Below are 68447 nucleotides of genomic sequence, written 5' to 3'. Positions count from 1 at the left end.
CAAATCTTTTGCTGGGGATGTGGCACGCAAATACTCTTCCCGAGTCTGCAGTTTCCCTCTCGCTGTCTGACACTGTCTTCCTCAAAGTGGGACTTTTGACTCTGATGGGTTGTGCTTTTTTAAATTTTTTTAATTTTTATTTTTTGACACTCATTAGTGCCTTATGTTAGCTTTGGGTGGACAGCCTAGTGCTTGGACAATCGAATAATTCAGGAAGTGGCCCCACAGACATTTCAAATGCGCACGCAGTTGTCATGACACCATTGACTGGACGCGTTCCCTGTGCTGCAAGTCCCATCCCTGCAGCTGCTCTGTGACTACCCGCATGCAGTTCTGCCCCTCCCCTGCCTCACCCAGCCCATCACCCCTGCTCCTCTGGCACCTGTCTGTTTGTTCTTTGTATCTATGAGTCTCTTTCTAAGTTGTTTGTTCATTTATTTTGTTCTATAGATTCTGCATATAAGTAAAATTATACGGTATTTTTCTTTCTCTGTTTGACATATTTCATTAGCACATTATCCTCCAGGTCCATCCATGTTATCACAGATGGTAAGATCTTATTTTTTTATAGCAGTGTAATATTCCATTGCACGTATGGATCACTACTTTTTAAATCCATTCGTCTATCATTGGGCACTTGCATTGCTTTTGTGCCTTGTGCTCTTAACGCCATAAGTCAGCCTCCTCCCAGGTCACAAAGATTGACCCCTATGTTTTCTTCCAAAAAATTTTTAAAGATTTTATTTATTTTTAGAAAGAGGAAGGGAGGGAGAAAGAGGAGAGAAACATCAGTGTGTGGTTGCCTCTCACACACCCCCTACTGGAGACCTGGCCTGCAACCCAGGCATGTGCCCTGATCGGAATCGAACCAGCGACCCATTGGTTTGCAGGCCAGCACTCAATCCACTGAGACACACCAGCCAGAACGCTTCTAAAAATTGTATCTATAATCTATCTAGAATTAATTTTTGCATAAAGTGTAAGATTTAAATTAAGATTTATTTTTCTGGTTATGAATATATCCCATTTTATGTCTCCCGTTTTTTTTTTACTCTATCTCTTTTAATGTTTCTTTCAGTGGTTACTCTAGGAATTACAATAGGTATACTTAACATTCACAATCTACTTAGAATTATTTTACCACCTCAAGTGGAATATAAAAACCTTACTGCTATATAGGCCCCTTCACCCTCCTTCTTTTGAGTTGCACTTGTCTTCTATGTCCTATCTCCATCCATTAAAAATCCCATTGGACAACATTATGTATTTTTTATTTTCAGCTTTCAGACATGTTTTAAAGAGCTCAGCAGGAGAATCAACAGGAGAGAAGTAGTCTATCATATTTACCCAAATATGTACCATTTCTGCTTCTTTTCCTTCACTCCTGATGCTTCAGGTTTCTTTCTGCTCTCATCTCCCTTCTGTCTGAAGAACTTCCTTTAGCAATCTTTTAGTGCAGGTCTCCTGGCAACATATTTTCTTAGCTTTCCTTCATCTGAGAATGTCTTTATTTTACTCTCATTCCTGAAGGATATATCCTCTAAAGACTTCTGAGTCGCAAGTTCTTTTCTTTCAGCATTTGAAACTCTGCTTCCCTTCCTTTTGGCATTCACGGTTCTGATGAGAAAGCCACAGTCACTTGAAGCATTGCTCCCCTGTCAGTGATATGTTATTTTTCTCTGGCTGCTTTTAAGATGTTTTTTCTTTGTCTTTAGTTTTCAGAAGTTTAATTATTCTGTGTCTAGACATAGATTTCTTTGTATTTATCCTTTTTTGGATTCGCTAAGCTTCTTAAGTCTCTATGTTTCTGTTTTTTGCCAAATATGGAAAACTTGCCATTATTATTTTTTATTGGTTGATTGATTTTTAGAGAGAGGGGAAGAGAGAGAGAAAAAAATATCAATTCATGAGTTCATTGTCTGATTCTTGTATGTGCCCTGACTGGGGATGGAACCTGCAACCTTGACGTATCAGGACGATGCTCTAACCAAGTAAGCTACCTGGCCAGAACCTACCATTTTTCTTAAAAAAAAATTTTTTTAGCCTCACCCAAAGACATTTTTTATTGCTTTCAGAGAGAGAGGAAGGGAGAGAGAAAGAGAAAGAGCAAGACAGAAACATCAATTGCCTGCCTTCTCATATGCACCCCCAACTGTACATACCCCAATACCTAGGTATGTGCCCTGACTGGGAATCAGTCCCACCACCCTTCAGTCTATGGGATGATGCTCCAAGCAACTGAGCCACACTGATCAGGGCTACCATTTTTCTTTAAATGTTTTTTCTAGACCCCTTTCATTTCATTTTTCCTTCCAGTGGTGTGAATGTTAGACCTTCTGTTACTGTCCCATGGGTCCCTGAGGCTCCATTCGTTTGCTGATCTTTCTTCTGTCTGTTACTTAGATCAGATAACTTCTCTTTGTCTATCTTCCAATGCACTAGCTGTTTTCTGTATCCTCTCCTTTCTGCTATTGAGCCCATCCAGCAAGTTTATTATTTTAGTTGCTGTATTGTTTGCATCTAAATTTCCATTTGGGTGACTTCCAGCCAAGATGGAGGCATAGGTAGACACACTGGGCCTCCTCACACAACCAAAAGAAGGACTACCAATTTAAAAACAAAAACAACCAGAACTGACAGAAAATCGAACTGTATGGAAGCCTGATAACCAAGGAGTTAAAGAAGAAACACTCACCCAGATGGTAGGAGGGGTGGAGACTGCAGCCAGGTGGAGAGCACTCTCAGCAAGGTGGTGGCCGGAGGACCAGGTGGTCCCATATTCACATGCAGATAAGTCAAGAGGAATAACTGGGGAGCGAGACAGACCCACAACCCAGGGTCCCAGCGGGGAAATAAAGCTTCAAACCTCTGGCTGAAAACACCTGTGGGGGTTGAGGCAGCAGTGGGAGAAGCTCCCAACCTCACAGGAGAGTTCGTTAGAGAGACCCACAGGGTCCTAGAACATACACAAGCCTACCCACCCAGGAATTGGCACAAGAAGGGCCCAATTTACTTGTGGGAAGTGGGGGAAGTGACTGAAAGCTGGCAGAGAGCAGAGCAAGCACCATTGTTCCCTCTTGGACCCCTCCCCAGCAAACAACGTAACAACGCAGTGGGTGGGTTGCCCCACCCTGGTGAACACCTAAGGCTCCCGCCCCTTATGCGTAACAGGCATGCTGAGACAAAAAAAATAAAATGGCCCAAATGAAAGAATAGACCAAAGCTCCAGAAAAAATATAACTAAGTGACAAAGAGATAGCCAACCATCAGATGCACAATTCAAAACACTGGTAATCAGGATGCTCACAGAAATGGTTGAATATGGTCACAAATTAGAGGAAAAAAATGAAGGCTATGCTAAGTAAATGAAGGAAAATGTACAGAGAGCCAACAGTCATGGGGAGAAAACCAGAATGCAAATCAATGGTTTGGACCAGAAGGAAGAAAGAAATATCCAACCAGAACAGAAGAAAGAAGAATTCAAAAAAAATGAAGCCAGGCTTAGGAACCTCCAGGACAACTTTAAACATTCCAACATCTGAATCATAGGGGTATCAGAAGGAGAAGAGGAAGAGCAAGAAATTGAAAACTTATTTGAAAACATAATGAAAGAAAACTTCCCCAATTTGGCAAAGGAGATAGACTTTCAGGAAGTCCAGGAAGCTCAGAAAGCCCCAAAGAAGTTGGGCTCAAGGAAGCACACATAATTACATTAGCGAAGATTAAAGATAAGGAGAGAATCTTAAAAGCAGTAAGAGGAAAAGAGACAGTTACCTACAAAGAAGTTCCCATAAGACTGTCAGCTGATTTCTCAAAAGAAATCTCGCAGGCAAAAAGGGGCTGAAAAGAAGTATTCCAAGTCATGAAAGGCAAGGACCTACATCCAAGATTACTCTATCCAGCAAAGCTATCATTTAGAATGGAAGGGCAGATCAAGTGCTTCCCAGATAAGGTCAAGTTAAATCATCATCACCAAGCCCTTATTATATGAAATGTTAAAGGGTCTTATCTAAGAAAAAGAAGACAAAAACATGAACAGTAAAATAACAACAAACTCACAATTATTAACAACTGGACCTAAAACAAAAACAAACTAAGCAAAGAACTACAACAGGAACAGAATCACAGAAATGGAGATCACATGGAGGGTTATCAGCAGGGGACTGAGAGGGGGAGGGGGGAAGGTACAGGGAATAAAAAGCATAAATGGTAGGTACAAAATAGACAGAGGAAGGTTAAGAATAGTATAGAAAATGTAGAAGCCAAAGAATGACCCATGGACATGAACTGAAGGGGGGAAATGCAGGTGGGAGGGGGTGTGCAGGGCTAAGGGGAATAAGGGGGGGGATGGGACAACTGTAATAGCATAATCAATACAGTATATTTTAAAAAATAAAATAAATTTCCATTCGGTTCTCCTCAGTATCTTTTCTTTCTGTGCTGAGACTTCCCTTTCAAGAGTATTTGCCCTTTTTATTGGACCATTGTTGTAATAGCTGGTGTAAAATCTTTGCTTAATATCTCAGTAAAGTCATCTCAGCATTGGCATCTGTTGAATGTCTCTTCCCAAGTAAATCAAGGCTTTTCCAGTACTTCCTGTGGTATAATTTTGATATTTTCCTTTTAGCAGCCAATTGACGCAGTCGGGTTCCCACCAACCTCCTGTAAGCTGTGGTTCAAATATTGGTTCGTTGGAAAAGTTTTTGAAGTGCTACGGGGGTCTGTCCCAAACGTGCACTACCACCCCGTGGCCAGTCTGGGATCTGGGCAATGGTTGTTGCCACGGCTCCATTCTCGGGTTTCCATGTGCTGTTTGGCGTCAAACCATGTAGTTTGGGGTGAGCTCAGGACTTCATAAACAACTCTAATGGGTGCTTTCCCTCCTTCCTCTCTGTGATCTTTCCTGGACTTTCCAGTTCTCTGAGGTTCCCCTTTCCAGTCCTCAGCCCAGAAAGCTGCAGCCTCACTTACTTCTCCCTGCTGTGCACTTCCGTGAGGACTGATGCGGAACCCAAGCGACAGAAACCGCAAAGCAGCAGGGGCTTGCCTGCTGCTCGGACCGGACCGCGGCCCCTCCCACTGGAGAGGAAGGTTCCCCTCCTTCAAGGAGTTTAGGTTCCTGCCCCTGATGCTCCTGCAGCTGCTGCTGCGGCCAACAGGTGATTGTTTGGGGGCTGAGGTGCAAGAGAATGGAAAAGAGGAAAAAGAAAAAAAGAGAAGACAAACAGGAGACTTCCAGCACTAGGCGACCATTTTCTTGGTCCTCCGGGCAGAATAAGAGGGCCTTTCCTGGGGCTCTCTGCAGAGATGGGAACACCCGTGTCCAAGTCTTAGTCTGCACTCAGTCCAGCCCAGGGGACACTGGAGTGAGCAAAACAATGGACTCACCACAGATTGGGAATTGCTTTTATATCTGGTCTTCCTTTCGGTGAGTTCAAACTACTCCATGCATCTCATCCGCGGCGTAGGCGGCATACAGTGGGAGAGATGACGCAGCATGCAGTCACCTCATCTTGCCCGGAACGGGGACCTCTCAGTAAATTTTAATGGACCTGATGTGTGCATACCCACCCAGTGTAAAGCCACCACTTAGTGAGCACCTCTTATGTCAAGCACACGGACAGAGCTGCACGGTCCCACCTGTGTTCAAGGAGCTCAGGGTTTGAACCCAGCTGTCCCTCTGTCTAGCTGTGGGATGCTTGGCAAGGACCAAAAATGGATGGAACCCTCAGCTTCCTCACCTGTAAAGCATAATCATAGGAGTGTGGTGCGGTGGAGACACAATGATGTGTATAAAGCCCTTTATCTCAGAACCCAGCACATAATATGTGCTCAAGAAATGGGGGGGCTACTCTTGACGTCGTTATCACCACTGACTTTACTGCAGGAGAGTCCAGGGTTTCACACTGCACAGGTGGACTCCACCTGCATCGGGCACACAGGGAAGGCGTGTCTGGAGCTCCCAGAATCCAGGGGCTGGGGCACCAGGCCTGGGAACACCGGGGGCTGCAGGCTGGGTTGAGGTTCATAGAGGAGTTCATTCCTGGCCCTGCAGCAGGGAACACGCTGACCTGGGCCCCCACCATGGCTCCGCTGAAGACCACGCCCCCCGGGACCTTTCCAGAGGGGAATGGGAACTAACACACAAGGGGCTGTGGGTTCTGGAAAGTGTCTCCCCTCAAAAAAACCCCTCTTCCCTCTTACTAGTTAGTTATAAGGCAAGCGGTTAACATAACCTCTCTGTACTTCAGTGTTCTCACCCGTGAAATAAGGGTGATAACAGTACAAACTAAGGTATCACCCAACAGCACCAGAAAAAGCCAGTAACTCGGGATCAGGCCCTGAGCTAGTGCTTCCTCGTAAAATGCCGTGGCTGTTCCTGCACGAAGCTGCCCCTTCCATCTCCGCAGCCACCTTTGGGAGTTGCTGGCCTCACTCTCCCAGTGGAGAAGCTTAAAGGGTGTGGGTTTTGGCCAAAGACACAGGCGGGACTGCTTTTAAAGCTGGTTTGGTTCCCAAGAGACCTTACCTGTCATCAAGGTGGGGGTGGTCAGAATGTCCCCAATGGGGGCTGGGGGATGGGCAGGCCCCTTGTGTGTGTAGCTGGAATGAACAGCAGCCACAATAGGGGCCGTCTTCGGGGCAGGGGGTCTGGGAACAAGGGGGTGTGGGGGCCCCTGTCTGTCTCCGGTCCTGTGCACATCGGAAGAAGGTGCCGCCCACAGCGCGGGTACACCTGTGTGTGCAAAGTGTGTCTACCCCTAGCACATGCGCATCCCGCTCTGTGCTTTTCTTATGAAAAACATCAACTGTTTGAGCAAGGCTGTCAGGATGAGAAATCTATAGGAAGCCCCGCTCGTGGGCTGGGGACAAGTCAGGGTCGCCGCAGGGTCTGCGGGTCGTGGCCTTGGCAGAAGTTGACCGAGCACCTGGCGCCGTATGCAGGGCTAGGCTGGGGCAGGGTGGCTGGAGGCCCACAGGGCACCGAGGCTGAGGCAGGGGACACAGAGGTGTGCGTGGGACCCGTGGTGGGGCGGGAGGTGATGGTGCTCACGCCTTTCAATCTATTTCCTTCCTGCCTGCCTTCTCCCCCCCTACCTTTTTTTTTCTCCTTAAGAAAAAGCTGTAATGAGACAGACTAGGGAACAGCAAGATTGATTGTGTCATTCTGGCCTTTGAGGGAAGAAGGGGGAAAAATATCAAATTATTGGACAGGGTCCTTTTAAAGAACTCCTGCCTTAATTTATTTTCTTATATTTTGTCAATAGCTGTTTCTTTCTTCTTAAACAAACGTCGTGCTTTATAAATGACTTTGCTTGGGCAAAACAAATACAGTCACTTCATCCTTTCCCTTCCTTTTAAAACTTATTTAAAACATAGCGAGTGACTGCAACGGACACAGGGCCAGACAGACACTCAGAAAGGTGGCAAGTGGCTTCGGAGAGGTGTCCCGCCCCAGGGGGAGTGGGGGCAGGAAGGGGCTGGACACAGCAGCAGATCCAAGGCCCGGTCCGGGTCCCAGACCCACCTGCGCCCCACCCTGCCCTGAACAGTCTGACTCCGTGGGTCTGGAGTGGGCCCCAGACTCTCGGATTTTTAAGCTCAGGTGATTGGATAATAAATCCAAGCTCGTCAGCTTGGCCTTTGGGCCAAACTGGGTGACCTCCCGGTACTCACCCCCACCCCACCCCATGCACCCTGGGCCCCTCGAGCGCCCAGCCTCTCTCCCTCTGTCTCCCTTGCCCGAAGCTCAGACTCATCTCTCAAACGACATTCAGCCTCATAACCCTGCCAGGCGGCACCATTCCTTTCCTCATTCACTCAGCTGCTTGGCACAAATTGGGTTTATGCTGCACCTGCACACGCTGGGCTGGGCATTACAAGGAGTAACAGACTGAGATGCAAAGAGAGAGGAAGAGAGTCCTCCCCCTGCAGAAACCCACAGAACAGCCAAGGGGGAAAGACAGGGCTCTGACTTTCTGGACTCAGCTGTGTCACACGTCGGCAGGGGTCCCAAACCCAGACGTCCCCAAGGGTCAGACAGACCCCTTGGTGAGTGAAGAGGCGGCAGGGTTCTGGCTAATGCTGCCCAGGCATGCCTCGCGGAAGGCAGCTCATGGTGGACTAGTTTTCTAGAAACTAGAAATCCGGGTATTTATGTGAAATCTCCTGGATTTTCAGTGCAACTTGGATTTTCTTTGAGTCCACCCATCCTCCGGACCACACAAAACCGGCCTGCCTCGCAGCCACTGCTGACAGCTCAAGCCCTCTTGGAAGATGAGGCAGAAGGGCCTGGGGGTGGTGCTAAAACGTCCCCACCCTTCAAGGGGCCACCCTGCGTAGATGAAACCTGTGCTGGAGCAGCCCCCCACCCCGGGCCTTGGGCTCAGCTCCGATGCCTCCCTGGGGCACCCTCACTCCAGTCCTGCTGCCCCAGGAGACCCTGCCAAGGCTGGCCTCTTTTCTACATCACAGCCGTCCCCCAGGAAGCCCAATTCACCCCGTTTGCTCTGCGGGCTTAAGTAATAAATTGCAGCTGAGAGGGAAATTAAGCAATGCTGGATGGGGAGGTGGGGGTGGAGGCTGGAGGCTGAGATGGAAAATCTGATGAGGAGCCAGCGAAGTGCAAAAGGGCGGGCGGCTGCCAGGGGGCGGGGGCTCGGGGGCGGGTCTTCCCGCTGCCACATCCCCTGAGCCTGGCCTGGAGCAGAGCTGCACTGCGGCCTCCATCTGTCGAGAGCAGGGATCCAGCTCAGTCCTGCTCATCCTCACAGGGAGACGCATCCCACCACCCGGCGCTCACCCCCTCAGCACACCCCCTCAGTGCCAGCTTTGCTCACATGCCCTCGGGGCCCAGCACCCCTCAGATTGCTCCCCTTCTGGTTCATTCTGACGAGTGGAAGTGGGGGTGCCAGCAGTTTTCTTCCTTTCACCCCTTGCTCTCCCTCTTGCTTGGGAACCCCCATTCTCTGAGGACCCCCGGGACCCCAGCGTGGCTGTGGGTTAGCAAAGGCGGCAGATCAGAGCAGTTTCCACTCAGAGCACACTAGGACAGCTCCTGGAGTGAGGACAGGTGGGGGGCTAGCCTGGCCGTGGGTGGAACTTGGGGGCTCCAGGGAAGCAGGGCTGTGCCTCACTGCAGAGGTGAGGCCTGGGGAGCAGTGGGGCCCATAGGGACCCCCGCCCACTAGGTCCCCAGCCAGCAAGATGTAAGAAAAGTCCTTCAGAGGGGTCCAGGCAGGCAGGCGTGGGCAGCTTGGAGGGTACCCATGTGTGCCACCGAGACAGAACGTTTGTCTTGCAGTGAGACAGTCACCAGAGTGGCCCTGGAACCTCCCAAGGGACCCACCCCATGGACGGGAAGGGGTCTGTGGCAGGGGCGGAGCCTGGACCAGGCAGGACAGGGAACCTCAGCAGGAGCAAGTGTGGCGGCCTGGGAGCACGCGCAGCCCTGACACGGACACAGAGCTGGCCCCCACCGGGGCCTGGGCCCTCCATGGGCCCCTCTCCAGCTCAAGGGCAACCCTAGTGACAAGGGGCAGGCTTGAAGCGACTGTGGAGACCCAGAACTGACCAAGAACACTCCAAACTGACCACATTTATACCAAGTTTAATATAATGGGGCTCAGACAAAATCGAGTTTTCGAAAACTTGAGAACCACGTTTGTACACCTGGGTTTGTAGCCAGGGAGACCCTGCCTAGTGCATGGCACTGAGTTTTCAAGAGGCATTTGGTGTCCCATCGGGGACCCTACTGAGGGTCTGCTCCGTGCTGGGCTCTGTCCCGGGACAGGGATGCAGCATTGAGCCAGGCAGCCGATGTACCCGCCCATGGGCGCAGAAGGTTATCCATGAGCTCATTTCAGACGGTAGTGAGCACTGACAAGAACGTGGTGCAGGACCTGGGGACCACACCGCAGGACTGCTCTGGAGGGGACCCAGGAGGGCCTCACTGAGGCCGGACGCTGGACTAGGGAGAAAGCGCTGAAGGTGAAGGTCGGTGGAGGGGACAGCAGCAGGTGCATGGGGCTGCAGCCTGGACGAGGCTTACAGGAGAACAGTAAGACAGGGCCGGGCAGGGGCGGTGGGGTGGGGCCAGCCTGGCGCACAGAGCCAGTCGGCTGGAAAGGCACAGGCAGGCTGCTCTTCACTTTCAGCGTGATGGGACAGCAGGGGCGGGAGGATGGGGAGCAGCGTAGAGACCTGATCTGATTTACTTCTTTTAAAGGATGGCTCCTGTGAGAGGGGACCACCACTGGTGACGCACAGAGCAAGCTGACAGCGTGTGAGCCGGACTTGTGGCTGCGCTGGCCTAGGTGCCACCGGTGCCCACGCCAGGCTTCACTCCGCGCTCTTCCTCCTCCACACCGCGCAGCAGACAGACAGAGGCTCGGTGCACCAGGGATCCACAGTCCCCACAAGTCATGGCCTCGTCCCTCTCTCCTCACCCTCTCCCTCCAGACCACCTCCTCCGCATTGCACTTCCTGTTGTCTCCTTCCGTTAGAGCCCTTCCTTCCCCCTCCTGACCTGCCTGTCTTTGTCTTCAACCGTTCTCTCCGGCGCCATGCTCCCCGCCACCCGAATCACACACCTGTGCTTTCTCTAGAAGAATGGACACTTCCCCACACGCTGTGTCCTAAGCATGTAATATCCATTTATATACATACATGCACGCGTAAGGTCTATGGCAGTTGTCACAGGACTCTGTCATTGCAGAAACACAAGCCACATCGGCCTGGAGTGATACATGAGGTTGACAAGTCAGTGGGTAGATCTGGGGTTCAGGCAGAGCTGGACCCAGGGTGCAGGTAATGAAGGTCAGCAAGGTGGGTCCTGACCTGATAAGGTTGGTGGGGACACACTCTCTCTCTCCCTCCCCCTCCCCCACCATGTGAGGACACACTGAGGAGGCGGCCATCTACAAGGCAAGAAAACAGGCCTCAGAATGAACCCGACCTCACCAGCAGCTAGATCTTGACCTTCCCAGCCCCCAGAACTGTGAGACAGAAGTGCCTTCAGTTTCTCTCTGGGTCCCGACCCCATCTGCGGCGACATGGGTAAACACAACGAGAAGGTCAGAACTGTCGGGAACCACGGGACCTGGTCCAGCGCCCCCCTCAGGAAAATGGTGAAGAACATTGACACCAACCAGTGGACCGAGTGCACTTGCCCCTTCCGTGGCAAAACTGAGGTGAAGAGCCCAGCCGGGGGGACGTGGCCCTGAGGTTGCTGCGCAGAAGCTGTGGCCAGCCGTGCCAGGCCGGCAGCCCCACCTCGGCCACCACAGGGAGGCCTGCCACCAGGACACTGGGACTGAAAGCCCGTAGAAGCTCCATGATCTGAAACATTGACAGCCTATAACAAATGGGTTAATTTATGTAACCCAAAAGTTAATTAAATAAATGTCTGTGGTTTAAGCCACCCAGTCTATGGTATTTGGGTGTTACTTATTTATTTTTAGAGGGGAAGAAAGGGAGAGAGACATCAGTGTGGACGAGACCCATCAAATGGCTGCCTCTTGCTTGTGCCCTGACTAGGGACTGAACCCATAACCCAGGCAAGTGCCCTGACTGAGAACTGAACCTACGACCTTTCACTCTGTGGGCCGATGCCCAACCCACTGAGCCATCCCAGCCAGGGAGTCTGCAGCATTTTGTTACAGCAGCCGGAGCTGAGGGAAACAGACTGCACTTCTTTTACCCCTCAGTGCTTCCTTCCTCCGAGGTGGAGTCATTCTCAGACAAACCCACTTCTTCTCAGAGGCCCAGTGGCTCCATACTGCATGCTCACCACTCAGCCCCTGAGGAGAGCCGGCTCCCCCTGGCCAACCGTTCCAACAAAGGTGCCAGAATAGTCTTGTGAGCCAGGCCTGGACCACCTACCCAGGCCTGAAGCCAGAGGCAGGGCAGCACAGAGGGGTGGGGCGGAAGCAGCAGGGCCCTCCGTGTGCAGGCGAGGCCCAAAGCTCAGGAGCTGAGCATCCCGGGGCTGCCCGGTCTGCACGGCTGTGCCCTGTGTCTGTAGGAGGACGCCTCCCTCAGTCCCTGCAGCCTCTTCCGGGCCCCTCCTGTGACTGTCATGTCACCCAGCTACCCGCTGCCTCCTGCCTCCCTCCTCGTGGTTGGCCGCTGACCAAACAGGGACTCCCAGGGACCAGGGAGATGACGGCTCGGCTCACCTCACTCGGCCGCTTTGCTCCCCCAGCAGAACCCGAGCAAATGGATGGGTCCTGAGGAGGGAGGGTGGGGACACCTGTCCGGGTCCAGCCAGCGTCCCTACCATGCTGCCTGCAAGACCCCACGGGAGCCCCCAGTCACTGTCCTGAATTAAGCCGTGGGCTGTGGGCATGCATATTCAGACACCGCCCGAGGGCGCCCAGGCCGCCACGCCAGGAGTCTCCCTGCCATCAGTGCCCTCTCTGCTTCCAGTCCCGCCTTCGGCCGCAGCAGGAAAGCAGACTGGGGTAGTCCAGCAGCCAGGATTAAACTCCGTTGATTCAGGGTCCCGTTTCCCCCTCCTCTTTGTCCCCCATCCCAGCGAACATCGGTGGTGCCAGAAAACAGTGGGGGGTAGTGGCAGATGGGTCATAGGTCCGTGTCGATGCTGCTGGCACCCCCAAGACCTACATGAGGACAGCTGGCTCTTGGCTGCCGTTGCCCCTCAGCATCGGCAGTCAACGAGGTGTCTGTGTCCCCATCTGGTCCCTGCTTGGAAGGGCCAAGACAGCTTTGATGGTGGTCTCCCCTCCGGCCACCACCCTGCCCCAGGAATCTTGGCGGCTCCCCCAGTGCTCTGGCAATTGGGAGCTCACCGGCTGTCCTTGCCTCGAACCACCCCTCACCTCCTGTCTACAGCCACCACACCTGGTCAGGGCACAGGGTACCTGGGACCTCGTCCAGCCAGGAAACAAGGCTCAGGCACCCCTCATTCAGAGCCCCACTCCCTCAGGGGATAACCCTCCCCAGCCCCCCCCACCCCCCAGCACACAGGAGAGCCCAGCAGGGCCCAACGTGCTCCTTTCCCTTCCATGTTCCTCTCTTTCCCAGCCAGCCAGGACCTGTGGCCTCATCTCCCTGTGGTGAGGGCAACACACCATACGAGGCAGGCTGTGCTCCAGGTTTACTGCTTCCCAATGGGCCCCTGGAAGCTCGAAAGCAAAGGGTTAACACCTTTCCCCTCTGTGCTTCTCCTCCAGGCCGGCACCCCTCTGGCCAGGTCTGGGGGCGGTGGGCGGTGGGAATGGGATAGGGTAGCCAGGGCCTTGCGGGCAGTACCAGCCCACACGGGGGCAGACTGCAGTGTCACTTTCCCCAGGCTGGCTGGGGTGAAGCCACAGTGCTGTGGAGACAAAACCATTTCTGGGGACCTTGTGCTGAGAGCCGCACATGGGAGTGGTGACTGCAAAGGCCTGGTGGGGAGCCCCTCACAGCGGGCAGGTGAGCGGCTCGGACTGTCACACAGAGGCCGGGAGGACTTGGAAATGGAGAGCATGGGCCAGCCCTTGGGGAGCAAGGCCCAGGAGCTGACACAGGTGGGAGGGCGGACGACAGTGGGGGGAGCCAGCCTGCCAGGCCTGTGCCGCCCCAGGTCCTCTCTGTTTATACCTCTGTGAAGTCCCAGCAATAACAAAGCTGTGCCCAGGGGACCCAAGGAAAGGCCGTTCACACGGGAGCCAGGACAGCATGGGTAGCAGGAACAAGAGGGAAAGGCCACCAGGGAGAGAGTGGAACTTGGGGTGCAGCGGTCCAGAGTTCATTCATGGAAGCAGGAGCTCCTTGCCGGGGCTCCGGGCTCAGAGGAAAGACTGCAGATGACAGGCAGGGCTCCTCTGCCTGCCCACACCAGGGTGTGCCGCGTGGCCTCCGGTGGGATCCTGGACCCTGAGCCCCTCCACAGCACTGATGGCACCAGTCAAGTATTTTTTAGTTCTAAGTAACCAAAGTGCCACTGTGAGCACCTTAACCACAAGAGGAAGTACCGAGACTCTCTCACAACCGAGAGTCCAGTGGTGGCGGAGCTGGCCACTGTGGGGGAGCTTTGTCCAGCAGAGCCCCCACCCCCACCCGCCCTAGCCATCATGGGTGAGAATAAGCCTACCAAGACGTGATCTGCATGGGGAGGAAAGGTGGCTGATCTCTCAATGGAGAGAGGCCTTGAGCCTTTTCCTCAATGGGCTTTTATTGGGTTCAATTTGTATAGGAACACAGGGCGTCTATGTAAAGCTCATCAATCATTGTCAGGCAGTAATGATCAAACAATAGATAACATTCAAAGAACTCTGAGGGCTTATTCTGAGTTAGGGTCAGATAGCCAAAAGACCAGTGAAACTTTGGGAAACAAACTCATTTCATGCTGGGACCCTTATCATTTAAATTGAGGGCATTCTTAGCAAAGCAGGTTTCACAACATATTATGCATTCTTTCTTAGGTCTGATCGCCCCAGGGAACCACCCATTCCTGCCCAGGGCTGCAGCACCCTCCAGCCTTTTTTCAGGCTTAAATCAGGCAGGGGAAGTAAGGCAGCCAAGAGATTAGGAGACTTCTTACAGGCAGAATGAGGACTCAGGCTATGTCAAAGCCAAGGGGTGAGGGTCCATCACCCCCTTTTTCTGCAGCCCCCCAAGCCCTTCCCTGAGGGCCCCTTCATGACCATGACTGTCTTAGGTCGTCCCTCCTTGAGGAATCTTACCCGTCATTGGCTAACCAGTCATCTGCCCGGGGCCAAGCAGAGTGAAGAAAAGGGGGTAGAGGCGGTGCCCTGACAAGAGGATAAGCTTTGTCTCCTTAGTGGTTTATGGTCCCAAGGTCTTTTAGTCAGCCTTAGCCACGGGGGGTTACAGATTCTAAAACCAGGCAGGATGGTTCCCAACAGGCCACTAGGAGCCTCTGAGAAGTTTCACTGTATATGTCAACTTGCTTGGGCCAGGGGTGCCCAGATATCTGGTCACACATTGTTCCCAGGGAGGGTCTGCTAAGGTGTCTGTGGATGATGTTCACATTTGAATCAGCCAGCTGAGCAGAGTGAATTGCCTTCTCCGGTGTGGGCGGACCTCATCCAATCAAGTGGACAGAACCTAAATAGAAGAGAAAGGCTGACCCTCTGGAATGAGAGAGGATCCTTCCTGCCTGGCTGCCTTTGAATGGGGACACTGGCTTTTTCCTGCCTTGAAACTCAAACTGAGACATCAGCTCCTCCCAGGTCTTCAGCCAGCCAGCTTTCAGCTCTCCTGGGTCTGCAGCTTGCCAACACCCTCCAGAGTAGCAGAACCAGGCTCCTCTCAGCCTCCATAATCACATGGGCCAAGTCATTATCGTCAGTCAATCCATCTTTCTCCCTCTCTCTCATCCCCTCTCCCCCATCCCTTCTGTTGCTTCTGTTTCTCCGGAGAATCCTGATTAATACAACCCCCTGGATACTCTGAGGGAAGGAGACCCCAAGTGCATATCAAGAAGTGCCTGACACACCCAGGGCCTGACCAAGATGCAGCCCATGCAGCAGAGAGCAGAGCTGGGGGTGCAAGAAAGCCCCCCTCTCTCCTGGGTAAGCTCACAAGGGGCCTGGAGCCCACAAGCGCTCCAAGCATGTGCCACCAGCTCCCGAAGTTGCCTCAAAAAGCAATTCCTCCTGCTAGGGTAGCTAAAATCAAAAGTCAGACAACAACAAGTGCTGGCAAGAAATACGGAGAATTCAGAATCCTCACACACTGTTGGTGGGAACGTAAAGGGTGGCACCGCTCGGAAGAGTCTGGAGGCTCCTAGTACACGGAGTTATCATGTCAGCCAGCGGGTCCCTTTCTAGGTATGCACCCAAGAGAAATGAAAACATATGTCCATGCTGAAACATATACACAAGTGTTTACAGCGTTATTCAGAATAGTCAAAAGCATGGAGACAACCCAAGTGTCCATCAGCTGATGAGTGGGCGAGCGAAGTGTGGTCCATCAGTGGTGTGTTTGCGAGTCAGCCGTAGGAGGGATGAGACAGGGACAGGCTGCAGCAGGGGAGCCTTGAAACAGTGGTGCTGAGCGAGCGAAGCCAGACACAAAGGGCACATCCACTCACACGAGTGACCTGCTCACATGCAAGGTCCGGAGCAGGAGGTGTGCCAGGACAGAAGATCAGTGGTTGCCTGGGGCTGGGGGGACATGGGGATGACAGACAAATGGTGTCCTTTGGATATGATGAAAACATTCTGAGTTGACTGTGACAATGGGTGTGAGTATCTGTGAAGACGAGAAAACCACTAACTTGTACACTTTAAGTGGGTGAAGTATGTGATGTATAAATTATATCTCAATAAAGCTGGGTTGTTGTTGTTGTTGTTGTTGTTGTTTTAAGCAATTCTCCCTTATAATCTGTGCGGTTTGGCTTCCCAGAGAGTTCTGGAACCTGAGTCTTTCTGCCAGGAGAGACAGCCTGGTCCCCACCGAGCCACGGCTCCCGTTTTCCTAACTGCCCCTCTCACAACCCCAAGGGTCGGGGCCCAAATGCTGCCCCACAGACAGGGCCTGAGCTAAGTCTCCTCCGCTCAGCTGGGTCCTTGGAAGACCCCTCCACGGCCAGGCTCTCCCCCTGCTCTGGATTGCCGCCGTCCAGTCCACCGATTCAGCTTTGCCTCACCCTTCCTGGGTGCTGCTGGCCAGCTACCCTGGCAGCCACCAGCGCCCCTGACCCCAACCCTAACCCTGCAGCCCTTGCCTGTGGCCTCTCCATCATACTAAGGGTCATGCCCGTTGACCCTTTGCCCACCTCACTGAATCTTATGTCCACTTTTCGGGGTCATGCCTGGAACTCTGGGGTCCTTCTAGTGTGTCGGGTCTCCCTTCCACTCTGGTGCCCTGTCCACCCAGCTCTTTGTCGCTCCCCTCTCCAGCACCCACTTGGGCAGGAACCCAAGAGTAAACCTCCATGTTCTTCCCTCTGCAGTCACCCAGGAGTCAGGCAGCAGTGGGGGCTCCAGGGGCCATGGGCAGGAGCCCCACAGCAGCGACCCCTTGGGCAGCGATCGGGCAGGGTCTCCTCTAGCTGAAAATTCGAACCACTCCCCACCAGCAAGTTCCCTGCTCATCTGCCCTCAAGAAAGCAGCCCAGGTGCCGAGGAAGGGGTCAAGGATCCCTGTGGCCTGGCCTGTAATTGTGAAAAGCTGGAAGCCGCCCAGGTGTTCATCAGGGGCACTGGGCGGCCAAACCACGGCCTGTCCTGCAAGGGAGACTGCGCAGCAGCTCCGGGAGGCAAGGAGACCCGCGAGGGTCTGTGCTCGCAGAGCTGGAAAACACTGAGGGTGGCAGGCAAGGAGCTGGATGACACCACTTACGAGAGAAAAAAAATCCACTGACAAGTGCCTCTTTTAAGGTGCCTTTATATACTTGTAAAATCCAGGAGAAAACTGTTTCAGTAGCAGTCACCTCGGGGGCGGGGGGGAGAGGAGGTGCGACTGGGGCTGGTGGTCGCAGCAGGCAGCGGCGTCTGGGACGCCCTAATTTTTCCAAAGGCCAGCAGGTCCTTGTGTGACACGTGCAATTTATCACAACCGAAGAAAGACAAAGAAGTCCAACAGCTGGGCCAACTGCCCTCGCCCCCCCTCCCCCGTGCCCGCCCTGCTCCCCGCTCCCGGCCTGCCCCTCCCCCACCTCGCCCCACCCCCACCCCTGGGGCCTTCATCCAGTCCCATCCTCGGCTGGCCCAGAGCTGGAGCTGTTAGATCTCCCATTTAAAACTCTTCATCGCGCCTCGCTGGGGAGTTCCTATTCCCTTTCAGATGTAACTGTCTGTCGCCAATAATAGTCTTTTTCGATTTCATTTCCTTCAGCTCCTGCCAGCCGCTCTTAGCTCCTCCTTCCCAGCCCTGCTGCACCCCAGCCCCAAGTCAGGGGGAAAAAAATACATTTTTGCCTTTACTATGATGTATGTGATCCCATAAAATAGTGAAACAGATATGAAAGGTTGAGAGAAGGTAGATAAATGGCTCCTATTATTCTACCAATCAAATGAAATACCTCTCCACGTCCTCATTTGAATGATAATAAAACTCAGAGAGGCTGCTGGTTCGCCGACTCCGCAGTTGTAATCGCTGGCAGCAGCAGCAGCCCCGAGCCACAGGCCAAGGTAACCTTGGGGTGTCCTCCGCAGCAGGCAGGAGCCTGCAGCCCTCATCTCCCCGCCTGCCCCCACCCACCCAGGTCTCTCCCTGCTCCCACCTCCGTCCTCAGTTCCCTGCATGGCCAGCCTATGCACCCCTCTACCCAGACCCCAGCTCCCATAAGACCCCCGAGGGAGGGGCCCACCCCCCGCATGCCCTCCATCTCACCCTTCCAGACCCAGACCTCCTCTGAGAGCCCCGACCCCCTGTCTGGGCTGACCACCCTTCCTGGGCACGGCCACAGGCCTCAGTGACAGGGCTGTAGCCTGTGTCTTGTTCTCTCTCTAGTGCAGGGCACGCCTGTCTCCAGTACTTGACCCTGAACTCTGGAAGGCAGGAGCCACATGGGGCACACTTGGCAGCAGCCTCAGAGCCTGAGCCATGTGCCAAGTCTCATTCACTCTGCCTGCATCCCTGCATCGACCAAATATACTCGGCACCAAGTCAGCAGAGCAGGTGAGAGCCCTTTCCAAGGGCAACCGTGCCCAAGTGTGGGGCGCAGGTGAGGCCACCCCCTTCGGAGTCCCACAATACCAACACCTTCTGTGCTCACAATTCAGTTTCCTGTGGCTTCACTGGGGGCCTCCTGTAAGTCCTTGCCTGGCAACAAGGGGGCACCTGTGACTTTTCCCTTCCCTGTGTTTCCCCTACCTGTCAGGGCCCAGTAGCTGAGGACTCACCCCTCCCCCACCACAGGCAGTCCTGGCGGGCTGTCAGTCACAAGGCCTCCTACTGGTAGGCACTGACCAGGCCCCTGAGGCCAGGCAGACCCTTCTCTGCTGTCTGGGCTCTGGCAGAGTTATCTGTCCCGACAATCACCCCCAAAGAGGCCGCCCTTTAACTTCTCTCCATGCACAGCCTGGCGCCACCCCGGTTCCTGCCCCTTCCTTGGTCCGGCCCAGGGGCTGACCAAGGTCTGCAAGACGCTCCTAGCTGGCCTCCAGGGTAGTGGGACTTGCGCTGTCATATTGCTCAACTGAGACATCTCCTTGTCTGTCCCTCCCCAAAGGGCAGGGCCCACCTGCAGTAGCTTCTGTGTCCCTGTCTCCCAGCACCGGGGAGAGCACCTGCCCAGAGCGGCTGTCAGTGACAGAGAATGAGACGGGACTGGGCACCTGTCAGAGACCAGGAAGATGAGTCCCAGAGACCAGCAGCAAGTCAGTGTCCTTGCTCCCGGAGCCCAGGGCCGTCCCTCGTCACTGGCTGCTCCGAAGTACCAGGCTCTCCCGCCCCTGGCGTCCTCAAGCCGAGGAAAGTCCGCTGAATGCTCTCTGAGAGACAGGCCTGGGCTGAGGCCTCCAGTGGGTGAGCAAGGGGAATAGTGAGCACGGTATGCAGGGCGACTGCCAGAGACAGATGGCTCCCGGAGTGCACTGGAAGGCCATGGGGCAGCTCCCTGAACCACCGGCAGGAGGAACATGCAGGCCAGGAAAGGCCAGAGCACTTCCCATCCCTGGGTGGGGCCTCCCTCTGCTCTGCTCCAAGCTCTGTGACCCGAGAGGGTCATGGGAAGGCCCCACCTGCAGTCCCCTCGGGGCTGCACGGGGTGGGGAGGAGGAACACTAAGAGGGAAAAAAAGGCACAGTTACCTCCAGCAAGGGGAGTGGCCTAGGGCAGTGGAGGCCCCGCAAGCCCACAGGCCAGGCCCCCAGACTCTGTCACTCCTGGTGCCAGCCCGGCTGAGCCTCCAAGAGCTGCTTTGGGCCTGGCCCCACAGCCCAGACCTCCAGCAGAGTTAGCATCACAGTCTCGGAGAGCCAGGGGCTCCTTGGAGGGGCTGGTAGCTGCACATCATGCAGCTGGGGAACCCAAGGCAGGTGAAGAGACCGTGACAGCACCAAGGGCCTTCCGGACCCTCCCACCCCGGCCCCCGGCAGGCCTGCCTTGGGACCCTCAGGGCTCCTCCAAGGAAGCGGCGCACACTGGGCAGGAGCAGGGAGCCACAAGACCCTCCGCAGGCCCTGGCTGCCAGGAGCTCTGTCTCCTCACATAAAATAATGCTGGTTCGCATGGCAATGGTAAGGATTAAACAAATATGAAATGTATTTGCTCGTGTGAAAATACTTGGAATGGAAATGAAAACATATGTCCACATAAAGACGTGTACGTGAAAGTTCACAGCAGCTTTATTCACATCGCCAAACACTGGACACTGTCCAAATGCGCCGTCCCCGGGTGAATGAGTGAAGGCTCCAGCAGGCCTGAGCAATGGGCACAGCTCCGTGGGGGAGAGACACACACGCAGTACACCCAGCGGTGTGGGGACTCTCAACAGCGTTGCGCTGAGTGGCGCAGCCAGAAACACGGTCGCTTTCCGGCGGTCGTGGTACCAAGTCGCTGCCGGCGCTGGACGTGTGAATGCCGGACCCGGCTCCGCGGGGAGCGCAGGGCTGGCTTCCGGTGAGCCTCTGACCACCGCATTTTCACCGACTGATCGGTACCTAACTTTGTCGTGTGCAAGTTCTTGTTTAAACACACGATATTGAATACCTGTTCTAATTCATTAACACTGAACGCACGGCCAACAGCACTGGAGTCATGTCTGAAAGCTCATCTGACACACGGAAGAGAAGGCACAGCACGGCCTTCACACCACGCTTGGGGGCCAGCTGGAACAGCAAAGAACACAAAAACCAGAAAAACGGGGTACCACGTGGACTGCCAACCAGACACTGTTGGGTGTGAGCACTGAGCCGGGAGGGTGAGCGCCGCCTCGCGGTCCCAGCGGGAAGCACATGTGTCTTGGGCACGTTGAGGTCCCACCCAGGCGCACAAGCACGTGGACCACTGCAAAAGCGCCAGGGCGTTGATGTGTGGGTCACCAGACAATTTGGCGAGTAAGCGGGTTGACAAATGTGGACTCTGAATACTGGAGAAAGACTGTGTGTGAAAATCTAGAGAAGGGAAGCTAACCCGCGGTGACGGGCAGCACCGCAGTGGTTGTGGGGGGCGCAGAGCAGAGGCTGACCATTAAAGATTTTACATATTTAGTTTTAGAGAGAGGGGAAGGAAGGGAGAAAGAGAGGGAGAGAAACAGCGACATGCAGGAGAAATGCCCATCCGTCACCTCTCAGAGGTGCCCCAACTGGGACTCTCTTTCTGTGGCCTTTCGCTCTGCGGAGCGACCCCGGAGCCACTGAGCCACACTGGCCAGGGCGGAATGTTCTCGATCCTGATTGTGGTGGGGTTATATGGGGGAATAAGTCTGTAAAACATATTGAAATATACACTTAAAATGGGTACATTTTATTGTTTGTAAGTTGTACCTCAATGAACTTGGCTTTCCAAACATGACTTAGCAGGCCCTCTGGCCCTCCTGGTGTTCCTCTTGGAATCTGGGGGCAGCCCCCTGGGGAGGGTCATCACAGGACGAGGGAAGAGACAAGAGTGCGGACTTGGGCTGCTTCTGGCAGCCATTTGCCCCCCGCCCCAATAAGACATCAGCTCCCCGAGGCATCCATCGGGACTCTCCTGGTTGTGGATAGTGGACACCCAGTTTCATCTAACCCAAGATTAGACGAAAAGAGGGGAAACATTTTTGCTCCAGGCACTGGGAAGAGCAGGGGAGCTCTGCAGCAGACAGGCTAGATCCTGGGCTCAAGGGCCAGCCACGCTCTCCTGACCCTGTTTCTCCATGTCACCTTCACTCTGGGGCCCTGGGCAGGCACGTGGCCACAAGCAGCCCCAGGCCTCCACAGAGAGGGTGCTCCTCTGTCTCAGCAAAGGCTCAGAAGCAGCGGTCCTTCGCCCTGTCTCCGAGGCCACGTGGGGGAGAATGTGCTGACGGGTAGGTCTGGGCCATGTTCCCACTCCCCTCGACTGAGGGCTGGCAAGGTTTCTCCCCAAAGGGAGCCCAGGTGCCGTTTCCGGATGTTGGGGAAGAGATGGGGACCAGGAGGAGATGGCCCGCAACCAATGCAGTTTCCCTGGAGCCTGAACTGCTTTTCCTGAGGTGCTGCAGACACGTGGGAACAGGAGCCCAGCAGGGAACGGAAGGGCAAGGGAGATTAAACTGGAGCCCTGGAACCCGATGAAAGACAGCAGGATATTCTGACTCCTGGTGTCCCAAGACAGAGAGAGAAAGATTTCCCCGGGCCCTTGTCTCCACCCAGCAGCTCCCGCTGGTTAGAAAACGCTGGCTGACAGGATGGGGGGGGCTCCCACTGCAGAGCCCCGGGGCCAGGCATCTCCTCTTCTTGCTGCCCAGATGCCCCTGACCTAAACATCTTGTCCCTGTGTTTAGAACAACACCGACTATTTTGAAAACTAAGACTTTTCCCTGGCATCCCAACTGTTCTGGCCTTAGGGAAATACTGTGCTTCTCTGCTTTGGCAGGGCGGTGGTCACGGGACCTCTGAGCACAGGTGAATATTCTCAGACTTTTGCTGTGAGAGTGCCAACCCTGTCCCTGCCCCCTCCAAGAACTTGCGGACACACTGAGTTTTGTTCTTCAGTTGAATAAACATTTACCAAGTATCTGCTTCACTGGAAACCAGGTGAAAGGAATGGTCCCTGCTCCTGTCTCCTCCTCCCTAACCTTTGTGCCTCTCACTCATTGCCTCACGTCACTGCGGTGGCTAGGGCAGGGGTGCAACGCTGAGCGGCAGCGCAGATCGCGCCCTGGCCCCCTTCCTGCTCCTCCTGTTTCAACGTTAAGTATAGCGTGCGTTCTGTGTCTTGACTAGGTTAAAGAAATTCCCTTTTATTTCTTGTTGCTAAGAAATTGTGGGGTTTTTTAAATCCATAAATTGATGTTGAAATTTATCAAATGCTCTTTCTAGGTCATATTTTACTGGGGTTTGTGATCCAACAGCTCCTATCTACACTGAGCCATAGCGCTGGGGTGGGGGGAGGGGGGCAGGAACCAAGAGGAGGGGCCGCTGAGGATCAGGGAAGCCCGGAGTGAACGGACACTCAGGCACCAGGTTCTTCAAGGACGTAAAAAGCTGACCAGTGCGTGTCCAATGAGGGGAATGGCGTTGTGCATTGGTGCCTAAACCAAGCCAGGGTGTGGGGGTGTGAACACACCCTCAGAGGATGGGGATGAGTCTGATGTGGTCCTTTCGCGTGAGACGCCCTCTCCCGGTTCACAGACACCTGCCCGCTGCAGGTCCAGGCCATACCTCGGCCCGGTAGGAGTGGTCACTTGAGCATTTGACAGTAAAGTGAGCACATGGGGCAAAAATCAAGAACAGTTGAGATAAACCCTTGGCAGTTGCTTCAGCTGCCCACGAATACATATGTGGGTTTTATGTTCAAAGCCCCGTAAGCATCACGAGAACTTGCTCACCAGACGGGCTCCAACCGCTTCCGTGCTGAGCTTTCTCCTACCACGCTCACCGGCAGATTGTTAGTTGTTGGGAAGATCACCAGAGTTTTGTCTCAAGGCAGCCACAAGCAGGCAGCCCAGGGTGCCACTGTGTTGCCTGCGCAGCAGGGACCAGACACCTTCTCCCAGCTCTGTGTCTCCTCTAAGTAAGCTGAACCAGACCCCAGGAGACAACCCCTCCCAAGTCTGTGGCCATGGTGACCAGGGACTGACACGGGTCTTCCCAGCCTGGCTTCTCCAGGGTCCCCTGGCCTAGCTGGTCCAGGCAGGATCCTCGTCCCTGTTTTTGTACATGGCCACTGCCGCCTCAGGAAAGGTGTCCTGCCTACCAGGACCCCCCGACCTGGCAAAGTGGGCTTCTGGCCTAGGCCACGGCCCTCCCAGCTTTATTGCCACCGAATTCTCAGCTCCACTCCTCCTTGGGGGCCACCATGCAGCCACGCAGGCCCCTTCTTTTTCTTCAAATGCCCCAAGCTCATTCCCACCTCAAGCCTGTTCCCTCTGCCTGAAAGGCTTTCCCTTCTCACTGTTCAGGTCTCAGCCCACATGGGGCCTCCACAGAGAGGCCCCCCAGGGCCCTTCCTAAAGCACCGCCCCATTCCGTCACCCCAGCACAAAACCCTGGGTATTTTGTTCTGAGCAGTTCTCCATCCATTACTATCTTAAGGGTTTATTTTCCCAGTTACAGTTTGTCTCCCTGCACCCATGGATGAAGAGCTTCGCTGTCTTTGTCACCTTGCAGCTACCCAGTGCCTGGTACAGTGGAATCCTTGCTCTGACCAGCCCCATGACTGCGTGATCCAGCTTTGGAGTGTCTCCCTCCCTCCCCCACTAGGATGAACCCAGGACACTGCCTGCCTCACCTACTTTGGGGCCCCAATGCTCATAGCCTTCCTGGGATGCCATCCCTGAAAACCCCCTAGACCAGCCCTGCCGCTGCCTCAGTGGGCAGCTGAGGTCCAGAGCCCCTCTGCCCACCTGCCTGCCTGTCCTGCCCCAGGGCCCAGGTCGGGGACTGGTGGCAGCCTGGGGGTGTGGAATGAGGCGGGCACCTGTTAGGTGCATCACCATCTCCTGCCCACCTCTCTGCTCGGTGCGGGCCTCCGGGTGCGTGTCCCTTGGTGGCGGTACCTCCTGCCACATTTATCCCCATTAGCTGCTGTCCACACTGGGCCAGAGGGAGATCAATTACCAGTGCTGGCCACTGAACCGTGCTAATGAGGATGTACGCTCACCTGGCTGGTGGCAGGCAGGGGTGGGAGGGGCAGGGGAGGCAGAGGGTGGAGAAGGGCGAGGAGGGTTACCTCTCTAAGGGCTTGCAGGGCAGGCCCCCTCTGAGAACCCTGAGAGGTGCCCCCTGGGCGGGGGAGGAATCCCCAAGAACCCAGGTTTGGCTCAAGCTGTGCTTGGAGGAAACAGCCCGGGCTGGGGATCAGGGCCCTGGGGAGCAAGGCTGACCCTGGAGAAGAGGAGCATCCCCAGGCCTGGACTCCCACCCCTCTGAGCCTTTGTGCAGCCCACCCCCACCGGGATGCCCTCCCTGGGTCACCCCCACGCCCCTGGATCCTACTGTCTTCACCTGCCACCTTCTAGACCACCTCACTCTCACCCAGGCAGAAAGCCACCCAGCGCCATGGCACCCTGCCCCCACAAACCTCATGCTCTATGACTCTCATCACACCAAGTGGTGCCAATCTGCATGAAAAGATGCCTGGCCTCCCTCGTAAGAGCACTGCAAAGGAAACCATAAGGAGAGGCATCTTCTTCTACCAGGTTGGCAAACACAGAAAGGTGGGCAGGGCCGTGCCTGCTCTGCCTGCTGGGAGCGGGATGGGCAGGTGCACCCCAGTAAGGACCCGACCTCTTCAAGGGGCAACGTGGTCATAGCTATGCATGGTGACAATGTGTGTGCCCTTGAACCCAGCCATGCACTTCCAAGTCTTTGTCCTCCGAAGCTAGAAGTACGGGTTATTCGCTGCCTGCAAACATGCAGCATGTCCCCAGGAGCAGCCATGAAGGTGGAACAGGCTGCATCACACAGAGAGGGTGTCCCCAGCCCTCTCACCTGGCAAGAGAGGTAAGCAGAGCACCCCGCCAGCTGTCTGAGGAGTCGATCAGTTAATATAAATCATGTGCCTAGAGGAGCGCCCTGCTCATAGTAAGTACAAGTTCTTGCTATTATTATCGGTTTGCTGTTGTTGAAAAGAATTGGTTGGATATGTACATACTGATACGTACTGATGGCCCAGAAATGCTTGTCAGTGAAAAACGCAGACACAAGGGCATGAGGCAGCTGTGCAGTGTGTGGATAGGACTTTGGCTGCTTTGTTTCCTGCGGAGAGCTGCTTCTGAAGGCGCAGAAGGAGCAGGGCAGGAGGGCAGGCCGGACCACCTCGGGGAGGGGAGGAGGCGGCGAGAGTGGGTTTGGGCAGAGCTGCCATGCAGTTTGAGTTTGTAAGCACGTGCCTGCACCACCTATTCAAACAAATAAATCACTTGTAGGGCCTGACAACTCACCTGTCAGCGTCTCCCAACCGACCGTGAGCCCCTGAGGACAGGAGCCCTGTGGGAGCAGCTGCTGAACTCCCGGTGTCCAGCACGGCCTGGCACACAGGCGTGCGGAGCACATGATGGCCCCTCTATTGGGACCTCCTCTCTCCAGGCACATTTCCCAGGAGACTCCCACAGATTGGGGCTGGAGTGTGCTAGGGTGGCCTGGGGAGGGTCTGGCCTTGGTGGGAGGCAGGTCTGGAGAGCTAGTTCCCAGACATGACTGTCCTGGCAAGCGGGACCCAGGTGTCCAGGTATATGCAGGCCTCCAGGCGCCTCAGGCAGACTCCTTCAGTCAAGGACTAGATGCTCGGGCCCCAGTGGAGGCCCCACTGCATGCAGGGTGCTGATGTCCCCACCTGCCTCCGGGGCTGCACAAGGGACCAGGAGGCATCACCATGACAACAGCCTTGGCAGTGCCAAGGAGCTAATCGTGAGGATTTCACACCTCTGACGGGCTGAGCTCCAGGCCTCTGGTGGGCACAGGCACCAGACTGAAGGCTGGGCTGAGGGACAAAATGAGGCCCATGGGCCCAGGAAGGGACCTGCTGGGGCCACGTCTGCCATCAGCCCCAACTTGAGGCCACCCTCCCCTGTAGCCTCATCCTCCTGCCCAGCAAAGCAAGGCTGCTCCAGCCTGAACCCCAGGAGAGAGGGCTGGGTGTGACCTCTAACCAGAGCCCTGAGCGGAAAGAGCCCTAAAGCAGGAGCAACTTGACTGCCCACCACCCATCAGGTGAGGGACAAAGAAGCAGACGGGCCTTGTTCCCGCAGGGAGACACCCCCACGGTCACCTGGAATGAGCGGCTTTAATGAGCAGGCATGATTAGGGGAGCGGGAAAGAGCCTTGGTGAGGTGGGACAGCCGCCCGCTGCTTAGAGCGCACACAGATGACGCTCTACGTTTTCTGTGGATGCAGAAGTGGGAGAACACAGACTCCAGAAGCTGGGAGAGAGCGGGGGCGGGTGGGGACAGAATGGGGCCGGAAAGGGACCAGCGTTTCTTCCATTTTTAACGTAGGTTGAATTCCTATTTTACTTGTTATCAGCATAATTTTCAGTAAAAATAAAAAGTCCTTGCTCTAGTTTGCTTTCTGAGCCCCCATTTGACACTGAGGCCCGCCCCGCCCCCACACCGCCGCTCACACTCCCTTCGCACTCACCCCTGCTTGCAGGAGAGCGTTGGGGACAGGATTCACCGGTGTCCCCTCCCTTCCTGGGCAGCTGCCGGCCAAGCTGGACCCAGTAAGGGCCAAGAATGGTTTTGTGTTTTTAATGGTTGAAAATCAAAGGGGGGATAATATTCTGCGACACATGAAAATTATGTGGAATTCCAATTTCAGTGTCCCGAGAGTTTATGGGAATGCTGCCATGCCCACCTGTCCTGGCGAGAGCGGCTTCCCGCCATAAAGGCAGAGCTGAGTGGCCTGAAAGCTGGAAATACATGCTTTTTTTGTGGACACAGGCTGTTGATGCCAGTCTGGACTGCAAGCACCAGGAAGTGGGTCTTTCTTTATTCTGTTATGGACCCCAAATGCCTACAACAGTGTCTGGAGCATAGTAGGTGCTCAGTAAGTCTGGCCGAAGGAGGGAATGGAAGTGTGTGTGGCGGAGCATGTTGGCTTCCAGGTCGGAGAGGCAGGGACCCGCCCGCAGCTCCATCTGGCAGGCAGGGCCACCTGTGGAGGCTGTAGGCTCGGGTCACCCTGAGCACTGGGAAAAAGCGGGGTGGGGTGGGGTGGGGTGGAGGATGGTGGGGGATGGAGGCAGCGTTGTCTGTCCCCAGAGTGGCCCCAGCAGAGGGCGGCAGGCCTCTGAACTGGTGACATGGTCTTAACTCAGCCTCAGGGGCTCCCCTCGGTGACCCCACGCTCATAGCCCCCCTGCCCTGCTGTCCCGCCACACCTGTCAGCTGCACTTTGGTGCCCTCTGGTGGTCACTAGTAGTAGCTCCTCCAAGGCATGTGACCCAGTGGCCTGGCTGGCTACAGGTCTGGGAGGCCACCCCGTCCTGACCTCCCTAGGCCTCCAAACCAGATCTGAAGGTTTGCCTGTCCCGGGGCTCTTTCTGTCCCTTTGGTTCCCCTCAGGCCCTCTCTCTGAGGCAGCACACTGTCACAGGGCGCCTTCCTATGAGCTGGAAGCACCTTCTGTAGTCCAACAAGGCAGGCCCAGGGTCCCTAGGGCACTGTCCCACTGCCAGACAATGACCGCCTCTGCCACTCCGGTGGGCACCCTCCCCAACAGAGGGTGGGACAGTCACCCTGGTCCCCATGGCCCAGGGACCAGCCTCGAAGGATAGGCAGGGGGCCTCACACACTTCCATGTGATTTCAACATATCTGGAAACAGCCCCATCTGAGCAAGGGCCCCTCGGTCCAAGGAAAATAACTTTTGAGTTCTGCCTTGGGGACAAGAAGTTTGTCTCTGACCAGTGTGAGACACCACCTAGCAGTGGATCTTGTCCATGTCACCACACACACATCGCACCACCAGCAGCTGCTCCTCTGGCCTCTGCCAAGAGGCTCTGGGCTCCAGTAGGCGAGGGCAAGGGCAAGTGCGGGCCACCTCCGTGACCTCAGCCTCCAGCAGAGCCGACCTGAGTGGGTGCATGGCTGGGTAGGTGGGTGGGTGGCTATCCTGTGGCGGAGTTGAGCTTCAGAGAACTCTGGGTCCCCGGCCAGGGTCACGGCCACCGCTGCCATTTCACCAACCCCGTTTCCAACACCACCTGACCCCGCCACTTCCCTCTGTGCCTGCCCTCTGCCCCTCACCACTCCCACCTCTTCAGCTTCAGGGCCTCCAGGGCAGCTGGTACCAAAACCTGGAACACTGTCCCCCTGGAGCTTCCCAGAGATGGACCCCCTCCTCTAGCCACCCCCATCAAAAGGGGCCCCTCTCCCAGGCACCCCAGTGTTCACTGTCCAGGCTGCCACTCTTACTTTTTCATGCATACATGATTAACACAAATGCTTGCTCACCCACTTGGTCCTGTGTCTCCCCCACAAGAATGCAGCCGAGAGACCTGGCCCTCATCTCCCTGCATCCTCAGCACTGAAGTAGATGCTCAGCTCATGCTCACAGGTAACACCTTACTGTCCGTGGCTGGTGAGCACTGCGAGGGTGCATGTTTCACCCAGATGCGTCAGAAGGGCAGGCCGTGCCTGGGGCAAAGCTCCAGCCAGAGGGGTCAGAGCTGGGGGCCTCTTGCAGCTGTGTGCTGGGCAATTCCCTCCCAGCTGAGCTGAAGTTTCATCAGGAAAAGAATCTCCACCTCTCACGGATGGGGGTGGTGAGGTTTGTCGGGGGGGGGGGGCAGTAAAAGCAAAAGTATCAGAAATCAGAAAATGCAGGACAAACACACCAGACTGTGACCTGAATCTACTTTGGCATCTATAAACCACCTGCACCCGGCAGCCACCAGGGACCCCAGGACACAACACTGGGTGCACGCCCCTCACCTGCGTACCCGGCAGCAGCTCCGGCGCGCTGAACAGCGGAGCAGCCAGGGCCCTGGGGTGGCTGTCCCAGAAGGGTCCACAGTGGCACCAGGGCCCAAGCTGGCCCCACACGTTTTGTCTGGCTTACAGGGCTTTAATTGTTTTTCATCAGTTGCCAAGAATTTAAAAATCAAAATATTCTACCTAAAAATCTGGATTTCTGGCTGCCCCAGATTACTAACATTAGGCCTCCATTCTTACTTTAGAGCAGTGAGCTGCAGCTTAGTGACAGCCACCAACTGCGGGTGGGGATGGGTGTTTTGCTGTGACCCCCACCACACCCGAGTGTCTCAGGCCAGTTGCTGCTACCAACTTGTTCATGCAAATACTTCTCGTCACAAAGCAACGTCGGTGTGTGTGTCTTTGGTAACAACGGGAAAGTCCAAGTAGCACCGAAAAATCCTCACTGCTCTAAGGCCCACTTTGTCCATCTGGAATGTGCCCTGCCAGGCCCTCAGGACAGCAGAGTCTGACATCTGGGGACCAGCCACACAGGGCAGCCCCGGAGGGGTAAGGCCATCCCTCCACACACCCCCCGCTTCATGCAGCTGAAAAAGTCATGGCTGAGAAGAGCAGCCAGACCCTCCCAAGTCTGAGCCACTTTGCTCCTTTTGAAGCTTTCAAGTTCGCCAAACCCCAAGCACTAGTAAGCAGGGTGGACACACCAGGCACTTGACTGTGCCTGGTGAGGTTGCCAGAGAAAGCCAGATGCAGGGAATGCTGTACTGGTGCGGCCTCTGGTGGCCACAGGGCAGCTCTGCAAGTCACTGGGAAGGTTTTGAACTTGATTCCAAAGAATGAGCCCAGGAGCCAATCATGGATGAGCCCCCAACTAGGCTCTGCACCCCCACAGGTGCCCAGCTCTGGGCTTCCAGCTACTGCCTTTCCCAAACCTTCTTGATTTCTGCCCCACCTCTTGGCTACCTTCTTGGGCCCACTGGCACCCGTTTCAGTCCCCAGCAGGGCCAGCCCCCTCCATGGCCTCTTCAGAGTAGGGTCCAGCCTCCAGTCTTCACATCCCAAGGTTCTCTTCAGGCCTGGTCACAGCAGCCTCCTGCTGCTGGCAGGGCATAGCCCCCAGAGCTGGGCAAGGCCGACATCCAGCCCACAGGGTCAGCAGGGCAGAAGGGAGCAGATGGGCCCCAGTGGATGAGCGTGTGCTCCAGGAGAGGTTGCCGCTGGAGAGCTGCTGCGGCCAGATCGGGGCTTTTATGTGAACTAGACCGAGTTTTAAAGTTTGGCTCAAATGAGCACACAACCCAGGCTGCAGAAAAGAGGGCAGGGTGGATCCCGGCCAGGAGACCCACGGCTGACAGAACCAGGGGTGGGTGGACGCCAGTGGTTTTCAAGGTTTTGTTTATTTGAGTAGTTTGTAGCCATCATCGTGTTTGATCCTGAGAGGCAAGCAAGGGAGAGAAAACTCTTAGACACACTTGGAGGCTGAAGCGGGCCCCTGGGAAGGCCAAGGTCCCAGCTAACAAAGGAACTCAGAGGCTGCATAAGGCAACAGCAGGCCCCACGCCTCCCCTGCACCCCCATGCAGAGAGGCGTGTCCCCTCCTGTGCCCCTCTTAGTCCCCTGGAGAGCCCACCACATAACCAGGGCAGACGGCAACTCCCTGTGCGCGCCCCCATACGCAGCTCCAGGACAGGCAGCCCAGGCGTGGCAGTGCAGCTTTCTGCGGGGCCCCATGCGGGGCTCTGGTCCAAGCAGAAACGCCTCCCGCAGCCTTGCCCACCGCGGCACAGCGTGGGTCCCTGGGTAGGCCAGGCCGGTGCGGCAGCCTCACCAGTTGGCCTTCACTGCCTTGATGTCGCTCACGAGGTTCTGGGCCAGGCAGATGCCAAAGACCTGTAAGCGGGAGAGGAGGTGGGGAAGAGGCCACTGGCGGGGAAGAGGCCACTGGCAGGGAAGAGGCCACTGGCGGGGGAGAGGTCACTGGCAGGGTGGCCTGGGGTGAGGGAGTGGGGCGGCACTCGGAACGCCCAGGGTACCTGGAGCAGGGCGATGCCCACGAAGACCCCGGCCACGACAATCAGGTTGTCCTGCAGCCACTTCTCGAACTGCCCCACACAGCCTTTCGTGTAGATGGAGCCCTGCTGCTCCAGCTCCTGGGGACACCCAAGGACAGGGACGGGGTTCAGCCCAGCCACCAGTGTGGGCCTGGGCTCACCGCGCCCCACCGCAGGCCTCCGAGCAGCTGGCTGCTTCCCCTCAGTGGCTCTGGGCACAGAGGCCCGCTCCTCTGAGGGGCACTCTCCCCACGGCCCAGCCCCAATCCCATCATCCCCCTTCCTTTGTTTTCTCCCCAGGTCTCAGCTGAAATCATCACGTTGCTGCTCATACTTCTTTACCGATGAGCTCCCTGTCCCTCCCTCCGCTGCAGTGGGGGCTCCTTGAGAGACGGGGCCCTGTCTGCGCTGGGGGTGTGTGTCCAATGTTGGACATGGCTGGGTACCTGGCGGGTGCTCCACAAAGAGTCTGAATGAGCACACACAGCTGTGCCTGTGCCCACTGCCCCCGTGCCTGACGGCACCAAGGCCTGAGTGCCGGGACAGTTCTCGGGACCCAGCACCCCCTCCCCACAGATCACTAAGGCCTTCCAGAGGAGCTTCTGGGGGCTCCTTTCCACCTCAGAGCCCCCCACCCCGTCCCCACTCTCTCACCAGTTTGAGCCGGACATCGTAGCCGCACTGGGTGTTGAGAACGTCTTCCTGAGGAAACACAGGCAAACGGGCCATGGTGAGGGGCACCTGGGGCCCACGGCACCCAGCTCTGCAACGGTGGCTGCTTCTCGGGGGAAGCAGATGAGACGAGATTCCCGCATCCACGGCTCCCAAGCAAGGCTCGCTGGGGCCGTCCGTGTGCCCTTCTGCCTGACGCCAGGGTGCACAGCAGCACACCAGCTCGAGCTCTGCCCTATTTTGGAATCCTGCCTGCTCTAGTTCTCCAAGAATGAGAAGAACCCTGGCCCTCGGCGTCCTTCCCGGGTGAGCTGCGACTGCCGAGAGGCCACTCCGAGAAGTCTCTGCTCTGAAGGCAGCCGCCCCAGCACGGTGGCCCAGGGGTAGGGGGGCTGGCTGCAGCCTGGGGGGCCCCGCCACACACACCCATGACTGAGGGAAGGCCCAACCCCAGCCCCCAGAAAGCCTTCAGGCTGGCCAGGAGCAGCCGCTGCCTGGGCTGTATTTGGCTGGAAACACAGGGTGCCCAGAGCTCAGTGGTGGGCCAGGCCCTGCGCCCAGGGGCTGTCAACTGCCATCTTGCTATAATCAGAGACAGGCTTTGCTGATGAGGTACAGCTCCTGTGCTCCCCACAGGTCTCAGACACAAGCCCCCCCAGGCTGGTGGGGGGGGCCCACATAAAGTGACTTCCTTCCAACATCCACAGCCCCCAGAGAGGGGCCGGGCAGCCCTGTGGTGGGCTTTCCCCAGACTGGGCCTGCAATCTGCAATGCCCTCTGCCCCTCCCCAGGCCCCACTCACCGCAGGGTCTCGGACGCAGCAGGAGAAGGGCACCCCGCAGCGCTCCCGGCTCGGGTTCAAGTCAGTACAGTTGAAATAGATATTGAGGTTCCAGTCGTTGGGCCCTCGGGCTCCGCAGCAAGACCACTAGAGGGGTGGGGAAGGCGAGACACCCAGGTAAGCCAGGCCCACTCTGTTTGGGGACAGGCTCGGGCTTTAGAGGGACAGGACCAGGCTGGGAAGGCTCATAGAGGTGGCCAGGAGGGTGGGCACTTCTCCACCACCCCCCAGTAGAGAGGCCAGGCCAGGACCCAGGGCCCTCAGAGCAGCTGTAGGCTCTGGCCCAGGTTGATGGAAGCAGGGGATAGTGGGAAGGGGGTCCTGAGCTTGTCCCCCTAACCCAAGAGGGACTGGAAAAGGAAGGGGTGGCGCAAGGAGGTTGGCCCAAGAACGGTGACTTCCTGCAGGATATCCTGAGGGGGGGTGCCAGGCCAGGCCTGCACTGTGGGGAGAGGCTCCACTAACTACATCTCCCCACGCTTGCCCAGAGATTTTAAGAAGATCCCCCTTCCTTCCTACAGTGGCAGGAGGGCAATCCTGCCAGCCTCATAACCCTCCCACTGCCCTTCATGAACGCAGTTGTCAGAGCCCGTCCCCACCTCCCCCACCCAGAACATCACGGGCTACCCGCCTGGGTGGGTCAATGGCAAGTGTGGGGCTGTCATGAAGCAAGAGCTCACAACCTCGCAGGGGAGGCAGGAGCCTTAACTCACTGAAGCAGCACCGGCCACAGGAGAGCCAGCCCCTGTGGGACCCAGCTCAGCAGTAGATGCAGGAGGCCCTGTGGGCCAAGGCCGGGGAGGGAGGTATGGCCATGTGGCTCTGTGTGCACAGCCTGGCTTCTGCTTGCCTGCTCTCCTCTGCCTGGCACCTGCTGCTCCCACTGGGGAGCACCTGCCCCTCTCTTGTCCCAGGCTGCCACCCCCAGGAAAACAGACCCCAGTTTTTTTCACCACAGACTCCCTAGGGCCCAGCCCAGGGCCTGGCGCACACTAAGCCTATAGTAATTCCGTGTTGAATGAACAAACCACATCTTAACGACCCAGCTATGTGTCTGCCTCGCCCCAGGCTGTGAGCCACTTGAGCCAGCTCTGGCTGGCTCACCTTTGGATCCCTGAGCAGACTATGTGGGTGGCACCAAAGGAGAATGACCGTGTAAGCGGGTGTGCACGGGCAGTGCTGTGCAAGTGGGGGAGAACTTGCAAGTGTGAGGTGTCGGGGGTTTTGTAAGCTGTTCACTGATGCTTCTCCATAGAGGTGGGTATTTAAGCTTGGGGGTGGAGCTTCTGTCGGGAATCTCAAACTCTGATATGTTCAGAGTCCAAATGAATAATATAAATGAGAGAAGAGGACCCACAGGTATAATAAAATACAGAGTGGAGGGGGAATGGCAAATAGAGAGCTCCTGAAGTAGTGAAGAGGGTGTCCACAAAGCAGCCCAGCCAATACTGTGGGCCCAGCATCTTGTAGAAGGGGGATATATATATACCCCTACCTGGCCCCTATCCCTCCCATGTATGTGTGTATATATATGCATATATGTATATATATATATATATATATATATGATTTTATTTATTTGTTTTTAGAAAGGAGAAGGGAGGGAGAAAAAGAGGGAGAGAAACATCAACGCGTGGGTACCTCTGAAGCACCCCGTACTGGGAACCCGGCCCACAGCCCAGGCATGCGCCCTAGACTGGGAATCAAACCAGCGATTCTCTGGTTCACAGGCTGGCATTCAATCCACTGAGCCACACCAGCCAGGGCAGGAATCTATATTTTTATTCCTACTCTAAGTGTGGTACAAGCCCTGGCCTAGGAGTTGCCAGTCTGGAGTCTCTGGCCTCTATTCCCAGCCCTGTTTCCCTGCAGGACTAGGCCCATGGGGACCCACAGGGCGGGCTTCCCTCAGAAAGGACAAGGCTCTCTTCCTGGGGCCTGTCTGGCCGGCATGGGTGAGGGAATGGTCCCAGCACACAGCAAACTTGCTCCCTCACTCATCTGCCCAGCAGGTGCCTCCTGCAGGTGGTGGCCAGTGCTGCACGCTGGACTCACGTATTCCTGAGCAAAGTCAATGAGGTTCTGGAGGTCAATGTCGTCCCGATAGGCCTTGACATTGTTGTTGATGAAGAGGTTGAGCTGGTCTCGTATCCAGTCCTTGAAGACAAAGGCCAGGATCCCTGTTGCCAGCTCCAGGAAAAAGATGAGGCCGAGGAACACTGAGAACTGGGGTGGGGGCATACAGACGATGGGGGTCGGAGACGCAGAGCCTGGGGGTGCCACCAGGCGGAGCACAGTCCCCACCTTCTAACAATTTAGTGTTGTTTTACATCGGTAAAACAGTGCTGTCCTTACCTACCCACCCATTCTGCTTTCTCTGGTAATTACTCGTTTTGTTTGTTTGTTTGTTTGTTTGTTTGTTTGTTTGTTTTGTTTTGAGAAACAATCCTTCGCATACAAATTTAGTTTCTGTGGCTCAGCGGGAGCCATCATCTTTCCCTATTTCCAGATAAAGAACTGGGCATGCGCCAGGAGCTCACCAATCAGAACGCTACCTCCCCCAGGGCCATGGGGATTGGTCCAGACACGGCCAATCAGAATCAAGGGAGTGTAATTAAAGAACTTGGACAGAATGATTGAGAAGAGCCTCAGCCTTCAGTAGGACTTCCTAGGAGGACAGGGTGAAGCCAGTACCCACCATTCCTGGGCATCCTTTGACCCTACAGGGGATAGAACTGACCAAGAGGGACAGACCTGAGAAACAGAGAGACCAGACCAATTGACATTGTGGTGGTCCCTGGACTGGAATGTGCTGGCTGGTCCACACCCGCACACCCATGGGCTTTTCTTAGTGAGTCAATAAATACCCTTTTATGCTTAGGTCACTGGTTTTCAGTCATTTACAAAAGAAAGAATCCTATAAATATAGATGGTACGAATCTGATATTTATTACTATAACATAATAAAAGTATGTTATTAGGCATAAATTATATGCAAGAAGTGGGTAGAAGTGGGTAGGAGGATCCACTTGGGGTCCCTAGTGGATCTAAAGCAGGGGTACTCACAAACTTGAGCAGGAAGGTGTTCTCCCGGAGGGCCCCGATGCAGCCAGCAAAACCCAGCACCGACATGACCCCTCCAACCACTACAAACAGCCACACGGGGTCAAGGCCTCCCAGATCTGTCAGTGCTGAGATATTGGAGAGAACGCCCTGTGTGGGGAGAACAGAGGCAAGCGGGGGTGCTGATCCTCACACCATTTTGACCCGTGGGGCAGCCCCACGCCCCAACCCCGCATCTTACCTTCTCACCCCAGGCCCAGAGGCCAATGGCCAGGAACAGGGCTCCCAGCACCTGCAAGAGCAGAAGCGAAGGGTTGAAAGCTGGGGCACTAGCATCCTGCTTCACCCCCAGGAAAGCCTCGCTCCCCCAGTACTCAGGGTCTCCAGGGGGAGAGAAAGGAAGAGGGTGAAGGGCTGTAAACAGAATTCAGGATCCTTTCCACCTTCCCAAGAACACATCTCAGTGCTCCCTCCCCACAGCACTCAGCCTGGAAGACTAAACACTGCCGAGCCCTGGGGTGGACATCAGGGCCTCTTCCTGGAACCCAGAACTGGAACAGAGGGCCATCAGGACACTCCTCACAAGTGTCCTGAGCCTCTCCTCCCACACCAGACCATGCTGGGCTCAAGGCTCCTGGCCCCTACCCCTCCCAGTTCCAGCCCTCCAGCTACCCTGCAACACTCTATTTCACCATTGCTACCTCTGTCTGCCAGAGGCTGCTTTCTGTCCAGTTCCATCCTCAGAGCTCAAAACCAAAGTCCCTGCATGGAAAGGAATCCTGATGGGAGCAGGACCAAGCTGCGGGGCCTCAGCCTAGGCCAGGGGCTGTAGTATCCTAGAAACCTTGTGGCTGCAGCTCTGCCTGGGCCCTCTGATCGCCACCCGCCACCCTGCCACCAGTCCTTACTGGGAAAAGAACTGGATGTCAAGGCCACTGCCTGGCCCTGAGCAGATCCCTGACCATCCTCCTGCCCAAGGCCAAGGCTGTGAGCCCACTTCTTCAGACCTCCCCCTGCCCCCCAACCCTTTCTCTACAGGCTCCTTCCTCTCAGTGCTTAGCCTTGGCCAACTCCACCCACCTTTAACCCGGGGCTCCTCCCACTGCTGTGCTCTTTAGAAATGTCTTTCTTTCTCTCCCCTACACAGGGTCTGGGATGTGAAACCAAACATCACTTCTCCTGCCTCATCCCACTTGACCCGCCCATGGCCTTTAGACAGGCTACCACCTCCTCTTTCTCCTTCCTGAACCCCTCAGTGATTAACTCAATACCACCTTTGACCTGTCCCTTCTCAGCCTCCCTCCCAGCTCCTCTGCTTCACCTACCCCATGAACACGCCCACGCCCACGGCCCACTGGTTCCCACCTCAGCTTTCAGCCCTTTCTCCCCTGCATACTCCTTTTCCGCTCCTTGATGTCACTGACATCCCGGATAACCACCCAAGCCTCTCCCTGGCTCCAGACACTGAACTGCAGACATGTCCATGTCCCAGGTTCTGTTCCAGATGCTGGGACACATCAGCAAATAGGACAGCTAGCTCTCAGCCCTCGTGGAGTTTACACACCAGTGGGGGAAATCCACAGTGAGCAAAGAAGGTAACGTCAGTGGCCAACAGATCCTTTAGAGAAAATCGAACAGGGCGACACAGTGGGGAGTGCAGAGGGGTGACTGGGGTGGGCTTTAGTTAGGGAAAGTGGTGACATTTTAGCTGTGCCTGAAATGATAGAAAGGTACAGGGAGGAGAAAAGAATTCCAGGGGGAGAAGGTGGCAAAGGCCCTGAGGTTAGGTCACTTTCGGTTGTGCAAGGGCTTAACTGAAGGAGGCAGGGCCAGACCCCAAAGGGTGCTGAGGGCCATGGGAAGGGGTCTGGACTGTATTCTAGTGAGAAACCACTGGAAGATTATGAACAGGGCAATACTGGGATCTGCTTCCCATGAAAACAAAACAACTCTGGACCTGCTTCACAGGCACCTCCCTTAGGCCACCTTGACCCAAACCTGAAACCCTCCCTCTACTCCCCACCCCAAGTGGCCTGGTCCTATCAATCCAACCTTAGAACTTCCCCTGGAGCTTCCCCACCACCACCACCACCCCAACTTTGCCCCAGGCCTCCTCCCTGGTCTTCCTAACTCCAACCCCTGCCCCTCACCTGCCCTCCCCCCCACACCACCCAGTTCAGCCTCTAACACAAAAGCCAGAACAGACCCATCACTAGCATTGAAGCCCCCGCTGCTCCACACTGCCCCCAACATAAAACTCAAACTCTGCCTCAGCCCCGGGGCCCTGGAACAAGCCTGGGTCTCTCCTGTCTGTCTCCCCTTGGCATCTGGGGGCTTCCTCTGCCCAGTGCTCTGCCTCGCCTCCACTCGCTGCCCACTGGGCTGTCCCCTTGGCTTTGCACTTAGTGGCTGTGTGTCTCTAGGTGAAATGACTTGAACTTCTCTGGGCCTGCTCCCTTATGTGTAAAATGTAGATAATAATAATGTAGCTTCAAGAATACAGTAAATTATAGCTCATTTGATATGCCTAATCCTGGGGGCAGGCTTCATTATCACCCTCTCCCAGGGCGGGAGGCCCAGAGAGAAGTGACTTGCCCCCCGTCTCACAGATAGGCTTGTATACACAGGCCTTCAGACCTCCCCACCAGGAAAGTCTGCACAGACCCTCCCCCCCCCCCCGCCCAGGCCCGAGAGCTGAACGCAACTGGAGCCACAGGACACCCAGCGAGGGGGACTGGGCAGCATGCGGGGAGAGGACAGCGCCACGGAGGCCTGCCGAACACAGCTGAGTGGGCCTGGTGTTTTGACCAAGGCAGCCAGAGCAGAGAGACTGCAGAGGCAGCAGGCAGCCTTGGAGAGATGAGATGGGGGAGGGAGGGAGAGATGACTTGGCAGGGCCCAGGGGCACAGATGCCACCCTGGGAGGAGCACCAGCAGATCCATCCCCAGGACAGGGGCAGCCCCACCCTGGAGCGTCGGGTTGGTTGGTTGTGGAATGTAGAATTCTGTTCCCCAGGGCCAGCTCCCAGCCTCCAGACAGGGGAGGTCCTCCCCCAGGACTCTGACTACTGACCCTGTTGGTGGGGAAGCCTCCCAGTATGGGGCCGGACATGGAAGGGCTTTGACCCAGCCCCCTTTGCCAGAGCTAAAGGGAAGGCGCAAGCTCAGGTGCTGGAGGGGCAAGGGGACCCGGCCCTTCCCTTCTCAGCAGGCTCTCCTCCCTAAACCAGGGCTGGGGCTCAGCATGCACCCCACACCTCTGGGTATCAAAGTGAGTTGGGCAGGAGGGAGGGCCAATCGCACCACACGTGCCCCTGGGGCCTTCAAGAAAACACTCCGCCTTCCCTGCCGAGCCTTAGGAAGACACAGGAAGACCCCCTTCCCTACACCGTGTCCCGCACCTCTGCAATCTGTGCTGCCCAATAGTTCCCTCCGGTGCTCTTGGGCGTTGGGCAGGCAGGTAGGAGTAGCAGGAAGGAGTAGGGAGACTGTCCTAAGCCCTGGTGGCAGGGAGTGGTCTCCCCTCAGTGGGAGACTGAACCTCCTCCTCCCAGCACCCCCAGCACAGCGCCCGGAACCCACCCCTCGCTCACCCAGAAGACAATGTTGAAGCCAAACAGGAAGTATTTCCCGCAGCAGCCGACCTCGGGTTCCTGGAAGTGCTGGTGCTTGCCGGGCATGGTGAGCAGCCACCCGCCGGCTGGGTACCCAGAGCTGAGGCTGGGCCCAGCCCTCCGCGGGCAGCCCTGGGCTAGAGCCGCCCGGGGCCTAGCCCGGCGGCTGCGGCTTCATGGCCAAGGCCACACCAGACCCGTCGGGCCCCGCCCGCCCCACAGGCACCGCCCCGACTCCAGGACGGCCCCAACTCCAGGGCTGCCCCGCTCTGAGCCCACTGGGTACCCTCGGAGCACCTCCGCCCCTAGGCCTGGCTCTGCCTCTGCCCCCGCCCTGGGCTCCGCCCCCCAGCCCGACTCTCGGGCCTCTGGGCCCCGCCCCCAGCCTCGCCACACTTGTAAGCCGGCCTCCGCAGAGAGCGCTGCGGCGTCCTGCCGTCCGAGCTGCGGCACTCTGTAACAGCAGCGCAAGCTGCGGGCATGAAGGACTCCCCAGTTCCCCCCACCCTGCGAGGCTCAGTACCTGCGCCCTGGGACCCCAAGCCCCGCCCTTGCTGTGGGAGCTGATCTCTGGAGAGTAGTTACTGCGCCGGCGAGCAGATGGGAATGGTGATTCACTAGCGTTCTTAACACACATGCAGACGTTTTATTACAGCGGCTCACTCACCAGAAATTCAGCCCTTCCTGTACTGGCGCAGACTCGGGCTGGGCGACTCCTGGGTCTTGTGAATGCTGCGCCAGCTGCTCCCTACCCCTTCAGTTTTTCTAAGGGCATACACCCCGCCCCTTGGCTCAAACCCTTTAGGCGCTGGGAGCCCCCCAGTCTTATCACTCTTCCCCATCCCAGCTTGGGCCTAATTGGGCTCCTGGGTACCTGGGAGTCACGCACAAGCCCCTCCCAGGGAGGACTGGGCCAGATCCAGTTTCTGACGGAAATGAATCATACTCAATGTTAGAGCCCTCCTTAAAAATCATGCCAGTTTTGTTCAAAAGAGTATTTATTTAGAACAGAAAGAGTAAGTGTCTTGTTCGAGTTTCATCAAGTTAATCTGCGTCTAGCAGGACCGAGTTGAGGCCCAACTGCTTTCTACCCTCCTGGGTAGGGCCTCATCCACTGACCTCCACTTAAACCCTTAAGCCCCGCCCTGAGGCCAGGAAGCCCAGACAGCCAGGGCCACAGCTGAGAGGAGGGAGAGACCACAGGTGCTGTCTCCCTCCTCAGCTCCCCTCATATCCCTGCTCTGTAAGATGATGTTGTTTTGCCTCTAAGCCTCTAGCCTCTGGATTTGGGGGTGGGGAGAGGGGCACAGCCCTACTCCAGGAAGGTAGGGTCCAAGAGGCAATCCACAAAGGTTTTCCAGCAGAGTGATCACCAAGAGGAGAGGCCCCTGCTCCTGTCCCTGAACTCCAGCTCTCAGAGTGGCAGTGGCCTTGAGCCCCCTTCCCCTAGAATAGAGGGTTTAGCCCTCAGGCTCCTGAGCTAGCCCCCTTCTCACGCCCCAGGTAGGCACAGAATAAGTACGGGATCATAGGCTTTGCCCTGTCATCTTTCTACCTGTTTGTCTTTGAACCCTCCTTCACCCAGTGACCCACCCCACCCACCCCTGGGTGAACAAGGAAACCCAGGGGTTCCCTCCACCTTTCTACTGCCCTGGGTCCTCAGCCTGCATCCCCCGCCAAACACACATATACACACACATACACACACACACATGTGTGAGCACACCCCACCCCCAACAGAACGGCACCTAGGCCTGGGCCCCAACGCATGTTAAAGAACATTCCTGTTCACTCCAGACCAGGCTCGGAGCAGGCCCGAGGCCCTCACCCCCTGGCCTGCCTGGGACACCTACATATGCAGTGGTCAGGGGCTCAGGGGTGCCGAATGGGGAGCAGAGCCCAGGCCCTCTTGCACCACAAACTTGTCCTCAGCCAGGGTGTTGCCCTCAGCTGGGGTCTTGTTCTTGGCCAGGGGCTTGCTCTTGGCCACGGTGTTGCTCTTGGTAGCTGTGTCTGCATGGGTCTGGTACCCAATGATGGTCTTTGTCGAGAGTCCCAGACGCTCTTTGTAGACACGCCTGAGGGGTGAGCAGGTGAGGAAATGAGACAGGCAGGCAGCAGTGGGTCCTGGAGATAACCTCGGACCTTGGGTCCTCTGCCCAGAGCCCCTACCCTGGTTCCAGCCCCAGGTGTTCCCACGAGGTGCTTGAGCCATGTGGAAACCCAAAATAGAACTAATGCAAAAAGAAAAAAAAAGTTCTGCTAGAAGTATTTTGAAATGTAGACCCCAAAGCCTTTATACACATGGGTAAGGCAAAAGGGAGAGGCGGCAAGGAAAGTTCCAGAGGTCTCCCTTGCAGACCAAACCACCCCCATTTCACCTTCTCCCCCAGAAGATCCCCAGCCCCACCCCCTGCTGGGGCCGCCCTCACCCAATGTGGAGCACAGCCTTCTGGTTCTCTGCCTCTTGAGTCCACACCGAAATCTTGTCTTTCTTGGACCGGATGTTGACAACGGCCCCACACACCTCCTGGCCGAACTCCTCAAAGCTCTCCCCAATGAGACACAACAGCTGGGGCCGAAAGGGGAGTCGATGAGACCTCCAGCTGCGGCCCAGGGACTGCACCCACCACCTGCCACCCTCAAGACCACTGCCACCATTAGTCCTATACCAGCCCTGCCCCTTCCTTCATGGGACCCTCCTGCTCAGCCCCTCCACTCACGGTCTCCAGCCACAGGCGGTCCAGATCGATGTGGCGCCGCTCCTTGGCGAGGCTGATCAGCCAGCGGCCCCCCCGCTTATTCCTGGCGTCTTCCCACGTGGGCTCGATACCGTCCTGGGAGGCCAAATGGCAAACCAACTGCTTTTGTTCAGAGGGAAGTGGGGGCCCAGCACCTTCTCCCAGGTCCTGCTCCTGCCCCTCAGGAGGCCCCACGGACCAGGCTCTCTCTCGCCTCCATCCCCTCAGTACAGCCAGGTGCCACCTCCAGCCATTCAGCCTCAACACTCGTCACCTGTTACAGCCTTTCATACGTGACAGAGCAGAATTCCTTAAGACCAGGGTTCAAATAGGGGTAATTAGCAAAGCCCCTGGGCAATCCCAGTGTGGGCCATCCCAGTGTGGGCCATGCCAGACATCCCAAGCTGGGCTGGTACAAGTTCACCTGGGAAATCTCTAGGACACTGATGTTGGGGTCCCCCATACACATCCGCTGGGCCAGCACCCCCTGGAGCTGGTCTGGGCCTTAATGAGCAGTGTCCACGAGCAATTCTGATGTCTGTTCCTAGTTAAGGACCCAGGCCAGAAACCTGGGCTCCTTCTTTGTCCCCCCAGTTGCCAGGTTCTCTGGTGGTCCTATGTGCAGCTCGTGCCTGACGCTTTGTCCAAGCTTCTCTGCAGCATCTCCTTCTCTTGTCCTGAGACCCCAGCCCCGAGCCCGCCGTGAGGAAGTAACACAGCAGACACCGGAGAGAATCAGACCCCCGCCCGCCCCCGTGCCCGGGGTGGCAGGGAGCAGAGCTTACCTTGAACAGGGCGTAGTCACAGCCTGCAGAGAGCTTACTGGCCAGCTTGATGTGACTGTATAGCCTGGGGAGAGTCCCCGACCCCAGGCTCAAGTCCAGGCTTTTTAGGGCCTGGTTCCAACTGGCCTCAGTCCCCTCAACTTCCTACCAGCCCCCACTGCTTTCCCCCCACCTTCTGGCCTTCAGCCTTTGGTCACACTGGTAAGCCCAGGCAGAATCCCATCATCACTTACCCAAACCCGCAAATTCCAGGAACCTTCCCTGACCATCCAAGCCGAGAGGGCAGGTTTTTAGACAACCCCTCTCCAGGATGAGTTTTTTTTTCTGATGCCCCCTCCAGCTGGAACCTCAGGCCTTCTTGCCCCTCCTAGGGTTTGCACAGCACCTTTTGGGACACCCCCCCAGGGACCCCCCCTCCGGGACCCCATGGACACTCTGAGGCAGCCTGATCCTCACTTTGTGGTTGAGACAAACGCAGACAGGGAAAGGAACTCGCCCAGGATCACAAAGCGTGAAGTAGCAGAGTCAGGGTCAACTCCTTGCTTCTCCCACTTCGCAGGCTTTCTCCCTAAGTCCCAGGAGGGCTCCATGGGGCCTGTGCCTCCCCCCCACAACTCGCACTGCAGAACCCCCTAAGCCCCAGCCCTCACTAAGGTGCCAGGCCCCAGAGAGCACTGGGAAAGCTGTGTAGGAAGCAGTCCTCCAGAGGAATGGGGTCTGGGAATGGTCTGGAGCTCAGAGCCCCCTGGGCCCAGCCTCTGCCACAAGGGGTAGACACTCACGCCCAGAAGTCCTCCACTGTGTCAAACTTGGTGATCTGCTGCAGGTTGTCACGCCAGGCCCGGCCGCGGTCATTCTTGAAGAACCACAGAACCCACCTGGGGGGAGGGGTGGCTGAGAAGAAGTAGCCCCTGTGCCCACCCCCAGCAGCAGCCGGGCTGGCAGGGCAGTCTCACCCCTGTAAGGACAAACTGGGGGCAGGACTCGGGGTACCATCCCCCCTAAGGCAACTGCAGTCAGTTAACCTGAAGGGCCAGGGTACTGGAGGAGCAGTGGAGGCATTTAACCCAGAACCCCAGTTAGGGTGAGGCTGGGAGGGGCAACACCTCAAGACCCAAGTCTGAGGCCAGCTCTGGCCTTCCCCAGTGAGGAACTGGGGCCGAGAGATGAAGGGGCTGTCCCAGGCCACAGAGCAGGGGCTGCCCTACCTGTTCTGCAGATGGTGCAACTCCTCCTTGACCTCCATGGGGCCTCTGACCCGGGCCCTCCGCCTGAGGGACTGCAGACTGGTGGGAGAGTTCAGAGCCTTCTTTCTCATCGACGCTTTTGCTGGTGCTGGTGCTGCCTCCTCTTCCTCTTCCTCTTTCTCCTCCTTCTTCCACTTCAGGACTTCACCCTTAGCCTCTCCAGTCTGACCAAAGAAAGGAGTTGGGGCAGGCGGGGGCCAGGGAGTCCCCTCCCTGCTGCAGGAGACATGGGTGGTGGACTTACAGGACTGGTGGTAGCCATGCTGCAGCAGCCTGGGCTTCGAAAGGGACAGAACAATTGAGAGCCCCCAGCTGCTGGCTTTTAACCCACCAGTGCCCCGCCCACACCCCACCCCACCTGTCCAGGTCTGGGCAAAAGGAGGAGCCAGCATGGAGGTGCTCAGAGGGAGAGGGGTCAGCAAGCCTTTGGTGAGCACCTTCTACATGCAGGCTCAGGGTTGGGGACAGGTGTGCCCAGGCAGACTCAACCCCACCCACATCATGCTGGCCAGGGGTGGGAGAGGGGCTCTGAGACAGGAGGGTAAGGGTCAACACTAGGGGTCTGCCCTTATGACACTGTACACACACACCCCCTGGGTTTGTGGGGGCTGAATTTAAAGCAGACTGTCCCAGAGCTGGCAGAAGCAGTGGCTGGTGCGGCCAGGGCAAGGCAGGTGCATCCTTGTTTGTCTCTGCTGCCACTCGCCTCCTCAATTTGACCACCAATGTCATCTCACACAAACACTTATCTGGTCTCTGGAAGCGCCTATATTTCCAGACACTAGTAGAAATAATCCTCCAGAAACAGGGAGATTGGATTAAAAATTCACGGTTTTGGTTTCTCCTGAAAGTTTGGGAAGGTCTGGCAACACTGGGCTCCACAGGTCCTCCACCCACTGCCGCTGCGGCTGCCCCCTGGGAGAGCACTCGGGCTTCCGTGAGGCCTGCTGGCCCACTGCACTCCTGGCCTATCCGAGTATCCCCCACCCCCCCGGGCTTGGCTGGCAAGGGGCAGTGCCACACAATCGGTGTTCGAATCCTTTCTGCCCTGACTTTAGCCAAGTTACTGAACCACACAGAGTCTATTTCCCCACCTGTAAAATGGGAAGGTTAATGAGACACAACTCAGAACCTTGTTGTATTAAATGATATAAAACACAAAAAGCCACCCTAGCTGGTGTGGCTCTGTGGATTGAGTGCCGACCTGCAAAGCAAGGGGTTGCCAGTTTGATTCCCAGTCAGGGCACATGCCTGCGCTGCAGGCTGGGTCCCAGTAGAGTATGCACGAGAGGCAACCACACATTACTGTTTCTCTCCCTCCCTTCCCCTCTAAAAATAAACAAAATCTTTAAAAAAATAAAATAAAACACAAAAAGCCCGTAGAAGGCCTGACTCAGAAATCAATAGAAATTGCCTGAGGATGGTCCTCATTAGGTAGCTCAGCTGCTTAGAGCGCAGGCGGCCAACACAGGCATGTGGGCCGAATCCGGCCCTCCGCCCTCTACCCAGCGTCAGAGCTGAGCTCTCCCTTAACTGTTAGGGAATAGTTACATTTACACAGCCCTAAAATTACATTCGGCCCTTTGAAGGCAACCTCGAGGCTGATGTGGCCCCCAGTGAAAATGAGTCTGACACCCTGGGGTTAGAGCGTCGTCCTGATACATCAAGGTTGTGAGTTTGAGTCGCTGTAAGGGCACATACAAGAATCAACCAGTGAGTGCACCAGCAAGGGGGAGAACAAATCAATGTTTCTCTCTCTCTCTCTCTCTCCACTTTCCTCTCTAAAAGTGAAAAATGAAAATTTTTAAAGAAAGAAAGAAATCACCTGGGTTATCTCCAGGGTGAGGGAAGAACTGGGAAGGGAAGCTGGGGGGAGGGAGCTGTGGTTCTGCGTGAACCCGTTTCCCAGCCTCCGGAACAGCAGCACCGTTTTCCACAGGGGGCTGGTGCCTCCCACAGTTTCTTAAGGTTTCTCTCCCTCCCCCCTCCACTTTTAGGGACCCAGATCTCAAAGGGGAGCAGTCCGTCCCCTACCCCACACCCAGGGAAGCTCAAGACCACCTGGAGGCAGGCAGTCAATACGTATTTAACACTCCTCCCTGAAGTGCTGGGTATGTGCCAGGAAAGGGACTGTGTGCCAGGAGGCAGTGAGGAGCCAACTCCGGGCTGCCCCTGTGCCCTGGTCTGCCAGGGAGCCAGGGAGCCAGACGCCAGATTGTCTCGCGAGATCGCAGACCCCCGAAGGAAAGGGATTCACAGGTGGAGAGCATCAAGCCCGCCATCTGAACTGGAGCTTCTGCGTAGTTCTCAAGTGCTTGGGTCAGAGCCACCTGCAGGGCTCCTTAAACAGACCACGGGGCCCTGGCTAGAACGTCTGGCTCCTCAGCACCAGTCTAGGGCCTGAGAATTAGCATTTCCAGCATGTTCCTTGGGGGTGCTGGTCAGGGACCCCATTCTGAGAACCAGTAGCGCAGAGGCAGTTCACTGAGGCGGTGATGTTTGAGCGGACAGCTGAAGCATGAGCGGGAGTAAACTAGGCAGCGAGGGAGGGCATCTCAGGGGCACAGCGGCAAAGCAGCATGGGTGCTGGAAGAAAGGGGACCAATGTGGGGAAGCCCAAAGCGGGAAAGACAGGACAGTGAGTCTTGCTCCTAGGAAAGTGGGGAGGCACCAAGTGCTGAAGCAGGCATAGGCGGGCTGGACAGGTAATCCCATGGGCTGTCCAGCAGGCTCTCCGGGTTGCCGTGTAGAGAACAGCCTCCATGGCAGCAGGAGCTCGTTGGGGGAGATCGATCAGGACGCTGATGTGGTTGCCCAGGTGGTGGGAAGAGGGAGAGAAGGTGGTGGATTTCTAAGGCATTTAAAAGGAAACCTCAGTGGCGTTTGATGCCAGACAGACTCTGGATCGGTGGGGCAAGGTGTCCCGGCTACCTACTGCTGCACAACAAACCACCCAAACTTAGTGGCTTAAAGCAACACTAACCATTTCTTTCACTCACAGTTCTGGGATTTGAAGAGGGCTCAGCAGAGACAGCCTGCCTGTGCTCCAGAGCACTATGGGGCTGGGGCTGCAAGTCGGCTCACTCCCCGTGGGGCAGTTGATGTGGGCTCTCGTCTGGAACCTCCACTGGGGGTGTCAGTGGGGACAGCTCTGTGCGGCCTCTCCGTGAGGCCGACTCACTTCCTCACAGTGGATGGGTTCCCAGAACGAGTCCCAACAGACGGGAAGCAGAAGCTGCTAGTTTCTTTCTTTTTTTAAGATTTTATTTTTAGGGAGAGGGGAAGGGAGGGAGAAAGAGAGGGAGAGAAACACCCATTGATTGCCTTTCGTGCACCCCCAACCAGAGACCCAGGCTGCAACTCAGGCATGTGCCCCAACAGGGAATTGAACCAGCTATCTTTAGGTTTATGGGATGACACCCAATCCACTGAGCCACACCAGTCAGGGTAGAAGCTGCTACTTTCTTAAGGCGTGGGCCCCAGGCCGGCACAGCACCTTGTCCACTGTTGAGTCCCAGGGCTGACATTCAACAATGGGAGCATCATCGCACCCCCAAGGGGGGGAGTGCCAAGGAATTTTGGACAGAGGAGGCACCGGAAGAAGGCCAGGCTTGGGGAGAGACTGTGAATCTAGATTGGATGAAGGAAAAGGGAGAAAGTGAGGGAGTATAGTTAGGAGAATTTTTGATGAATGGGAAAGAGAACCTGAGGCAGGTGGTTAGACAAACGGGGCCAAACAATCAGAGGCATTCCCAGCCAGTTGGTGAACCCCAGGATCTCATCTCCCCTGACCCACTGGAGAGCAAAGGTTCCTACCTCTCTTCCCTAACCAGAGGGCAAATCACTTAAATCACCTGGGCGGGGAGATAGAGAACAGAGGCCCTATTAGTGCCATCCGTGGGTGAAGTCGGGGGAACAAATGACAAAAACCCAGTAAGAACCAAACAAATCCAATACAGAAGTGAAGCGGAGCAGAAAGTGACTCTGGTCCCTCTACGTGCTCATTTAGATACATCAGCATATCCAAGAACACACCAGGAAAGCCGATGAATGTTCTGCTGAGACCTCCCCTAGATTCCATCAGCTGAAGAGAGAGAAAATCCCTCAAAACAAAGGATGCCAGCGCAGGCTCTCTCTCTGGTGCACACCCATGCCTTCTCTTTCTTGGGTGTGAACTTTCTCCTGAACTCTAAAGGGTCCTTGCAAGACTTGCACCCGGGGGAGCAGTGGGCGGCAGCACCTCCTCTCTGACTGAGCCCCTGAACCTATCTCCAAGGCCCCCCTTCCTCTGACTTCTCAGTGAGTCCCCACAAACTCGCATGGCTCACTTCTTCCATATGACCTTCCTAAGGAGCCAAAGCAGCCCTGCCTAGGCTCTCTCCTGATGATTTAATAAGCATGCTCTCAAAATCACCTGGGCCCTGGCCGGTGTGGCTCAGTGGGTTGAGTGCTGGCCTGCGAACCGAAAGGTTTCCGGTTCAATTCCCAACCCAGGGCACATTCCTGGGTTATGGACCAGGTCTCCCCCAGTTGGTGGCTGGCAAGAGGCAACCAATCAATGGTCTCTCCCTCTTTCTCCCTCCCTTCCTCTCTCTCTAAAAATAAACAAAACTTTTAAAAAAATCACCCAGGCTTGTGTTGTGAAATCTTTCATGCACAAAGGAACCCACACACTACAGACGGGCCCAAGGCAGACCTGCTCCAGGCCCTGTCCCTTTCCGGTGACAAAAGGACCCCCCCAAAGTGCCAGGCATGGTCTTGGCTGCCCTAGAGTCCTGCCCAGAGCCTGGCGTGGAACGACCCTGCCAGTCACAGCACACCTGCCCACCATCGTCCACATCTTCCAACTGGTGACTGAGGAGACACTCCGGCCCTACCGGAGTCCTGGCCCCGACCCAAGACCCTTTCGGGTCAGCCTCTGGGGACATCACCGTGGAGGTGAAAAAGTAGGAGCTCCCAGCCCTGCTTTTCTGTCCCTAAAATATCTGGACTCTTCCACTCCCCTCCCTCCCGGGCATTGCCTCCACGCCAGGTGAGCCCTGCCCTCCCCAGCCTGGGCCACCACCCAGGTCTCTCCCAGCACTTTCCGAGCGTCCACTCCCGCCTCCCTACAGGATGTTCTCCACATGCCTCAGAGAAATCATCTAAAATAATACTCTGATCACTTAACTCCTCTGTTCAAAGTGCTCCAGGATCTCCAGGATGTGATCCAAAATCCAGGCCCGCACGTCCCCGGGGGACTCGGCCTCCTGGCAGCGCCCCGGCCGCACTAGTCTCCGGCAGGCCAGACTACTCCGCCTCGGGGCCTCGGCACCTCCCTGTGTCCTCTCATCCTCCGGGGCTCAGCTCAAAGGTCACCTTCTTTAAAAGGCCCTCCCCGACCGCCCTGCCTGAAGCTGACTGCACTCTTGCACTCTCTAACTCACTGCCCTGTTTTATTTTTTTCTTTAAAAAAAAAAGACTTTTATTTACTTATTTTTAGAGAAAGGGGAAGGGAGGGGGAAAGAGAGAGAGAAACCGTGTGGTTGGCTCTCACGAGCCCCCCATCAGGGATCTGGCCTGCAACCCAGGCAAGTGCCCTGACTGGGAATTGAACTGGTGACCCAGTGGTTCACAAACCAGTGCTCAGTCCACTGAGCCACACCAGCCAGGGCTTATTTTCTTCTAAGCACTTAATGCCATCCATTCATTTATTCATTCAGCTATTCATCAACGAAGACCGACCTAGCAGTCACTTCGTACAGGTGCTCTTGCAGGCACTGGGGAACACCGAGGTGAACAAAATGAACGGTTCCTCCTCTTTGCTCCAGAAAGCCCCAAGACTAAGCCCTCGGTTCTCTTCTCCTCTGTGCTAACCTTTGCTGTTCCGTGACCTCATCCAGTCCTGCAGATTAAGTATCACATTCACAGTAAACCCTAGGCTCCAACCTGGAGTCCAGAAAAACACATCCAGCTGTCCGCTCAGCTCTACGCAGGCATAGGGCGGAGCCTGACCTCAGGCTTATTGCACCACCACCGACGTCCGGACCTTCTTGGCCCCGCCCCCGCCCCGCCCCCGACCTGCCCCTCCCACAATCTCCATTCTTCCAACAGCTCAGCCAAAAGTTCTGGCATCGTCCTGGACTCCTGAGCACATCTAACCCGTCGGCACATCCTGTCTTCAGCTCTACCTTCGTAACAGATCCAGGCCCGACCACTTCTCTCCGTTTCCTTCCCAGCACCCCAGCCCCGGCGACGGTCGTCCGGCCTGGGTTACAGCGATGCCGCCCGATCCCCTCCCCCAGCTCCCACCCTCGCCAGTCTGTGAACCACGCGCTCCCTGCGCAGCAGTTGTTAACCGTGCGAGTTGGAGCCCAGGCTGCTCTGCTCCAAGCGCGGGTCTGCAGGGCCCATCAGCTCCCTGCCCTCCTCTACCGCTCGCTCTGCTCCCACAGCGCTAGCCACCTCCCCACGAGCCTGGCCCGCTCCTGCCGTAGCAACGCTCACGGGTGGCTTCCTCCATTCCCTGCTCACGTGGGACCTTCCCTGCCCCCTGCAGCGAGCTGTCCAGCCCCTCAGCCCCACTCCAGCACCATAGGTTTTACTTATTCGCTTTACTTATCATCTTCCTTCTTTTCTTCATTCACGGCCGTGTTCTCCAACGCCCAGAACAGGACCCAGCTCATAGCAAGTACTCGGAGGTCGAGGTCAGAGTGAGGAGGGAGAGTGGACAATCAGATTTAGCAAGACAAACGTCGCTGATCTCAACAGAAACAACGCCATCTCAACTTTAGATTCGAAAGCATCTTCTCTGGTGACTAGTTCATTGATGGGTTGCCTGATGTTTCCTACTGGCACGTTGGTTCTAAAGAGCAAGCACTTCATGGGTCGTGTTTCCTGCTGAATCTCTGGTACATGGAACAGAGCCTGGCACTCGAGAGAAACTGGTTGAGAATGGGCGTCAGTGATCCGTTACCAGGGACTTCTCCTCTCTGGGTGTCCGTTCTCTCATCTGCAAAGTGGGAATGAAAATGTCTGCTTTAAAGAATTGGGTTTTTTCCCCTGGCTGGTGTGGCTCAGTGAATTGAGTGCCAGCCTGCGAACCAAGGGGTCACTGGTTGGATTCCCAGTCAGGGCACATGCCTGGGTTGTGGGCCAGGTCTCCAGTGGCAGGAGCACAAGAGGCAACCACACACTGATGTTTCTCTCCCTCTCTTTCTCCCTCCCTTCCCCTCTCTCTAAAAATCTGTAAATAAAATCTTTTTAAGAAATAAAATAAAGAATTGTTTTTAGGGCTTGATGATATCATGGATGTAGTGCCTGGCACACAGTAGGTGGTCACTAAATGTCACCCATTCCTCTCTCTGCTCCCAGACCCTCATCTCGCCTGCCCATCTTCCTCCCAGAGCGGCAGGAATGTCAGGAAATGTTCTGTCGCACCGTCAGGCACCACACAGAGCTCCAAAAGGCACATCTGGGATTTCGCAGGGCCAGGAGGGCCGGGGTCCCGGGATCCTCCTGAGACAATGCCCTCTGCTCCAGCTGCTTCCACTGGGCTCCTTTCCCACCCACTCCCCCAAATGCTCCCACGCACCCCCCAGAAGCGTCAGTAGCCCATTCTCCTTAGTACAGTCTTAAGGAAGGGAGAGAGAAGGGAGGAATGGAGAGGTCCGTTTTCCAGGGACAGAGAGGTCAGAAACAAGAAGAGCCCCCACCCTTGCCCCCCGGAACTCACAGGTTTGCGGCCTAGACAGAAAGAGACGGGCCTGAGCGGTGCTGCCCTGTGCCCCAAGGGGGACTGGCAGTGTGGCGCGGGGTGGAGGATCGCTGTGCAGGTGGCAGCCCAGGGACCGGCCCTCTTCTCTGAGGAAAGCACATGTGGAGAGAGAGCAAGAGAAGTGCAGCAAATGCTAACGCCTGGCGGACCCAGGGGAAGGACATTCGGGTAGTTAGTCAAAGCTCTCATAGGACAGCTTATCTGGAGGCTTTGTCCATTGTACTATGCCTGCAACTTTTCTCTAGGTTTGACATTTTTCAAAATAAAAAAAGTTGGCAGCAACCTTCTTGTTCTCTAGTTCTGGGAAGCCATGTGCCCCGTTGGATGCCCCGTTTCTGAGCCTTGCTGGGCCCGGGAATAGCCAGAGAGCAAGCAGCTGATGAGAGAGAAGCAGAAGTTGTTGGGCTGGCTTCTGGGGACACTCCTGCTGAAAGAGATAGAAAACTGGAAGGTGTTCTTTTTGCTCTACTTCCCCTCTTCCTGTTTTCTGTGTAGACTTGATGGCTGGAGCCGTGGCAGCCATTTTGGACCATGAAGTAGCCTTGAAAGTGAAAGCCACATACTAAGAATGATGGAACAGGAAGATAGGCGTCATCACACAAACGATGGACTGCCTCCTTTTTTTAGGTGATTTTTTCTTCTTTATTGATTTTTTTAAAGAGAGAGAGAGAAACATCAATTTGTAGCTCCACTTATTTGCGTATTCATTGGGTGATTCTTGTAAGTGCCCTGACTGGGGATCAAACCCACAACCTTGGTGTACTAGGATAGTGCTCTCAGCAACTGAGCTACTCAGCCAGGGCTCGCTGGGCTTCTTGAAGTGAAAGACTAAAAACACCTGCTTTGCCTCAGCTTCTGTATGAACTTCTCACCCGATTGAGAATGTAAGATTTTTTCTGTGCCCTCTCTGCTCTGGACTTTCCCACCTGCCAGATCCTCTGCCAGGAATGCTTATCATCACTTGTAAGAAACTTCTCCTCTTTCAACACCCAGCTCAAATGTCACTCCCCCCCCCCCCCCCGGCCACTTTTCCCGGATGTTTCTTCCCTCCTGGGCTCTCAGGCCCTATCCCCTACCATGCGACTCCCTAGCAGCCCACTTGCTGCCAGCCCCAGGGCCTCAGGACTCCTGGCTTCATCCTCTCCGTAGCGTTCATCCAGTTGTCCTCAATGCCCTTGGTTTCCCGGCCGCCACGCTCCAGCGCCCCTCCTCTCTAGACGGCTCCCTCTCAGGCTCTTTGCCAGGCTCCTCTGCCCCTGAAGGTGGAAGCACCCCAGGATTCTGGACTTGAGGTTTAAGTTCCGAACTCTCTCTTCCTTTCACTCTCCACGTGCCCCTGGCCAGTGGCCTCCCCCGGCTCTAGCCCCCACCTCCCCGCTCATGACCGCAAATCCAATGGTATACTGGGCAGGTTTGGACCAGCTCGTGAGAACAGTGGTTAAAGTTTCAGAAATTTTATGAGCCATTTATAAAAGCCATTGAAACAATTAAGTAATATAAAATTATTATATAAATTGTGTTAAAAACAAGTATAATAAACACGAAACATAACTTTCTAATTACTTGACCATTCTCTATACCTCTTACAAGTACTTTTTACTCATCTTATGTGTATGGCGACAATATAGCATATCTCTTCCCAATTCTCTGGTCAATGACATCAACACTGACAGCTCAAAATGAACCATGGTGGGAGAATTTACACCATGGGTATCCGCAAACTGCAAATCAAGGTGCCCCACCCCCATCCCGCTGCCTGTTGTAGAGCCTGGTGTCTCCGGCTGGTGCGCCAGGGCCCGCACGTCGCGCAGGCCCTGCGCAAGCTGACCATGCCCCCACCCCGCACCATTGTTTCATTTTGCGGCAGCATTATTCGCCCTGATGTCCAAGCCGGGAATCTGGGAATCTTCATACACTGCCCTTTCCCTCTTCCCCAGCACCTGAGGACAAACCGAATCCCACTGTGCCCCCGCCCCCAACCCCATGGCTCTGTCTTCCCTCCTGTAGATTCTGCCAAAGCTGCCTCACTGATATTGCTGCCTCCAGCTACGCCCCCTCCAAACCACTCCCCTTCGCCCCATAAAATGCAGATCTCATGTAGGTCTCTCTGGGGCCACAAAGCCTGGCAGGGGCTTCTCAGTTCCTATAACAGGAAGCAACGGCACCCTTCATCTGGTCTTCTTCCTCTCTTCCTCTTCTTCTCCCTCCTGCTGGTCCTTCCTCGTGGCCCACTCTGACTTTCGGGGGTTTTAGTCATGAGTCACAGAAGTCACTTGTAGCCAATTTAAGCAGATTAGTTTAGTAACCAGTACTGCACAGCTCAGAAACTCTCTGGGAAGCCAGAGTGCTCTCCCCAGAGGCCACATGGCCTGTAGGATACCCCAAATCACATGGCCAAGCAGGGCTGGGAGGACTCTCCTGTGCTCAGCTGGGCACAGACAGTGCAGCTTGTCCTGTCCTGCTGGATGCTCCCAGGAGCAGTGTCACTGCTGTATCTGGTCCCTGGCAGGAGCTGACACCACCAGCACCACCGGTCCTCACCTATTGCTCTGACACTGGCTTCAGGTTCTGAGCCTGGGACTGGGCTGTCTGGGGCTGAGGCCACAGTCCTGACTCCAAGGAGGGCTGGGAACGCCCTGGGAGCTCCTAGAGGAGGGGGTAGGCTCTGCCTCCTGGGGTGGGGCAGGCCCCAAACATAGGAAGGGGGCAATTCCAGTGCTAAGAGGCCAACAATAATGGTAGGTATTCCCTGTGCTAGCTTTTTTATTTATTTATTTATTTTTATTTTTAATATATTTTATTAATTATGCCATTATAGTTGTCCCATTTTTCTCTCCCCTTTGTTCCCCTCCACCCTTCATCCCCCCTCCCACCAGCATTCCCCCCCATACCCCTTTAGTTCACGTTCATGAGTCCTACATATCGGTTCTTTAGCTTCTCCATTTCCCATACTATTCTTAACCTCCCCCTGTCTATTTTGAACCTACCATTTATACTTATTCCCTGTATCTTTTTCCCCATTCTCCCCCTCCCCTTCTTCACTGATAACCCTCCATGTGATCTTCCTTTTTGTGATTCCGTCCCTGTTCTAGTTCTTTGCTTAGTTTGTTTTATTTTTGTTTTGTTTTCAGGTTCAGTTGTTGATAGTTGTGAGTTTGTTGTCATTTTAATGTCCATATTTTTGATCATCTTCTTTTGCTTAGATAAGTCCCTTTAACGTTGCATATAATAAGGGCTTGGTGATGATGAATTCCTGTAACTTGACCTTATCTGGGATGCACTTGATCTGCCCTCCCATTCTAAATGAAAGATTTGCTGGGTAGAGTAATCTCGGGTGTAGATTCTTGCCTTTCATGACTTGGAATACTTCCTTCCAGCCCCTTCTTGCCTATGAGATTTCTTTTGAGAAATCAGCTGACAATCTTATGGGAACTCCTCTGTAGGTAACTGTCTCCTTTTCTCTTGCTGCTTTTAAGATTCTTTCCTTCTCTTTAATCTTGGGTAATGTAATTATGATGTGCCTTGGTATGTTCCTCCTTGGATCCAGCTTCTTTAGAACTCTCTGAGCTTCCCAGACTTCCTGGAAGACTATTTCCTTTGCCAGATTGGGGAAGTTCTCCTTCATTATGTTTTCAAATAAGTTTTCAGTTTCTCACTCTTCCTCTTCTCCTTCTGGCATCCCTATAATTTGGATGCCTATAAGTTGGAACATTTAAAGTTGTCCTGGAGGTTCCTAACCCTCTCCTCATTTTTTTTTAATTCTTGTTTTGTCATTCTGTTCTGGTTGAATGTTTATTTCTTCCTTCTGCTTCAAACCATTGATTTGAGTCCCCGTTTCTTTCCCAGGACTCAGTTGGTTCCCTGTACATTTTCCTTCATTTCACATTGCATAGCCTTTACTTCTTCCTCTTATTTTTTGACCATACTCATCCATTTCTGTGAGCATCCTGATTACCAGTGTTTTGAACTCTGCATCTGATACATTGGGCATCTCTTCATCATTTACTTCTATTTTTGGAGTTTTGATCTGTTCTTTTATTGAGCCAATTTTTTTGTCTCCATGTGCCTGTTACATAGTAAGGGACAGAGCCTTAGGTGTTCCCCAGGGCAGGGCAACCCACCTTGCTGTATTGTGGCACTGTATGTGGGAGAGGGTCCGAGAGGGAACAAGGCCACTTGCTCAGCTCTCCGCTGGCTTTCAGTCACTTCCCCCCTACCCACAAGCAAATTGGGCCCTTCTGGTGCTGATTCTCAGTGGGTGGGTTTGTGTATGTTCTAGGACCCTGTGGGTCTCTCCAATGAGCTCTCCTGCGAGGCTGGGAGTTTCTCCCATCATTGCAACCCCCACAGATTTTTACTGCCAGAGGCATTGAGGCTTTATTTCCCTGCACTAGAACCCTGCTTTGTGCAGTCTGTCTCACTCCCCAGTTGTTCCTCCCAGTTTATCTGCACACAAATGCGGGGCCACCTGGTCCACCAGCTGCCTTGCCCGCCCCAGTTCTCCAGCTGCCAGGAGTCTTCTCTACCCCAATTGCTGGTCTCTGCCCCTCCTACCGGTCTGGATGAAGGTTTCTTCTTTAACTCCTTGGTTGTCAGACAGGGAGTTAATAGTTCGATTTCCTGCCAGGTCTGGTTATTTTTTGTTTTTAAATTTGTTGTGGTCCTTCTTTTGGTTGTGTGAGGAGGCAGAGTGTACCTACCTATGCTGCCATCTTCTTCCTGTGGTAGCTTTCAAAATTGTACAAGTAAAATACGACTCAGGGTAAAATAATCAAAGATGATGTAATATAAAAGCTTCTCTCTCTGAGTCCTCTCAGTCAGGGAGAGAAGGAGCAACTGCTGTCCATGGTTTTATTGGAAGTCCTTGCAGATGTGTTCTCTACATATCCAGGTACAAGTGAGTCTGAGTATATTTGCATGTAAGGTGTCTATGTAATAGGCATGTGATCAGTATATACAGGGGTGGGAAAAACTAGGTTTGCAGTTGTAATACAAATAAATACAGTAATCAACAAATAATAGAATAAGAATAAACTGTGCTTCATGTACTCACAACTGCAAACCTACTTTTCCCATGCCTGTATATACTGATTTCTATATACATATTTATGTGTATATATACACATGTGTATATATGTGTGTGTGTATGTATATGTGTATTGTACACACACACATACACACTGTCTGGAAAAAGTCCATCCATTGTTAATATAATGAGAATCGTTTACAGGACATCAGTGTAACCTAGCAGCCAAGGACTGGACTGGAATGCACATGTGTGAGCAATGACGACTTCACTGTAGTAGGCAGTGGAGGCAGTAGATGCGGTTGAATGAGCATGTGTACTGTGTGGCTGTGGCATTCAAAATGACTGAGCGAGTAAAGCAATGAATCTGCATCAGATTTTGCACTAAGCTTGAACATTCCTCTGCAGAATATTCAGAAGGCTGTAGCTTTGGGCAACTGGTTATTGGCAGCTTCAACACCACAAGGTACCCACTCACACATCACGTCTCGTGCAGAGTTTTTTAGCAAAACATCAAATCACCCAGGTGACTCAGCTCCCCCACAGCCCAGATTTGGCACCCTGAGACCTCTGGATTTTCCCAAAAGTAAAATTACCTTTGAAAAGGAAGAGATTTCAGATTGTTGGGAAGATTCCGGAAAATACAATGGGGCAGCTGATGGCGACTGGGAGAACTGTGTGAGGTTCCAAGGTTCCTACTTTGAAGGGGACTGAGGTGTCACTGTCCTATGTACAATGTTTCTTGTGCCTCGTATCTCTTCAGTAAACGTGTCTATTTTTCATAGGGCTTGGCTGGATACTTTCTGGGCCAACCTCTCGTGTACAATGTTCTGTGACTCAAAACTGCCTTGTCCCATGCCTTCCAGCTTGGCGCCCATGTCAGTACATGCAGGCCTGGCTAATCCTTTCTGGCATCACAGCATTTCACCAAGTGGATGTACCACAATTAATTAGCCGATCCTTTACAGATGGACGTTTAGGTTCTTTCCAGTTATTTTGCTACCAGAAAGCATGCTGCAGTGAACACCCTTGCACAGATGTCTTCATGCACTTGTGCAAGCAGAGATCCGAGGGATAAGTTGCTGGAAGCAGGAACTGCTGGCTCGAAAGGAGCAGGATTTCTGTCTTCGGTAAACATTGCCAAATTGCCTTCCAAAAAGCATGTGCCAATTTGCAGCTCCACCAGCAGCCTGTGAACATTTTTTCCCAGGCCCTGCACACTCTGGCTGCTGGCTGCTCCCCTTATCACCTGTGACTCACACACCCTGCGTTTCCAGCCATAGTGCCCCTGCCCAGGCTGTACCCACAGACTAACACTCTCTTCCTCCCTGGTCTGTCAGATGAAATCTTACCTTCCCCACGAGGCCCAGATGAGTTGTCCCCTCCTTTGTAGAGCCGTCACTGACTGCTGTCAGCAGTCAGAGACCCCTTGTGGGACCCCAGCTTCTCGGGCATAACTCCATCAGGGTACTCAGGGCCTATGTGTGCCTGGGATTTCATGACTGTCTTGACCTCCCCACCATGACCATACAAAAAGCTGGTCTCGCCCAACTCCTCCTCCTCCCTCCCTCCTGGGTCTCCAGATGCACAGCCCTTTATCTGCTCTGAAGTACCGTCCTGCCTCAGGGCCTTTGCACCTGCCCTTCCCTCTCTGTAGATTCTGCCTTCACCCATCTTACCTTGGTGCCTTCTCTGACCTTTCTGTCTCAAGCACCCCTCCTCTTGTCACTCTGGTACATCCCCATTTCATCATCTTCATAACACTTCTCACAAGTTGAAATAACTTGTCTGGTTTAAATGTTCCATCTTGTGTCCCATCTCTGCGCGCGCACACACACACACACACACACACACACACCATTATACGCTCCTCCAGAGCAGGAATCTTGTTTTTCTCTTTCCATTGTCTCCGCCTGGCACCCGTCCACTCAACAAACGTTCATTCGGCGAACCATCTGTATTTTACAGAAGAGGAAACATTCAGAAAGGAGAACTGAGTAGCCCAAGGTCCCGCAGATTTCAACATATCTGAACTCCGAATGAGTTCATTTCTTCCCTACCCTTAGCTCACTGCATTGTCTACCCCCCGATATGTACTCTTAGGGGCAGGTCGTGAGTCTGACACCCCAGTGTCCCCAGCGGGGTGTCCCAGGCCCTGGAGGCTGGCAGGCTCTGCGGAGATGTCACCCTCCCCGCCTCCTTGTCAGTCAGGCCGAGGGGGCGGCGCGGCCGCCGGGGGCAGCGCTGAGCTCAGAGCTGCCGCAGCGCCGAAGCGGGAGCCGGAGCCCCAGCGCACAAGGGAGCAGGGCTCAAGGCGCGAGGGGTAGAAGGCGACGCACCTGAGGCCGGAGCACTGCTGCGCCGGGCTCAGGGTCCGCGCCCTGCCTGCTGCAGACCGGCCTAAGCGCCTGACCACGACCCGATCACCCCACCGGCCCGGAGCCCACCCCAGCCCGGCCTAGCCGAGCTCCTGCGTCTTCCCGCCGCAGCCGGCGCTCCGTCCCCAGCTCGGGCCCTGCATCCAGGTGAGGCGGCCGCGCTTCGGGAGCCGAGACCCGGAAAGGACTGGGGATGGAGAAGGGACTGGGTGAGATGGAGAAGGAGCTGGAGAACTGAGAGGGGGCGCCGGTGGATGCGTGTCAGTGTGCGCCCCGGGGTACGTGTGTCTGCTTCTCTGTGTCCGCAGCTGCCTGGGTAGCCGTGTGGATGTGCGTCCGCGCGCGTGTGCCCATGTGTGTCGGAGTGTCAGTGCGCACTTGAACCTCTGCGTGTCCTGTGTGTGCACGTGAGCGAGTCCACGGAGTATGTTTGTGTGCATGGCCGTGTGGCACTGCCGTGTGTGTACAGTTAGGCTCTGGGGCTTCGCGCTGAGTCCAGCACTCGGGTTCCGTGGGGCTGCAGGTTGCGGGGTCCCTCGGGGGTGGCCCCTCCCGCGTCCCCGGGTTTCAAGGACGCCGGGACTCGCCGCGGCCCTGTGGCCTCCCCTGGGGACCAGGAAAGGTGGGAGGGGGTTCCGGGCCAGAAGGGCGCCACGGTCTCAGGAGGGAGGGGAGCCCCCACGCCGCGTCCCTCGGGAAGCACTGGGGTGAGGGTGCAGGGCCAGCGCACCGTGCCCGTGTGTTCGCCCTCCCTAGGCCGCCAGGATGGACGTGTTCATGAAGGGCCTGTCCATGGCCAAGGAGGGCGTCGTGGCCGCCGCGGAGAAAACCAAGCAGGGGGTCACGGAGGCGGCGGAGAAGACCAAGGAGGGCGTCCTCTACGTCGGTGGGCGAGGGGCGGGGCTTCCAGGCAGATGGGTTCCGGTGTCAGCCGCTGGGGAGTGGGGCCGGGGTACTCAGGGGTCTGGGCAGGAGAGTGAGTCAGCAGGTGGGGAGGACGCGCAGGGGTCACTGGGGACACAGCCAACGGGAGGGGCAATGGGAGGCAGGGCTGGTGAGGGTGGTAATCAGCCGAAAGGCCAGGGACTGAGGAAACGATCAAAGTGGGCAGCCTACCTTTTGTCCCCCGCAGTAATAGTTAACCGGTGTTGAGCCCTTGCTCTCTGCCAAGTGCTGTGTGAAATGCCATCACACCCATTACCTCACTCGGCACTCCCTGCCCATTCCACAGACCAGGGCTGGCGATCGCAGAGGCTTGCCTGTCTTGCTCAAGGTCACACAGCTGAGGCACCTGAAGCTGGAGTTTAGGCCAAGCCTCCGGAGTCCAAAGCCCCACCCCTCCCCTGGCTGTCCTCTCCTGCATTTGGGGGGCTCTCTGTCTCCCAGTGCCTCCCAGTGCCTGTGTTCCACCACTGCCACCCCCCCTGGGTCCCCCTCCTTGCAGCTGCCAGCTGGCATCAGGACGAAGGAAGGAGAGGGAACATGCAGGGTCATTTGCATAAAGAGAGGCCAGGACCAGAGATGACATTTTATGAAGTCTGTTCTGTGGTCTTTGCCATTGTCCCCTATGCTGACCAAGGAGGGTTGCATTTGGCTTTGGGGTCATTTGAAAAGTATTTATTGACCACCTACTATGTGTCACACACTGTATGGCTCCTGGGGAGGTAACAGTGGGTGGTGACACAGACCATTCCAATAGTGGGGTTTGACATCCAGAAGCTGGGACAGGGGCCACTTTGGTGGGGTGGTCGATGAGGGAGACATCACGTTGAGCTCAGAGAATAAGGAGGCAGAAGGGGTGGGGGAGGCTGAAGAGCAAAGAAAGGATGGATAAGTGGGCAGAGCGGGTTCCGATGGGCCCTGGTAGGCCAGAGCAAAGCATTAGTGTAATTGTCAGGAGAGATTGGAAGGTCTGGAGAAGTCCCTCAGACCTCGGGACAGAACATAGTTCAGGGAGGCCCCCTGGGAGGCAGTGTGGCCACCAGACAAGGGTGGCTTGAGCTAGGGCAAAGGTGACAGAGTCAGGGAGAAGGCTGGACCCCACTCTGGCCTCCCTTCTGCCTCCTCCTCCTGCCCAGGAGCCCCAATGGCCCCCATTTCCCACCCTGTTAAGCCTCAGCTCCCTGTCGCCTGGTGTGGTCCTGCCTCCACCTGTGTTCCCAGACTCACTGTGCTTTGTGGAGGCCCCTCTGCGTGCCCCTCTGCACCCTGCCTGAGGCTCTGGGTGCCCGGAGTACCCTCTCCAGTCTCCTTTCTGCATACTCACCTGTTCCCTATCTGCCACAGCCCAGGCAACGCCCCCGCCCCTATCAATACCCCCAGAGGCTGGAGGTCCCCTCCCCACTGCTTAAGGCCCTAGGTGCTGAATCTGCTCTTCTCTTACCCGCATCCGACAGTGAGTGATAGGCCTAGAGCCTGGCACAGAGCGGGTGCCCACAAACGTTTGTGGGAGGAAGGGATGGGTGCACGGACAGACGTCCCCCAACCCTGGGTTTCACTGGCCTCAGATGTGAGAATCGTGTCTCCCCACACCAGGCCTCTCCTCCGCCTCCTCCCAGGAGGGTCGCCCACCCACACACCCATTTCTGGGTCTGTCAGCTGTTGTCTGACTTGCCAAATCCTCAGGAAGAAGATTCTCCTCTCCCCTGAGGGCTCCCCACCTTTCCCCTCAGATCAGCCCCCTGGTCTTTCCCAGCAGCCCCACACTGTCCTGTGAGCAATTCGATCCCGTCCCGGGCCAGCTTAGCCAACGCTGTGGGTATCGGCTGCCCTCTGCACACCCCCCACAGGCCCTCCAGGCCCCTAACACACTCTCCACTCCGGCAGAAGGAGGACTTGGCACCCTCGTTAGGAGAAGAAACTGGAGCGAGGGCTTGGTGGTCAGATGGCGGTGCCACAGGCGGGATGTGGGCAGTCATGCACCAGGGGCGCCTTTCCAAATACATGGCCTGTTTGCCCCCCAGCCCCACCCCCGCCTGCTCCCACCTGGGCAGAGAACTAAGTGAACTGGTGGTGCGCAGTGCGGGTGTTCCAGCGACAGCCCTGCACGGTGCAGGCGTCACAGCAGATGGGGTGGTGAGGGACAGGCAGCGGGCGAGCTGGGAGTCCTGAGGAAGTAAGTGTGGGAGGCTCAGTGTGGGTGGGGCACTTGTGGGATTTTGAGGCCCGAGGAGGCAGTGATGGAGCCAGGATGCCCGCTGCCCACCGGGGCCCTTTGCGCATTTTATAACCCCTGTGCTTGCCAGACCTGTGGTCCCTCTGCTCCGAACCTTTACATGTGCTCCTCGTCTCCCCACAGGAAGCAAGACCCGAGAGGGCGTGGTGCAAGGAGTGGCCTCAGGTACCAGCCCAGCCCTGGCACAGCCCCTTTCCCTCCCCCAGGCTGAGACCTGGCTGGTTCTGGAGGGTGGGCGTGAGGTGGTGGAAGACTTGGGGAAGACCCCCAAGGCTTAGGGGGTGCTCCACCGGAGAGGCAGGCCCTGGGTCACTGCAGGGGAGGGGGCACCTATGCCTCCTTCACCCTGGCTCCCGACGCCTTCCCCGACCCTCTCCCTGCTCCAGTGGCTGAGAAAACCAAGGAGCAGGCGTCACACCTGGGAGGAGCCGTGTTCTCCGGGGCCGGGAACATCGCAGCGGCCACGGGCCTGGTGAAGAGGGAAGAGTTCCCCACTGACCTGAAGGTGAGAGGTCGTCCCACCACACATGGGCGTGAATGCAGATGCATGCACGTGCCAGGCACACCCACAAACCTGCCGCCAGGCTCCCCGCTCCCCCAGCTGATCTGGGGCACGAGCCACCTCGCCTCCCCTTCCGTAGGACCCTGTAGACTTGGCTCAGCAGGAGTCTGTGTGGCGGTGTGTGTAGACCTGCTGCTGCCTGTGACCGTGACCCAAGTCTGCTGTGTACATGCATCCTGCTTGCACGAGTGACCTGGCCCACTTCTGGCCATGTCTGCCTATTCATTCAGTTCTTTTCCATTCAGCCAGTACTCACACTAGAGAGGAATTCCTCTGGGGGTCAGTGCAATGAGTAGTTACCTGCATTCAGGGAGCTGACACTTCAGTGAGAGAAGGTGAAAAGTCAGCCGATCAGCAAGGTCATTTTAGGCAGGGCCAAGTGCTGTGAGAAAAAGACAACAGGGTGATGGGGTAGATAGTCTAGGATGAGGGGGCCACTTTAGCTGAGAAGGCTCTTCTGAGGGGGTGACTTCTGAGCTGACACCCAAGGGATTAGGCAAGCCAAGTAGGGGAGTGTGTTTCAGGCCGCAGGGGCAGCTCGTGCAAAGGCCCTGAGACAAGCGCAAGCAGACGTGGGCCCTGGGGCAGGGTGGGTTGTGTGCCACCCGTCTGGGCAGGCCTGCTCCCCCGGGGGAGGCGACAGCTATCCCCGTGTGCACTGAGACAGATGACCCCACAAGGACAGGCTGCAGAGCCAGAGCTGTGAATTCGGACACCTCCCAGAGCCGGGTCTGAACCCCGGCTCCTCCACTCCCAGCCTGTGTGGCCCTGGGCCAGTCCCATCCCATCTCTGAGCCTGAGTCTTGGCCTGTAAGATGGAAGATGAACATGATGGGGCTCTTAGGCAAATGGAAGGTAATACAGGTCAGAGGTTCTCAAAACCTAAAATCAAAACCAGCAGGAGGCCAAGGTAAAGTGCTGCTGACGGTTGGCCCCTACACCCCCGGAATTATGGATTCAGTCGGTCTGAGGAGGGGCCTAAAATCCCCACTTCTCCCAAGTACCTGGGCAGCTGCAGGTGCAGGGACCCTGCCGGGAGAGTAACCATGACAAAGAGCCAGGCTTGCATGCTGCGAGTACTCAGGAAGGGACAGTGGCCCCGTGACCACGTGAGTGGCCTGTGTCTGTGCTTGTGACCACAGGTGTGACCACAGGTGTGCCAGCATGACAGTGCACTCTGGGGGCCCGCCTGTCCGCTCAGACATCCATCCGCCTGTCGCTGCTGCATGTCTGCGCACATACAAGTGCAGACTCTGCCTCGGCGCTGGCGGGTGCTCCTCCTTCCGCAGCTGGTTTGGGGAACCGGTGTGCATCCCACACGAGTGCATCCATCAGGCTGCGGGAGGGGACACTGGCCCACCCTCCGCTCCAGACACTTTGCACAGTCTGTTCCTTCCCTTCAGAAGTCTGGAGGTTGGCTCAGAAGCTCTGGTTCAAGTCCTGCCTATGTGTTGTACCAGCTGTGTGACTTCCCAGTTCTCATCATGATGTTTCTGGCGATTGCTCCCATTCTTTGACCTCTTATGTAGGCAGGCTCTAGACATGTGACCTGGAGTAACTCACTGAGTTGTCACAATGTCCCCATGTCGAAGGCACCACAATTAGCCCCTGTCACAGATGCAGGAACTGAGGCTCAGAGAGAAGTGCCTTGCCCAAGATCCCATCCCTGCCTGCCTGCCTGCCTGCCTGAGAAGGTGGCTGGGGAGATAAGCCCGGGTCCATAGCATTCGAGTGCCGACAAGGAGCCAGGCTGGGGGCTGGGGGGCTGGGGGGCTGGGGTGCAGAGAGAGGTGGGTCTGAGCTGTTGGAGAGGGACATTTGCACAGATCCACCTTTTCCCAGCCACTTGCCTCCTACCAGCACTTCTTGACACCTCCAGCCTCCTTTCTCAAGGAAGTACAAGGCCACAGGCTTACAATCCAAACCCCGGCCCCTTGGGGCCGCCTGTCCTGGGGAAACTGTGCTAGCCCAGCTCTCATGTTCCTGAGTGTCTCTCCCTCCCAGCCTGCTCACACACGTCATTAGGAAGCCTCCCTCGCTCCTACGAAGCAGAGATGCCCTCTCATTTCCCTCCCAAGGCCGCTGAGATCAGCGGGAAAGTTGCTTTCCTGATGCCAGACAGCTAGAGAATGGCCAGGCTGGGAAACATCCTCCTGTCAGGGGCACCCGGGTCAAGACACGGAACATCAGCCCGTCAGAGGCTCCCCCTTCCACCCGCTTCCCGTCCTTAGACCCAGAGCCAAGACTAGGGTGAGACAAGGGAGGTATCTGGGGCACAGAACTCAGGGGCACACGCATTCTGGGCCTCATTCACATGGCCCCGAGAGTGGGCGCCTTGGCCACACTTGCAGCCTCAGCCCTACCCCCCACCACTCCCTGCCTCCCCTCCGTGGATAACTGCTTCCCAGCTTCCATCACCGCACGCTCATCGGGTGTTTTTTAACATCACATAAATGTTATCCTAAAGTGCGTGCTCATCTGCACCTGGCCTCTCCCACTAAGCAGGAAGCCCTAATGTGCACTGCTGATCTCCAAAGTGCAGCACCCACAAGTGAAGAAACCGCAGGGCACACGCCCTCCTGCTCTCCCTGGGCTTCTGCATGGTCTCCCGATGAGGTGCCCCGGCTGGGATTTTCACACTGCATTTCTTTCCCGGGCTCTGGTCATGGCAGGGTGACTCTGAGCAAACGAACACTTCCTCACCTCCTGGGCCTTGGTATGCCCATCTGGACCCTGAGGAGACTGGGCCAGGTCAGGAGCTGTAGATTCCTGTGCCCAGGGGGCCCACCTAGACAGGTAATTCAAAGGAGCTGAAGCTGATTGGATGGAGCTGGGGAAACTAGAGCGCACAGTGGTCTGGGCAGGCCGTCCCAGTGCCAGCCCTCCAGGGTCCCAAGAGTCTCATCCCCACCCAGCAGGGAGGGACCGTTGTACTTGTGGAAGTGGGGGAAGTGATATGCCCCCCTGCCTGCAGTTTCCCCCAGGGGTTGGGGCACGTGCCAGCCCACCTGGCCTTGCACCGCCGTGCATTGGAGCCAGGTTCTTGTGTATGTCTGTGTGTGCAGCCACCCTATCCCCTGTTTGTACACATACATGTGCTCACCTGCAGCTGGCTGGCCATAGGTCTGGCAGCCCCCTACTTGTGTGCCTGCTGGTCAGCACCAGGCTGCTGGGCAGCAGCTGTGGGATGGCGGGGGGGGGGGGGCGGGTGGAGAGTCTTAGCTCACACATCCAAGCAACACCACTGAGCTGTTGCTTCCAGCTTATCTTAAAATAGCAACAGCTGAAGAAACCAGGCCACACAGGACCCTGGGGGAGGGATGGGTGGCAAGCAGCAGGCGAGTGGCTCAGAGCCCCTGCCCAGCCCAGCTCTGAGCCTCTGTCTCCCTCCAGCCCAGAGGAGCCTCCAGAGTTATCTCTGGGGTCCCAGGGCCCCACACACAGAGCCTGACGCAAGGGGACGGGGATAAACAGTGACTGAGTATGCTGTCTATCTCCCCATCCCAGTCTCTGTGACCCGGAGTACAAGAGGCAGCCAGGTGCTGGGAAGCTGGGTATGGAGAGCCCTGCTCCGCTTCTCACTCCCAGCTTCAAGCAGGATTTGGAGGTATTTCATGCCTCATGCATTCATCCCACTTCCAAAGTACTCCACATCAACACTTTAATTAGAAATTCTGGCAGCACTGCCAACAAAGCCCAGCCTTCCCCTAATCAGCCAGGAGCTTCCCAGGGTAGGAATCTGGGGGATGTCCCCTGCTGCCTTCACAGGCCCTGCCCCTCTCTGTCCACAGCCCGAGGAAGTGGCCCAGGAAGCTGCTGAGGAGCCGCTGATTGAGCCCCTGATGGAGCCCGAAGGAGAGAGCTATGAGGAACTGCCCCAGGTGAGAGATGGCAGGGCTGGGCGGGGCTCCGGGCGTCCCAGAGGAATGCTGCCACCCCCAGCTGGGGTGGGGGTCCCTGGCAGTGTAGGGTTGGGCCAGGGAGCTTCAGGTCCCCATTTTCTAGAACCCAGGCCCCAGAAGGTGTCAGCATGGAGGGAGGACAGTTGGGGTAAAGCATTGGGCCCCAGGCACTCCTGAGGACTGGCCAGGCTGTCCCCAATTTCCAGGTTCCTTGCCTGCCCAGGGGGAGGGATCTCAGGCTCAGAGCCTGGCCACTTGGTTTCCAACCCCTTCCTCTTTTGCTCTTTTGCTCTTCTCCACTCCACCCCAATCCCTCTAATGCAGGAGGAGTATCAGGAGTATGAGCCAGAGGCGTAAGGGCCCAAGAGGGCCCTCCACCAGCAGCACAATCCCTTCCTGGTCCCCACCCCCCAAACCCCCCAACCCCAGAGCCAGGGCTGTCCTTCTAACCCTTCCCCCAAACACGAGATCTTCCTTCACTCCGGGGCACCCCCTCGGAGCCCGTGTTAGTGTCTGACTACCCATCTGTTCTACCCACTGGCGTCTAACCCTGGGGCATGGAGGAGGCCACTAGGAGCCTCGCTCCACCTGTGTTGTGTTGCCCCCGCCCCGCCCCCTCCCGTCCAGTGTCTGCGCAGATGTAGCATGTTCTATGTGTTTTTAAACGAAGAACTGAAAGCTACGGCTCCCTACCCCACCCTGACAGCAACCCCGGCCACCCCAGAGCCCCCCACCCCGCTCCCACAATGACCCCAAGAACCTTTTTTTAACCAGAACCAGGAGCCAGACTGTGCTCCCTCCCCCAGCCGGCCCGGTCCAAGCGCGGGCGTTGTGTGTCCTGACTGTGGCATGGAGAGTCCCCCAGCCCCGTGTGCGAGTGTTCCGGGCAGGCGGCACAGCCGCCCCCGCGTGTCCGTGAATAAAGTCAATCTGTCTGGAGCCGGCGCTGCTAGGGCAGGGCTGGACGCCGGATGAGGGTGGCCGACAACGGGGTTCCGAGTCCCACACTGCCCCCCTCCCCTCTTTGGGGCCCAGCACACTCGGCCCAGGTACGAAACTGACAACCCTCTGGGTGGGATGACCTGGGGGTCAGGGGTTCCCCTAGGCTGGGACAGGCAGTTGGTTGGGAGGTGGGCCTGCGGTCTCCGGAGCCCCC

The 68447-nt window shown here is 55.9% G+C and overlaps 3 protein-coding genes across 6 annotated transcripts; 1 reads left to right on the top strand and 2 right to left on the bottom strand.

Moving 5' to 3' along the window:
* Positions 1-29980: 29980 nt before the first annotated feature.
* On the bottom strand, positions 29981-40056 carry TSPAN17 (tetraspanin 17). 4 transcript variants are annotated; one of them, XR_004900376.1, is made up of 9 exons: positions 39699-40026; positions 36347-36397; positions 36109-36255; positions 35098-35268; positions 33004-33129; positions 32184-32231; positions 31512-31628; positions 30951-31368; positions 29981-29993 (listed from the first exon to the last, which is right to left on the bottom strand). XR_004900376.1 is itself a non-coding variant. In XM_028527732.2 (8 exons), exons 1-8 carry the CDS (start codon positions 39783-39785, stop codon positions 31303-31305), a joined length of 813 nt encoding a protein of 270 aa, XP_028383533.1. In that variant the 5' UTR covers positions 39786-40056; the 3' UTR covers positions 30857-31302. The 4 variants fall into 4 exon arrangements, 3 of the variants coding, with proteins under 3 accessions (XP_028383533.1, XP_035869739.1, XP_035869740.1); XM_028527732.2 differs by lacking the exon at positions 29981-29993 and having other exon boundaries at positions 30857-31368; positions 39699-40056; XM_036013846.1 differs by lacking the exon at positions 29981-29993 and having other exon boundaries at positions 30857-31368; positions 35098-35199; positions 39699-40030.
* Positions 40057-40699: 643 nt separating this feature from the next.
* Positions 40700-45143, bottom strand: EIF4E1B (eukaryotic translation initiation factor 4E family member 1B). Its single transcript, XM_028528984.2, has 6 exons — positions 44454-45143; positions 44028-44123; positions 43246-43309; positions 42443-42556; positions 42152-42291; positions 40700-41797 (listed from the first exon to the last, which is right to left on the bottom strand). The coding sequence occupies exons 1-6, from the start codon at positions 44882-44884 to the stop codon at positions 41584-41586; spliced, it is 1059 nt and encodes a 352-aa protein (XP_028384785.2). The 5' UTR covers positions 44885-45143; the 3' UTR covers positions 40700-41583.
* Positions 45144-59484: 14341 nt separating this feature from the next.
* On the top strand, positions 59485-68230 carry SNCB (synuclein beta). Its single transcript, XM_028528412.2, has 6 exons — positions 59485-59799; positions 60409-60538; positions 62951-62992; positions 63214-63332; positions 67181-67270; positions 67616-68230. The coding sequence occupies exons 2-6, from the start codon at positions 60418-60420 to the stop codon at positions 67646-67648; spliced, it is 405 nt and encodes a 134-aa protein (XP_028384213.1). The 5' UTR covers positions 59485-59799; positions 60409-60417; the 3' UTR covers positions 67649-68230.
* Positions 68231-68447: the final 217 nt, after the last annotated feature.

This window comes from Phyllostomus discolor, chromosome 13, assembly GCF_004126475.2.
Source record: "Phyllostomus discolor isolate MPI-MPIP mPhyDis1 chromosome 13, mPhyDis1.pri.v3, whole genome shotgun sequence".
NCBI lineage: Eukaryota > Metazoa > Chordata > Mammalia > Chiroptera > Phyllostomidae > Phyllostomus > Phyllostomus discolor.
Note: the sequence above shows the minus strand (reverse complement) of the source record. Positions and strands in the feature narration are given on the sequence as shown.

Bases quoted from the DNA above. Each gene is read 5' to 3' on its own strand.
- TSPAN17 (XM_028527732.2), bottom strand. From the start codon at position 39,785: ATGCCCGGCAAGCACCAGCACTTCCAGGAACCCGAGGTCGGCTGCTGC. The intron at 36,398-39,698 runs GTGAGCGAGGGG...CTGCTCTTGCAG, and splicing joins GCTTCAACATTGTCTTCTGG to GTGCTGGGAGCCCTGTTCCT. The intron at 31,369-31,511 runs GTACCCTGGGCG...TCCCGCTTACAG, and splicing joins TGGGCATCGCCCTGCTCCAG to GTCTTTGGCATCTGCCTGGC.
- SNCB (XM_028528412.2), top strand. From the start codon at position 60,418: ATGGACGTGTTCATGAAGGGCCTGTCCATGGCCAAGGAGGGCGTCGTG. The intron at 60,539-62,950 runs GTGGGCGAGGGG...GTCTCCCCACAG, and splicing joins GGAGGGCGTCCTCTACGTCG to GAAGCAAGACCCGAGAGGGC. The intron at 67,271-67,615 runs GTGAGAGATGGC...CCTCTAATGCAG, and splicing joins GCTATGAGGAACTGCCCCAG to GAGGAGTATCAGGAGTATGA.
- EIF4E1B (XM_028528984.2), bottom strand. From the start codon at position 44,884: ATGCTGGCTCCTCCTTTTGCCCAGACCTGGACAGGTGGGGTGGGGTGT. The intron at 42,557-43,245 runs GTAAGCTCTGCT...TTGGCCTCCCAG, and splicing joins GTGACTACGCCCTGTTCAAG to GACGGTATCGAGCCCACGTG. The intron at 41,798-42,151 runs GTGAGGGCGGCC...CTCACCCCTCAG, and splicing joins AAGGCTGTGCTCCACATTGG to GCGTGTCTACAAAGAGCGTC.